A 72,089-nucleotide genomic window follows, 5' to 3' on the forward strand; every position below is an offset into this window, starting at 1 on the left:
AAAGAACAAGAAATTAAATGGCAGAAACTTAGAACGCAAGAAATGTAAATTGCAGAATCTTAAAGTGCAAGAAATGTAAATAGCTTGAATTGTAAAGGGAATTGGGAGTTGGATTTGCAGAAATTAAACGAGGGAAAGTAAATTGCAACCAACAGAGAAGTAAAAGAACACTTGGATTGAACCGGATCTAAAAACAGAATTGTAAATAAGCATGAAAATAGTAAACAGGGAATGGGAAATGGGGAATCCGGATCTCCGGACCCAAGAGACTAGATAACCAAGTCTAGATCTCAATGCCTTCCTAGATCCAACAAGAACAATTGCAAAGGAATTGTAAATTGCAAAGAAAGTAGATGAAGAACAATTAACAGAAATTAAATTCAATAAGCAGTAGAAGAAACAGAGAGATCTTCGGATGAGATTGAAATAGAATTCCTTCAATTCTCCAACCCAAGATCCAAGAAAATTTCAATTGAAATTGAAAGCAATAAAACTAAGAGGAAGAGAGTGGAATTCTCCTTCCCCGAAACTAAGAAATTAAAGATCACTCAATATCCAAAGCTCTCCGAAAACTATTATGAAAACTCCAAAAAGGAAAGCTCTCTAAGAACTTGAATTCTATCCTATTTATACACTTTCTTCAAATGATCTTCAAGCCTTGAGTTGGGCTTTTGCTCTTGGTGGAATTGGGTTGAGAGAGGCCTTGGTTGATTGCTCTTGGAGTTTGGAGAGGAACCAAAGTGAACCAAGTGAACCGGGTTGGAGTTTTGCAAAAGTTTGAGTAAAAGTTTGAGCAAAAGTTTGAGGCAAACTTTTGGTCCAACTTTTCATATCAGCCCCCATGTTTTGCTGATACCCACGTTGGTGCAAAAGTTAGGGGTCTAACTTTTGCTCCAACGTTGGCCTTCCTTAGTGCACTTATGGCGCCAACGTTAGCCCAAAAGTTAGGGGCTAACGTTGGCACAAACTTTTGCTTCCCCTTTGTGTTTTTCATGTGCCAACGTTAGCCCAAAAGTTAGAGGCTAATGTTGGCGCAAACTTTTGGTGGCCAGGGGGTGTTTTTCTCATGCCAACGTTAGCCCAAAAGTTAGGGGCTAACGTTGGCGCAAACTTTTGGTGCCCAGGGAGTGTTTTTCTCATGCCAACGTTAGCCACAAAGTTAGGGGCTAACGTTGGCGCAAACTTTTGGTGCCCAGGGAGTAACTTTCATGTGCCAACGTTAGCCCAAAACTTAGGGGCTAACGTTGGGGCTAACTTTTCACCCAAAAGTTTGTGCAAAAGTTTGAGGCTAACTTTTGGTCCAACTTTTTGCTTCCTGGTTCATTTTCACTTATTCCATTGTCCTCTCTTTACTCCTAGCCATTCCTTCTTGCTTCAACCTTTCTCCAAGCTTTCTTCACCTATCATTAATCAACCAAACACATCAAAGCTATGCTTAAAATCATGAGATATTCATTTTATCATAATATGTGACAATTATAGCATAAAACCTCATGAAATAGCATGAATTCATACATGGTCGATTCAATCAAAGGAAGCATGAGAATTTACCCAAATTAGCTTACTTGTAGCTCAAGAAAGTGCATAATTCAATTGAAAACAAAAGAAAAAGGCTAGTGAAACTAGGCTAAGATGACTTGTCATCAGTGTTCTTATTATTGGTTATAAAAAAGTGTGTTTTGGGGTTTTTTGATTAAGATAAAAAGCAAGAATAGCAATGGCAGAGGAAATAAAATAATAAAAATAAAAAGCCTTGATTAGGAGAGATTAATCGGAAGTTTTATCCTTGTTGGATTTTTCTCAAGATCAATTGATAATTGAAGGTTGCCTCTGATGACATGTCACCATGTCATGTTTTTCTATGCTTTTTCGTACAAGAAATTTATAATTAGTTCTTAAATATTGCATTCTTTGGTGCTTAAATTGTAAGACCCAGAATCTTTGAAAAGTGTTTTTATGATCAAGTCTCAAATCATATAGTTATTTATAGCCTTAATTTCAGAAATTATTTTATTAAAGATAATTAAGGCAAGTTTTGATTTATTGAATTTGAGATAAGTTATGGTTATTATCCAATTTTACAATTATTGAATTATTTTCTATATTTGAATCACATAGTTGGTAGTTGTGAAATAAAAAAGATTTTTATATGATTTTGGACTAAATAATTAATATTTTAAGATATTGATATTACTATTTTGGAAAATGAAGAAAATAAGTATATTATTTCTAATTATTTGGTGGGGACATTTTATTGAAAATAATTTATGAAATTGATGAGAAAATAGTATTTTTATACATTATTATTAATGGATTAGAATTTATTTCTAATTACTATAATATCCCTATTTTTATTTGAAATTACTAAAATGCCCAACCCTAATTTTTGAAAGAGAAACCCTAACCCTGAAAACCCTACCCGGTTCCCTTTCAACCACACTAGCACCCTAACAGCAGCAGCAGCTGCAAACAAAACGAAAACACAAGAAAGAAAGGGCTAGGAAGAAACGGTGAGGAAACAGAGGGAGGCAGGGGAGGAAGAGAGGCACGGCTAGCAACGGTGGGCATCGCCGACGCCGCCGAGTTGCCATCCGCCGCCGCCATGGCACACCGAGGGAGCTTAGCCACGGGAAGAGGAGGCGCGGGTCTGACTCGTCCCCGCAGATCCGCCCGTTCCGACCCGTCACCGTCGCGAGGAGGAGAAGTCCCTATCGCTGTTCTGTGTGGCCGCGCCGTCATCGTTGTTCTCGGAGATCCACGATCAGAGGATGCCCGCGCGGGGGTGGAGGACGTTGCTGTTGTCGCCGCTGTTAGAGCTGCCGCCAGCTGCGTCACCACCACGCCTTGCCTCGCCGCTGTTGACCTCTCCATAGTCCACTGCCGCCGGAGCTCATGCCATCACCGATTGAGCACCACGAAGAACAGCGCCGCGTGAATCAGGGAAAGGAGATGCCTTTCTGCCTCTGCTCCTGGGTTTTGGATTCTGACCAAGCGCCACTACCGCTGTGGAGTTAGTGTTGCTCTGGTCTTGCCCTGGCTCCATTTGGAACCGCTGCTATTGGGTAAGCCTTACCCTGTTTCCGATTCTCTCTTGTTCCATCAATTCATTCCTACCTAGAAGCATTGTTGCTGACACTAGTTGTATTGAATAAAATGGTTATAGTAAGTTGCATTGTCGCTGCCTTTACTGGAGATGGTTGCTGGCTCTGTTTGGAGATGTATGTTACAACTAGTATTCATTTTGGGGACTGCTTCATCTGTTGCTGGAACTACTAACGGAACCATCGCTGAGGCTTGTGTTCTTTGGTTCGGTCAGTATTCTTTAGCTACCGTAAGTACCTCTGCCTCGAGACCTTGCCAGTTCATATCCCGTGATGTGTTTTAAGGTTTCACAATAATATTGTTTTCTAGGATTAAGCTATCAGAGCCACATGTTGCGCGTAAGGGTTGTAATTGCTGCCGCGAAAGTGAACAAAGCTGTGATGCGAGCTGCCGGTAACTTCAGGTTGATAGAGACTTCCGGTGGCGCGTTTGAGTTATGGAATTGCGTTTTGAGGTAGGGGCGCTTTCCAAAAACTATGCTTTATGTATTGGAATTATTACATATGGATACTGTTGTGAGAAAATGTGTATTTGGTGATTGTATCGGCCTTATGTATAATTTGATTGTATCGGATGATTATGAATGTTTGTTTGGCTGAATTGTTGTGCGGCTTTGTGAAATGTAATCTTTGGAAGTTGATTCTTTAAAGATTTGAAATGAGTTTAATCCGTTAAGGATTGGTTTGAATTGAGTCAATTATTTGGATGATGTGAAAGATAGAACACTTTTGAATTCAGCCTGGTTTACTTTAATTGACTTGGTTTCGGACAAATGATTTATTGCTGAATCGATTCTTTAAAGCTTTGGAAATGAGTTAAATCGATTGATATTGAGTTGATTTTGAAATAGTATCCTTGAGATACGCCACTGAGGCGATTGTTGGATTTAGCTTGATTTGAATTGATTTCTGATTTTGTGTTGTTGAAAAAGAATGAGGAACGGTTTAGTTGGGACTCGAACCGGGTGGCAAAAGTCCAAGTTTTAGGGGAGGTGCTGCCGAAATTTTTATAAAATCTTAGTCTTGTTTGAAAGGTTATTTAAAAGGTTTGGATTTGAGAAATTGTATTATTTGATTTATTAAGAGGATATTTATGCTTTCCCGCTTAATTTATTTGATGAACCTTAAACGTTGAGTTCGGCTTATTTAGAACTGAACTATTTTTACCGTTTGAATCACTGAAGGAAATAATGATGCTCTAATATTGATTTCAATATAAAAAGGAGTTTGTAGTGATTTTTAAAGGAACCTAGACTTTTGATTGAGTAATCAAGTTTGAGGCATTTTGGAAGAGTTGGAAAAATGGGTTCCAAAAAGAAATCTGAAAGCGATTGATTCAAATGAACCGGTTCCGTTTCAAATGAGTTGATTTTTGGACCGGGTTAGAACTTGTGATTTTGTATGGTTCGGTTTCATAATAAATTCAATTTTATTTACTTGAACCGAGAATCTATGATTTTAAGAGTTTCAATGAATTTTAAGGAATTGATGTAAGTTGACCTTCCCCTAAAGACTTGGGACTCTGCCGAAAAACATTTGTTATGAAATTCCACCGCTGGGTGGGTGATTTTGGATACTTTGAAATAAATCCTTAACTTGCCATGATTTTGGAAGTTTTGAAAAGAGAATGCCGAGAGTGGCTTTGTTTTCAAAAGGAGACTCACTTTGAGTAAATTTGGCTTATGAGCCTGAGATGATTTGAGAAAATGAGATCTTTAAAGCCAAGGCTGAAAAGAGTTGAAATTTGATTTCAGAGTGAAACGGCTTGAGAAAAGTAATTTATGGCTTAAATTCCAGTTTTATGAATTTAATGATGTTGAACGGTGGAAGTGCTGTTTTGTTATGGGCCGGAATGGCTGTGTATGATTATGAATATTGGCTGGTTTTGGATTGAACCGTGAGCCGGAATGGCTGTGTATGATATTGATTTATGGCTGAATAGCGAATGAGTTATGGGCCGTATGGCTGACTATGAATTTTGAATTTAAGCCGGATGGCTGAGATGGATGTTGATCCATGGCTGGAACTGAATGAATATATGTTTGAGATACCTGGGTAGTAGCAAGGGTTGTGGTTCGTCCCACTTGCTCCAGGTCAGAGACTATGACGCCTGGGTAGTAGCGGTAGTACTGGTGATTCCACTCGCTCCAGGTTGAGCTGTTAAACACCCGCCTGGGTAGTAGCCGCAGTAGTGGTTATTCCACTGGCTCTGGGTTGAGAGGGTAGTAGCAATGGGGTTGTAGCTCAAACCTACTTGCTCCGCGATGGGTGTTTCTGTCCATGGTTAGCTACCAGGACGTGTCGGGTTGGCTATATAACCGACAGATGATATCATCAGCCACTAGGGACAGGCATGCATCATATGCATCTATGTGACATTGTTTGGGTGTGCATATTGTACATGGTTTGCCTTTGTGATTAACTGCTAATTGTTCTACTTGCTGTAACTGTTTGTTGGTGCTTGAACTTCCTATCTGTGTTTGCAATTGGGATTCTGTTGGATTGTGGTGATCTGGTTGATGGTTGGATTGTTTGGGCCTAGGGCCGTGGTTAGATTGTTTGGGCCTAGGGCCGTGGTTGAATTGAGATGGACCGATGGTTGGTTTCGGTTTTGTGTTTCTGATTTGGAAAAATATGAAAGGCTATTTTGGTTCAGCACAGATAAACCTTTTTGAAAGGCTTTTGGTGTTTTTGAGAATTGAACGGTTCCTCTTTCAGAAAAGATTTCCGACTTTACCTTATTGAAAACTGTTGTTTTTGAAAAGAGGCATAAGACAGTTATTAATCACTGGTGCGGTTATCTTCATGTATCCTATTACAGTAATTCCCAAAAACCCTCTACTGAGAACCCTTTCGAGGATGATGTTCTCACCCCCCCTACATTTTTCCCCTTTCAGGATATGGGCGCAGAAGTTACGAAGAGCTTATTTAATTGTTGTTGTGATGCTCTGTATTGTTTTAGTTATGGTTTATTGTACCCTCGCCTTTATCTTGGTACTATCTGTAAGAGGGATAGGAATTGTATTGGGTAATGCTTGTAATATTATTTATATATATATATATGTATATATATTTGGATGTACTCTTTATGAGTTTTGTAAGTTGTACGATATCTATGGATGTACGTTAGCGGACGAAAGTATTTTTGGGAGCGGCATCACGGTTTAAAGTTTTAAACAGGCTCATATTTTAGTATTAAATAATATAAAAGTCGTCGTAATATCCGAACTATCAGAGTCGCGCAGCCGGAAGTGGGAGCTTTGGTAGTTAGGATGTTACATTATGGTATCAGAGCAGTCCTTCCTGTAGAGCCTGAGGAATGGACCGACTATGCTTCAATTGCATACTCTAAGCTTTTGTCATGTATTAGGTCTTGTCGGATGACGAGAATTAGAGCTTTATGCACATGACGATCTATTGATTAACGCTGTTAGTCTTGCATTGCATGATTCTTGGTATTAAGTTTGGCCGGCTTAATACTAGTGAATTATGTATATGAAAGCACTGATGGGTTATCATAGATGAAATACGAGTTGAGTAAAGCGAATCGCGGGCTTTGGGAACGTTAAAAACTATTTCTCGAGGCTATTCAGTTGTGTGTCTTGGATTTTGTTCGAGTCGACCTGTTCTTTCATGTCCTAACTTGAAGTTCTTGTTTGCTAATCCTTGAAAAATAGTTTGACTTTTCAACTCTATTCCTCTATTCATATGCATTCTTGTTTGATCTTAAGTGCATATGCTTGGTTGAACTCCTTGTTGTATCTATCTTTCTCTGTTTGAGTTCTTCTTGATTCATGTATCCTTTGACATGACTTTGAACTTGTCCTACTGCACTGTGCATTTTTACTCCGGATTTCGAGTCCATTATTAGAGAAATTGTTGATTCGGTTTTTCTCTTATTTGACAGTGATTACAGCCAGTTTTGAGACTTTTATGAAAATTGCTGTTGAATAGATGTATACTTATCTATATATGAAACTTTGAAGATTTCTTACACAGTTTGACAACTATTTAATTCTAATACCTCGCCTGTACTTTTACTGGTTTACGGAACTGCATTTTACTTTAAAATTACAATTTGACTTTCTAGTAACTTTACTATAGTTCCAATGCACATTTTCATTTGATTATGTATTTGGATATTTTTCAAAATTTTGGAAAGAAAGAATTTTTCATTTTTATCCTGGTTGAGTTTAGTTTGATAAGCTTTACTTAACTTATTTTGAATTGAGTTTGGTTTAGCATACTACATGGTTTATGCCATTGTTGTTCTTTTGAAAATATTGGACTCATAGCTTTCTTCTTATGAACGGACTCGTTCCTTCTTAAGCTTTTCACCTCTATGAATGTCATACGTGACTCTGTTTTTAACTAATCTTTTACATCTTGTAAACATTACCATTGATCTTGGTTTGTCCTCTCTTGTGGATCTCATCCTTATATAAGTTAGTTTGATTCGTTTCAAAATAGTGCATCGTTTATCCTCTCATTGTCTTTACAAGAGTTTTAGTCAAAGATTTATCCTTGAGAAGTTACAAATGATTGAGTTGTCTTTTTCTATGACTTTGTATTCTTTTGGATCAATTTAAAACTTGTTTGATGTTTCATGTCTAGTGGATCTTGTTTGAACTACTTTAATTTAAGATCCTTTCTTGTAAGGCTTGACTCCTTTTTAGTACATCTTAATCTTCTTGAATGTTCTTCTGAGATCGTGATTTCAAGAACACTTTTTGAGTCTTGTTTTGAACTTTTTAAAGAAGTTTTGAATTCTCTTTGAAGAAATATTAAACGGAATTTATTTTCGGTTGCTTGATTGAGATTGAAACCATTGTTCAATTTTGACGAAGTTAATTTAAAGTTGGCATGTGCTATTTTAAATGAGGTTTTGGAGCTTTCTTGTTTAGTGGAAACCGGTTCGTTTGTAACGCACCACTTATTTCCTTTACCAAATTGTAAGCAAATTTCTACCTCAGAATTTTTTTTCTAAAGAGAGTTTAACTCCCTCTTTCACTCTTGCTATGAATGTTATACACGCTTGTTTGAATATGAACCTTGGAAATTTTTGAACAAGCATTTGATCACTTCCAAGTTTTTATGAACTGTTTTTGGTTACGTTGTGCACCTAATTATCTTTCTAAAATATTTGAGGAAATATTTTAACTTTTAGCCAAACTTGTGTGCACCTTGTTTTTAAAATTCTACATGATCTGTTTCAACATGAAGTTGTATTATAGCAAAGTCACGTTTATACTTTTGTCACTCTCTTGAAGAATGTTTATTACTTGACTTTCTTTCAGACTGCGAAATGATTTTTTCGGAAGTTTTCGATTCTTTTATGAACAAAGCATTCGGAAGTATTTTAATCGTGCTCTTGAGTTCTGTGAGCTTTGTCTTGGGTTAGAGATATTCTTTCCTGTAAACCTCCTACTTCTTCGACTTAATTTGAATTTGTTTCGAACTAAGGCGCTGGTTCTCTTCTTATTGGTCCTATTGAATTTCTTGGATCCAAGGGTTATCTTTGAAGTTGTCAATTGATTTATTTCTAGCAAACTTCATTGCTTGAGCGTCTTTGTTTATCTGGGAATTGGATACATTCTCTTAAATCTATGAGCATTATCCTTGATATTGTTTCTCCGTTCTAAATCTTGTATCCTTCTGAGTAGACTCGAGAATTGTTTGATATCACGTGCGACTTGTAGACGCATACGTAACGCGATGCGTTAGTTCTTTAAGACGTGATATGTGTATATGGAAGGTGAAGCGGTAGGTGTGTAACATTATGATGAGTTGTGGGTGTTTTGTCCCTTGCAAACGAGCTTGCGGGTGTTATGCTTATGATTGGCTATGAGGTTGAAAAGTGCTTGACGAAGTTGGAAAGTTGAAGCCTTGAGGTTGATATGGGATTAGTGTGCGGATGTTAAGCACGTCGTTTTAACCCCATCATGTTTTATAGCCTTCGATGCCTTGCTTTACTATCACATGTTTGAACCATGTCATCTTTGCTTTGTGAACGCCTATCTTGATTTGCACCCTATTTTGGCACCTCAAGTTTTGTAAAGCTTTGAGATCATATGACCTTGTGCATTGAGCCTACCTTGTAACTTTTGCTTTGCAATCACACTCCTACCTTTACATCCTTATGCTTATGACAATCAAAGTATTTGAAAATCGTATATATGATTATATTTTGAGATATTTTTGCTTCTTCCTTAAATGTGTTCAAGGGTGAACTGTTATGGAATTTCTTTCGTTTTGAATCAATTTTCGAGGGCGAAAATTTTTATAAGGTGGGTAGAATGTAAGACCCAGAATCTTTGAAAAGTCTTTTTATGATCAAGTCTCAAATCATATAGTTATTTATAGCCTTAATTTCAGAAATTATTTTATTAAAGATAATTAAGGCAAGTTTTGATTTATTGAATTTGAGATAAGTTATGGTTATTATCCAATTTTACAATTATTGAATTATTTTCTATATTTGAATCACATAGTTGGTAGTTGTGAAATAAAAAAGATTTTTATATGATTTTAGACTAAATAATTAATATTTTAAGATATTGATATTACTATTTTGGAAAATGAAGAAAATAAATATATTATTTCTAATTATTTGGTGGGGACATTTTATTGAAAATAATTTATGAAATTGATGAGCAAATAGTATTTTTATACATTATTATTAATGGATTAGAATTTATTTCTAATTACTATAATATCCTTATTTTTATTTGAAATTACTAAAATGCCTAACCCTAATTTTTGAAAGAGAAACCCTAACCCTGAAAACCCTACCCGGTTCCCTTTCAACCACACTAGCACCCTAACAGCAGCAGCAGCTGCAAACAAAACGAAAACACAAGAAAGAAAGGGCTAGGAAGAAACGGGGGGGGGGGGGGAGGGGGAAACAGAGGGAGGCAGGGGAGGAAGAGAGGCACGGCTAGCAACGGTGGGCATCGCCGACGCCGCCGAGTTGCCAGCTGCCGCCGCCATGGCACACCGAAGGAAGAACGGGAGTGAGGGAGCTTAGCCGCGGGAAGAGGAGGCGCGGGTTTGACTCGTCCCCGCAGATCCGCCGTTCCGACCCGTCACCGTCGCGAGGAGGAGAAGTCCCTGTCGCCGTTCCGTGTGGCCGCGCCGTCATCGTTGTTCTCGGAGATCCACGATCAGAGGATGCCCGCGCGGGGGTGGAGGACGTTGCTGTTGTCGCCGCTGTTAAAGCTACCGCCAGCTGCGTCACCACCACGCCTTGCCTCGCCGCTGTTGACCTCTCAAGAGTCCACTGCCGCCGGAGCTCATGCCATCGCCGATTGAGCACCACAAAGAACAGCGCCGCGTGAATCAGGGAAAGGAGATGCCTTTCTGCCTCTGCTCCTGGGTTTTGGATTCTGACCAGGCGCCACTACCGCTGTGGAGTTAGTGTTGCTCTGGTCTTGCCCTGGCTCCATTTGGAACCGCTGCTGTTGGGTAAGCCTTACCCTGTTTCCGATTCTCTCTTGTTCCATCAATTCATTCCTACCTAGAAGCATTGTTGCTGACACTAGTTGTATTGAATAAAATAGTTATAGTAAGTTGCATTGTCACTGCCTTTACTGGAGATGGTTGCTGGCTCTGTTTGGAGATGTATGTTACAACTAGTATTCGTTTTGGGGACTGCTTCATCTGTTGCTGGAACTACTAATGGAACCATCGCTGAGGCTTGTGTTCTTTGGTTCGGTCAGTATTCTTTAGCTACCGTAAGTACCTCTGCCTCGAGACCTTGCCAGTTCATATCCCGTGATGTGTTTTAAGGTTTTGCTATAATATTGTTTTCTAGGATTAAGCTATCAGACCACATGTTGCGCGTAAGGGTTGTAATTGCTGCCGCGAATGTGAACAAAGCTGTGATGCGAGCTGCCGGTAACTTCAGGTTGATAGAGACTTACGGTGGCGCGTTTGAGTTATGGAATTGCGTTTTGAGGTAGGGGCGCTTTCCAAAAACTATGCTTTATGTATTGGAATTATTACATATGGATAATGTTGTGAGAAAATGTGTATTTGGTGATTGTATCGGCCTTATGTATAATTTGATTGTATCGGATGATTATGAATGTTTGTTTGGCTGAATTGTTGTGCGGCTTTGTGAAATGTAATCTTTGGAAGTTGATTCTTTAAAGATTTGAAATGAGTTTAATCCGTTGAGGATTGGTTTGAATTGAGTCAATTATTTGGATGATGTGAAAGATAGAACACTTTTGAATTCAGCCTGGTTTACTTTAATTGACTTGGTTTCGGACAAATGATTTATTGCTGAATCGATTCTTTAAAGCTTTGGAAATGAGTTAAATCGATTGATATTGAGTTGATTTTGAAATAGTATCCTTGAGATATGCCACTGAGGCGATTGTTGGATTTAACTTGATTTGAATTGATTTCTGATTTTGTGTTGTTGAAAAAGAATGAGGAACGGTTTAGTTGGGACCTGAACCGGGTGGCAAAAGTCCAAGTTTTAGGGGAGGTGCTGCCGAAATTTTTATAAAATCATAGTCTTGTTTGAAAGGTTATTTAAAAGGTTTGGATTTGAGAAATTGTATTATTTGATTTATTAAGAGGATATTTATGCTTTCCAGCTTAATTTATTTGATGAACCTTATACGTTGAGTTCGGCTTATTTAGAACTGAACTATTTTTACCGTTTGAATCACTGAAGGAAATAATGATGCTCTAATATTGATTTCAATATAAAAAGGAGTTTTTAGTGATTTTTAAAGGAACCTAGACTTTTGATTGAGTAATCAAGTTTGAGGCATTTTGGAAGAGTTGGAAAAATGGGTTCCAAAAAGAAATCTGAAAGCGGTTTGATTCAAATGAACCGGTTCCATTTCAAATGAGTTGATTTTTGGACCGGGTTGGAACTTGTGATTTTGTATGGTTCAGTTTCATAATAAATTCAATTTTATTTACGTGAACCGAGAATCTATGATTTTAAGAGTTTCAATGAATTTTAAGGAATTGATTTAAGTTGACCTTCCCCTAAAGACTTTGGACTCTGCCGAAAGACTTTTGTTATGAAATTCCACCGCTGGGTGGGTGATTTTGGATACTTTGAAGTAAATCCTTAACTTGCCATGGTTTTGGAAGTTTTGGAAAGAGAATGCCGAGAGTGGCTTTGTTTTCAAAAGGAGACTCACTTTGAGTAAATTTGGCTTATGAGCCTGAGATGATTTGAGAAAATGAGATCTTTAAAGCCAAGGCTGAAAAGAGTTAAAATTTGATTTCAGAGTGAAACGGCTTGAGAAAAGTAATTTATGGCTTAAATTCCAGTTTTATGAATTTAATGATGTTGAACGGTGGAAGTGCTGTTTTGTTATGGGCCGGAATAGCTGTGTATGATTATGAATATTGGCTGGTTTTGGATTGAACCGTGAGTCGGAATGGCTGTGTATGATATTGATTTATGGCTGAATGCCGAATGAGTTATGGGTCGTATGGCTGACTATGAATTTTGAATTTAAGCCGGATGGCTGAGATGGATGTTGATCCATGGCTGGAACTGAATGAATATATGTTTGAGATACCTGGGTAGTAGCAAGGGTTGTGGTTCGTCCCACTTGCTCCAGGTCAGAGACTGTGACGCCTGGGTAGTAGCGGTAGTAGTGGTGATTCCACTAGCTCCAGGTTGAGCTGTTAAACACCCGCCTGGGTAGTAGCCGCAGTAGTGGTTATTCCACTGGTTCTGGGTTGAGCGGGTAGTAGCAATGGGGTTGTAGCTCAAACCAACTTGCTCCGCGATGGGTGTTTCTGTCCATGGTTAGCTACCAGGACGTGTCGGGTTGGCTATATAACCGACAGATGATATCATCAGCCACTAGGGACAGGCATGCATCATATGCATCTATGTGACATTGTTTGGGTGTGCATATTGTAATTGGTTTGCCTTTGTGATTAACTGCTAATTGTTCTACTTGCTGTAACTGTTTGTTGGTGCTTGAACTTCCAATCTGTGTTTGCAATTGGGATTCTGTTGGATTGTGGTGATCTGGTTGATGGTTGGATTGTTTGGGCCTAGGGCCGTGGTTGGATTGTTTGGGCCTAGGGCCGTGGTTGGATTGAGATGGACCGATGGTTGGTTTCGGTTTTGTGTTTCTGATTTGGAAAAATATGAAAGGCTCTTTTGGTTCAACACAGATAAACCTTTTTGAAAGGCTTTTCGTGTTTTTGAGAATTGAACGGTTCCTCTTTCAGAAAAGATTTCCGACTTTACCTTATTGAAAACTGTTGTTTTTGAAAAGAGGCATAAGACAGTTATTAATCACTGGTGCGGTTATCTTCATGTATCCTATTACAGTAATTCCCAAAAACCCTCTAATGAGAATCCTTTCGAGGATGATGTTCTCACCCCCCTACATTTTTCCCCTTTCAGGATATGGGCGCAGAAGTTACGAAGAGCTTATTTAATTGTTGTTGTGATGCTCTGTATTGTTTTAGTTATGGTTTATTGTACCCTCGCCTTTATCTTGGTATAATCTGTAAGAGGGATAGGAATTGTATTGGGTAATGCTTGTAATATTATTTATATATATATATATATATATATATATATATATATATATATATATATATATATATATATATATATATATATATATATATATATATATTTGGATGTACTCTTTATGAGTTTTGTAAGTTGTACGATATCTATGGATATACGTTAGCGAACGAAAGTATTTTTGGGAGCGGCATCACGGTTTAAAGTTTTAAACAGGCTCATATTTTAGTATTAAATAATATAAAAGTCGTCGTAATATCCGAACTATCAGAGTTGCGCAGTCGGAAGTGTGAGCTTTGGTAGTTAGGGTGTTACATTAATGGTATATTTCTTTAATCTTTTGATTTGATAAACTTTGTAGGAAATAAGAAGAAAAAGAAGCAAAAAGAGCACAAAATAAGCTAAAAAGAAGAAAAGAGAAATTTTGGGCACACTTTAAAGTTGGAGCACACTTTGGAGGCTTAGGCCACGCTTTTAAAAGCATGGCCCATGACCAAATCAAGGAAGAGAAGTGTGGCCCAAAGGAAGAAAAGCGTGGCTCAAAACAAGGAGCAAGAACGCAAAGCTCTTGCCAAGAGCTTAAAAGCTCTTGCCAAGAGCTTTATCAAGAACACATGAAGAAGGAACCAAGAGCCACGCTCTTGGCAAAAAGCTTTGAAGCTCTTGCCAAAGAGCTTTTTTCGGGCTTCTTCAAGGAAAAATCAAGGGAAATGAGCTTGGAAGCAAAAATTTTGGCTAAGTTAAACTTGGGCGCTCACAGCATGACCATGCTTCCTTCAAAGGGCTATAACTTGAGCTACAGATATCCGATTGATGTGCTTCCAGTTGCATTGGAAAGATGACATTCAAAGCTTTCCAACGATATATGGAAATCCATATTTGACATAGAATTGTGGCACGGGTGAAAGGCATCTTTAAGGGCCAAAAACAAGCGAAAATGAATCAAAGTGCTCCACCCAAGACTTGAACTAAGGACCTCAAGGACAAGTAAAGCCCTTGCCAAGAGATTTCAAGCTCTTGCAAAGAGCTTTGTTCTCTTGTCACAAGGAAGGAACGTGCGCACACTATGGCAAGGAAGGGAACCAAAGCTCTTGGCCAAAGCTCTTACCAAGAGCCGAGCTTTGCCCTGAGAGCAACACCCATGGGCTGAAAATTCAACCAAAATTCCATTTAAATTCAATTCCTCACCAAATTGAATCAAGGCCAACCAAACCCATTTCTCCTCAAATCCAAAGCAAGCAAAGCCCACACCATCACTTCAAGGCACAAGAACAAGTTAGCTTAGGAATTTATTTTTAATTGTAATTTGTTTAGAATTTCATTTTCATTTGCATTTTGTGAAAAGCCTATAAAAAGGCATCTGCTTCAATTCACTAAAGGAGCTCGATTAGAAAGGAGGCTAGCTCCAATAGGGAGTTGTGCACTCTTTAGTTTTCATTTTGCTTTCTCTCTTAGTTTTCTTTTCTGTTTTTAAATTTTGGATCAAGAATTGAAGGAATTCTGTTTCACTTGATCTGAAATCTCTTTGTTCCTCTTCTGCATAAAATCTGAGTTTCCTTTATTGCTTTCATCTTCTTTTTCTTCTGCAATATTGTTTTCTTGTTGGATCAAGGAAGGACTTGAGATCTAGACTTGTTTTCTAGTCTCTTCCACTCCTGAGATCTTCAAACTTCTTTTAAATTGCTGCAAATTAAGCATAGTCTTTCTGTTTTCATTCTTCAAGCAGTTTTACTTTCTGTTGCATTGCTTCCAATTTACATTTCCTGCAATTTACAACTCTTGCAATTGCTCTAAGTTCTTATTCACTGAAATTTTACTTCTCTATTTACATTGCTTCCAGCACCCAGCCCTTTACATTTTATGCAATTTGCATTTCTTGTCATTTAAGATTCTTGCAATTTACATTTCTTGCTCTTTAAGTTTCTGTCCAATTTTACTTACTGCACTTTATAATTTCTGCACACTTACTTTCTGCAACTTTAAATTCATTGTCATTTACTTTCTGTTGGCTACAAATTCACACAATTCACTTCAATGTTAGCTTGACTAAACTAATCACCCACTAAAGTTGCTTGATCCATCAATCCCTGTGGGATCGACCTCACTCTAAGTGAGTTTTACTACTTGATGCGACCCGGTACACTTGCCGGTGAGTTTTAGGTGTTTTGGGAAATTCAGTTTTCCACAAAAAATACCATCAAGTTTTTGGCGCCGTTGCCGGGGATTGATTTAGATCAACAATGATTAAGTGGGTGAGAAGTCTAGATCAAGTATTTTCTTTATTTTTGTTTTCTGTTTTAAATTGAAACTAAGGTGTTTGAGTTTTTGCCTCACTAAGAAATTCTCATATCTGATATGAGTAATTTCAATTTTCCTTGGTGTTGTGTTTTCCAAAATTCAAATGGAGTTCAACTCATCTTATAATCAAACAAATTTTATGGGATATTGCCCACGATCACCAATTTCTAATGGTGGCTGGGAATATCACCAAGAAAATACAAAGTCTGAGCACTCCAATCCATGGAGATTTGTTTCAGAAACACAAGATGAGCAAGAGAATCATATGGGATATCTTCCTCCACCCCAAAATGATGCAAGTTGCTATTCTAATGGTGGCTGGGGGGAGCAAAACCAGAAAAAATTTGAGAGCCCATATTTCACTTATCAAGAGCCATCTTCATTTGAACGTGCCTTCAATTCACTTATGCAAAATTGTCCAACCTCACCTTCCAGTTTTTCATCTGAAAATTTTTCATCACTGGACTTTGTCTCCACACAAAATCCTTGCCAAAACTCACCACCCACACAAACTTCCATGAACCAAAGCCTCTCAAAACTTGAAACCATGTTTGAAAAATATGAGAGGGAGGCACAGATATCCTGGAACGAGCAAGAAAGTTCATTCAAAAATATAGAAGTGATGGTAAACCAAATGTTAAGTGCAAGGGAAAGAGTGGAAGAGCAAGATGAGGAGGCTACTGCATCAAGTGAACTTTCAATGAAGAATGAGGTGGTTGAAAATGAAACTGCACTTGAGGTGACAAAGGAACATGAGCATTCACAACCCTCACAAACTTCCCTTGAATCTGTGATCGAAAAATATGAAGAGGAGATTAAGAAATCTTGGGAAGAACAACAAACCTCCTCCATAAAAGAACTATTAAGTCAAATGTTGAGTGCAAAGAAAGGAGTGGAGGAACCAAAAAGTGAGGAAGTCATTCAAGAAAATTCACACTCAAGTGGGGCAGAGAAGTACATGAAGGAAGAGCTCATTGAGCCACCAATTCAAAAGGCTCTGGATGAAGATAAAACTCCAACAATCACACAACCACCAAGACTTGGATTCAAGAAAGTGAAGGCAATTAACAAAAGCACCGAGAAGAGGATTGTGACCAAGCTACAAAGGACAATATTCATGAAGAAAAGAAGGTCAACTACAAGCAATCCTCCCGCTGATCCAGCAAGCAAGCTCAATTAAGCCATTAACAAAAGAAAGCTTGCTGAGGAGAGACCAAGAGAGGGGGCAATAGCTGATCTTCTCCTCCCTTGAGGTCATTCCTCTTAACAAACTAGAAGAAGAGGAAGAAAGTAAAGAACAACATGCCAACAGTAGGTAACGTTTCTCTTCTATGCTTTGTTCTCTTTCTTTACTTTGTTTAAATTCAATAAAATGGCATATGGTTACATTCTAAGTTTGGTGTTGCCTTGCAACAAATTGTTTTCAATCTTTTTGGATGATTGCATCAAATAAAAAAAATGAAAGTGACACACCAAGATTCTAAGTTTGGTGTGCCACTTATTTTTCTATGCAAATCATTCAGCAACACCACTTGTTTGCATAATCATAATGTTCTTTGCACTATTATTTTTCTTTTAGTTAGACAATTTTAGTTTTCTCTTTGTTTTTAGTCATTTCTTTGTTTTAAATGCTTTCTTTTATTTACTGTGTTTGTTAATACACTACCAAGAGAGCTTTATTCATGACAGATTCTTGGCTTGGTGATTGTATTTAACATATAACAGTTTTTTTCGTTTAGTTTTATTTCAAATAAATTGACATGTGGTTGCATTCTAAGTTTGGTGTTGCTATGCAACAAAATTTGGTTCTAATCCTTACAAGATACTTGCATCAATTCCAAGTGAAAGTGTCACACTAAGTTTGGTGTGCCACTTATTCTTTATGTAAAGTATTATGCTCACCTTCTTAAGTTTACAATCACAATGTCTCTGTCTCTTGTGCCTTGATTATTATCTTTAATTTTGCTTGCTTAGAACACATGTACTACTAACTTTTCATTGTGTAAGACATTCATGATCCATCTTAGCCCCATAGCCATTGTTCTAATTGTTGCTTGAGGATGAGCAAGCATTATGAGTTTGGCAAGGGAAGGAGGAAGAATAGAGGAAAAAGGACAACAATAATGAAGATGAACTACAAGGTTGTAGAGTTTCTTTTCTCCTCATTTGTTTCCAACACTTAAAATGCAGGATTGTCTTTATATTCTCTGTATGCATGTGTGGTATGAATAAGCATAGCTTGAATATTGATTTGTAACATGTTGCCATGCCATTATGACTACCAACTTGAGTTTTGTAAAGCTTAAAGCAGTAAAGTATCATGATCATAAACAAACAAGGAATTAAAGAAGAGTTTAGCATGTGCATATAAGTTTTGGAAAGCTAGTATGATTAATTGTTGCTCAATTGCATTGGATTTTATTTAATTGAAGTTTTCATCTAGTACATTTTGTGAAATCTTTTGAAAATCATGAAAACCTTGAAGAAGCAAATACAAATTAAGGCAAAAAAAAAGAAAAAGGGAAAGAATGAGAAAGCTGAAGGCTCTGAGTACCAATGGCAATTTATTTGTTAAGTACTTGTGGTGTTTATGTATCAAGCCAAATGCTTGAAAAGAAAACACTTAGAAGTCAAGGCTAGGCTCAAGTGCAAAAGCACTCCCTCAAAGCTCAAGGTTCTGAGCATCAATGATTAGAGAGTCAAGAAAAGAAAAGAAAAATAAGCTTAATGAAGTCCTCTAAATCAAATGCTTGTGGTGCTTATGTATCAAGTGGTAATACTTGAAAACAAATCATTTAGAATCGTAGCTTTGTTATCAACTCATGGGGTAAAGCACCCAAAAGGAGAAGCTAATAAGAAAATCAAAAGCTTGTTTCAAGGAAGAAAATATAAGAGAAAGATTTCATAAAATGAGCTAGATAGAAGCATCAATCATTTACATCTCTTTTGTGATTGTAGAATGCTTAGAAAACTAGCCTACCATGAACATTGAGTTGCTATTCTTCTTACCTTGGATTGTCAATCTTAATTGCATGATTCTTTTCTTGCTTGGGGACAAGCAAGGTTTAAGTTTGGTGTTGTGATGACATGTCACCATGTCATGTTTTTCTATGCTTTTTCATACAAGAAATTTATAATTAGTGCTTAAATATTGCATTCTTTGGTGCTTAAATGGTATATTTCTTTGATATTTTGATTTGATAAACTTTGTAGGAAATAAGAAGAAAAAGAAGCAAAAAGAGCACAAAATAAGCTAAAAAGAAGAAAAGAGGAATTTTGGGCACACTTTGAAGTTGGAGCACACTTTGGAGGCTTAGGCCACGCTTTTAAAAGCATGGCCCATGACCAAATCAAGGAAGAGAAGTGTGGCCCAAAGGAAGAAAAGCGTGGCTCAAAACAAGGAGCAAGAACACAAAGCTCTTGCCAAGAGCTTAAAAGATCTTGCCAAGAGCTTTATCAAGAACACATGAAGAAGGAACCAAGAGCCAAGCTCTTGGTAAAGAGCTTTGAAGCTCTTGCCAAAGAGCTTTTTTTGGGCTTCTTCAAGGAAAAATCAAGGGAAATGAGCTTGGAAGCAAAAATTTTGGCTAAGTTAAACTTGGGCGCTCATAGCATGACCATGCCTCCTTCAAAGGGCTATAACTTGAGCTACAGATATCCGATTGATGTGCTTCTAGTTGCATTGGAAATCTGACATTTAGAGCTTTCTAACGATATATGGAAATCCATATTTGACATAGAATTGAGGCACGGGTGAAAGGCATCTTTAAGGGCCAAAAACAAGCGAAAATGAATCAAAGTGCTTCCACCAGGATTCGAAGAGGGATACCAAGGGAAGACACTAGGCGCTACTCTTGTGCCAAGGAAATTTGCTCCACAAAGTGCTCCGCCCAAGACTTGAACCAAGGACCTCAAGGACAAGTAAAGCCCTTGCCAAGATCTTTTAAGCTCTTGCAAAGAGCTTTGTTCTCTTGTCACAAGGAAGGAACATGCGCACACTTTGGCAAGGAAGGGAACCAAAGCTCTTGGCCAAAGCTCTTGCCAAGAGCTGAGCTTTGCCCTGGAAGCAACACCCATGGGCTAAAAATTCAACCAAAATTCCATTTAAATTCAATTCCTCACCAAATTGAATCAAGGCCAACCAAACCCATTTCTCCTCAAATCCAAAGCAAGCAAAGCCCACACCATCACTTCAAGGCACAAGAACAAGTTAGCTTAGGAATTTATTTTTAATTGTAATTTGTTTAGAATTTCATTTTCATTTTCATTTTGTGAAAAGCCTATAAAAAGGCATCTGCTTCAATTCACTAAAGGAGCTCGATTAGAAAGGAGGCTAGCTCCAATAGGGAGTTGTGCACTCTTTAGTTTTCATTTTGCTTTCTCTCTTAGTTTTCTTTTCTGTTTTTAAATTTTGGATCAAGAATTGAAGGAATTCTGTTTCACTTGATCTGAAATCTCTTTGTTCCTCTTCTGCATAAAATCTGAGTTTCCTTTATTGCTTTCATCTTCTTTTTCTTCTGCAATATTGTTTTCTTGTTGGATCAAGGAAGGACTTGAGATCTAGACTTGTTTTCTAGTCTCTTCCACTCCTGAGATCTTCCACCTTCTTTTAAATTGCTGCAAATTAAGCATAGTCTTTCTGTTTTCATTCTTCAAGCAGTTTTACTTTCTGTTGCATTGCTTCCAATTTACATTTCCTGCAATTTACAACTCTTGCAATTGCTCTAAGTTCTTATTCACTGAAATTTTGCTTCTCTGTTTACATTGCTTCCAGCACCTAGCCCTTTATATTTTATGCAATTTACATTTCTTGTCATTTAAGATTCTTGCAATTTACATTTCTTGCTCTTTAAGTTTCTGTCCAATTTTACTTACTGCACTTTATAATTTCTGCACACTTACTTTCTGCAACTTTAAATTCATTATCATTTACTTTCTGTTGGCTACAAATTCACACAATTCACTTCAATGTTAGCTTGACTAAACTAATCACCCACTAAAGTTGCTTGATCCATCAATCCCTGTGGGATCGACCTCACTCTAAGTGAGTTTTACTACTGGATGCGACCCGGTACACTTTCCGGTGAGTTTTAGGTGTTTTGGGAAATTCAGTTTTCCACAAAAAATACCATCAGCCTCTACTTAGTTATCCTTTACCAAGTAAAGTAAAAAAAGTGAAGTAAGTTGGAAGTCTACTTTTATTCACAAGTTCTAATCCTCTCCCTTGGGAAGGATTAGCTTTAGTGACTAGAGAGCCAGCCAACAATGAACCCAATTATAATTTAACTCTTGAGTAATTCAACTCAAGGGTCTCCAAATATTAATCAACTCCCAAAATCAAGTTAGGATCTAACTTAGAACATCAATTAATAACAAATAATAGAAGAAGTGATAAATCTGAAATACCTCAAATTGCATTAAATAAAAGAAATTAAGTTAAACATGAGAATTCATGAACCAAATTGGAAAAATAAATAAAAAGAACATTGAACCTAAAAATTGAGAAGAAATAGTTCTAAATCCTTTAAGAGGAATCCTAATCCTCAATCCTAAGAGAGAGGAGAGAACCTCTCTCTCTAAAAACTACATCTAAATTATGAAAAGTGAATAATGGAAGACATGTTAATGAATGGATGCATTTCCCAACTTTATAGCCTCTAATCTGTGTTTTTTGGGCTGAAAACTGGGTCAAAAACAGCCCAAAAATCGCCCCCAGTGTATTCTGGTACGTACAGGTCGCAGGAAAGTGATGCGGAAGCGTCGTCCACGTGTTTGTGTGGATTGCGTTTCTGCCAGGTCATGCGTCCGCGTGATCCACGCGTTCGCATTGCTTGGCTTCATGGCAGCTATGGCAAATTATATGTCAAATTAAAACCCCGAACGTTACCTTTCCAACGCAACTGAAACCGTGTCATTTGGACATTTGTAGCTCAAGTTATGGTCGTTTGAGTGCCAGGAGGTCAGGCTGGACAGCTTTAGCAGTTCCTTCAGTTTCTTGTATTCCTTCCACTTTTGCATGCTTCCTTTCCATCCTCCAAGCCATTCCTGTCCTGTAATCTCTGAAATCACTTAACACACATATCAAGGCATTGAATGGTAATAAGAGAGGATTAATATTAGCAAATATACGATCAAATAAGTATGTTTTCAATCATAGCACAAATTCTGGGAAGGAATTGTAAAACCATGCAAATAGTATGAATAAGCGGGTCAAGAGTTGATAAAAATCACTCAATTGAGCACAAGATAAACCATGAAATAGTGGTTTATCAGCCTCCCCACACTTAAACATTAGCTTGTCCTCATGCTAAGCTCAAGAGAAGCTATAAAGGAGTGAAGAGGAATGATAGAGAGTATGCAATACAACCTATCTATGTGAATGCAACTACATGCAAAATGTTTCTACCTACTTGGTTAAAAGTGAATAAGTTCTTCAAGACAAATATAACCCAAATTCCACTAATTCAAATCGTACAATAAAAAGCAATTAAACTTGTAAGAAGATAGCTCATGAAAGTAGGGAACATAGAATTAAGCACTGAACCCTTATTGGTAGTGTATATCACTCTAACTCTCAAGTGTCTAGGGTCAATCTCTCTACTCTTCCCTAGTCATGCTTTCTAAACTTTGTTCTTCATCTAACCAATCAACAAATATTTAATGTACCAATACAAACATCATGAGGTCTTTTTAGGGTTGTAATGGGGCTGAGGTAAAAGTAAGGATATATGTATGGCCAAGTGAGCTTTATAAAGTGAATCCTTGATTAGTCTAAGATCTCACCTTAATATACATACTTTATATACTTTTAAAATGCTTTACCTAGCTACCCAAATTTTTTTCACTTTTGTATTACATGCTCATGTATCAAACTTATTTTTGAATTTTGTCCCATGTGCATTGATTCTTTTTATTTTGCATTTGGGGTAATATTATTTTTCTTTCTTTTTTTTTTTGTATCCCCTTATTTAATTACTTAATATTTTTTTTTCAATGCACATGGTAATTTAATTATTTTGATTTCACATGAGCATGCTTCCCAAATTTTCAAATAAATTATTCAATTTAATTCCCTACTTTTTCATATCATCCTATGTTCCCATAAAATTTCCCACACTTAAATTGTACACAATATCTATCTTAAGCTAACCAAGGATTCAACTTGGGATTTTTATTTTATTTTTCTGCTTAAGGCTAGTAATGTGGTTATGAAATAGAAGGGGGTTAAAAAGTTCAAAGTGGCTAACAAGGGTGATGTAAAAGGTAGGCTTATTTGGGATAAGTGAGCTAATAACAAATAATGGCCTTAATCATATGCAAGCATGTAAATACACTAAATAATGGACATATAGAATGGAACAAAGCAAAGATTGCAATTATAGAGAAGAAAACACACAAGAAAAAATTTATGGTTAAATAATGTAACCATGTAAATAAGCTCAAATTCTCACAGGTTGTGTGTTCTTTGGCTTTTTAAACTATGTTCCAAATACAACTTCAAACAAGTTTTAACATAAAAAATTTTTCAATTTAAATTAGTGAAATACTATAAAAAAATTTTTGAAAAAGAAAATATTACTTCAACCAAGTAGTAACTAAATGCATAAAATCAAAGAAACATGCAATTAAATATGCAAATGCAACAATGAACAAACAAAGAAAATAGAGTATTAGTGTTGAAAAGAAGGTAACTAACCCATGGAGATTGGTATCGACCTCCCCACACTTAAAGATTGCACCGTCCTCGGTGCATGCTAAGATGTGCAAGTGGATGGGTTGCTTCAACTGACGCTTTTCTCATCAAGGAATGTGCGTAGGAACTTGTTTGTGTCTCCCATGTAAACGTCTTCCGGTTCTCTTCCTGGCGGCCATCCTGAAAGAAAAAAAGGAAGAAAAGTAACCCAAAACAAAGATAAAAAACAAATAAAACATGGGTTGGTTAATGCCAAATAATGAGGGTCTCAATTACATGGTAGCTACAACATGAAAGTGAGAAAACAATAGAAGCACATGGCATACCAGTGGTGCAAAATTTGCAACAAATGAGAGGGAAATGTGGGTAATGCAAGATAGTATAAGTTCATATCAATGCAGGAGAAGTACAAGTATCAGAAAAGATTAGCATTGATTTAAATAATGTTACCCAATCAGAATAAAACAAGTCATAAGCACCAAGAAAATACCAGAAAAGATGTAACAGTTGAATAAGAACATTTGAACACCAATGGTAAAATAATAAATTTAGAAAAGAAGATAAAAATATGCACAAAATTAAAATGCAGTGAATGAAAGTATGCAAATAAATTAAATAAAATAAAATGAAAGTGAAAAAGGATGAGAAGTTAAAAAGATGAAGAAAAAGAAAGTAAAGAAGGAGAGAGAAAGAAGAAAAGATAGAAGAAATTAGGATTAGAAAAGAAAAGATAAGATAATTGGCGCTGAGTTGGATAAGTTGTGCGGTGCAAGCGACGCGGACGCGTGGGGTACGCGTTCGCGCGAATGGCGCTTAGATGAAACGACGCTGGCACGTCGGTCACACGGACGCGTGACTCGTTCTGTGCTACTGCCCTCGCGCCCGCACAACTCTCTGTTCAAAACTCATTGTTGCCAATTTTTGAGGTGACACATTCGCATGGTGGACGCAATCGCATGAATGGCCAAGAGTGGAGGATGACGCGGATGCGTAGAGCACGCGTTCGCGTGGTAAGGCTTGTGCGTCTAGTGCCAGTCCAGCCCTACTCCAGCACAACTTTTGGCCATGCACCCCTTTTACGTCGATTTGTTCTAGCACGCATTCGCGTGGGTGACGCGGACGCGTGGGAGGCTATTTTTCCAAATGACGCGGCCGCGTGGGTCACGCAGACACGTGGGCATGTTTGTGCCTAAAGCGCGCCTCCAGCCACGCTTTCGCGTGACTTTCTGTTTACTTTCTTTTCTTCACAATGCACTGGTGACGCGGACGCATCAGCCATGCTGCCGCGTCGCGTGCGTGCTTTTCTCTTTTTTTTTTTTTATAATAATGCAGTATGCAGAATGCAATGCTAATATGAACGTTATGCATGATTCCAGGTCCAATCAAAACTCAAAAACAAACAAAATAGACTAGAATTAAAACTGAAAAAGGGACGATCATACCATGGTGGGTTGTCTCCCACCTTGCACTTTTAGTTAAAATCCTTAAGTTGGACATTTGGTAAGCTCCCTGTTATGGTGGCTTGTGCTTGAACTCGTCTTGAAACTTCCACCAATGCTTGGACTTCCAATAAGCTCTATCAATACCAAGTAAATTCCTCAAGCTTTGATGGAGTTCTTCACAGGCTTTGAGCTCCCAAAATTGATCCTCATATATTCCCGGATCCCAAATCTTGTTTCTACACCCGTCTTCAAGTTGATCATCATTGTTCCATCTGGGTGGCAAGCAATTTGAATTCTCACTGAAGCGGCCAAACACATCCTCGACCCATTCAATTGAGCTCTGCGCCAACACTTGTACTCCAGTGCGGAATGTGGAACCTTAATGAACCTTGCCTGACAACTCCAACCACTAACCATCTTCCTCTTACTCTTAATGCCACAAAGAGCTCTAAGTTGACCATCTGTCTCAAGGAGCCCATATTCAAGTGAGAAAGTAAAGGTCAAGGATAAGAATTTTACCCACTTGAACATTGTATTGGACAGTAATGGCTTTGGAAGAGGTATTTCTAATGATCCTGCAAGCTCCGCTCCCTTGTGCTCTTCTTTGACAACTTCCACCTCCTTGTAAGCTTCTTCAATTTCAACCTCTTGCTCTTGGTAGCTTTCTTCCAATTCAATCTCTTCTTCACTGCTTTCCAAGGGCATGGGAGGTTGTTCTTCTTCTTCTTTAATCTCCATCTCTTGATCGACCTCTTCCAAGTCCTTAACCATGACATGCCTTCGAAGTTGTACACCCTCCTCAACATCAAATGCAACCGTCTTGGAAGGAGGCTCTATGTCTTGACTTTCCCATGGAGGTTCAGCATCTCCTAAGTCTTCAACCACTTCTTCCTCTTCAATAATTACTGCTTTGTCCAGTAGTTTTAATATAAAATCGTACTCATCCTTGATGATTTTCTTTCCATGACAACTCCTTTCAACTATTCTTTCATCTTCAAGGGTCTCTCCTATCTCCACATTTTGGGCCTCCACTTACTCTAAGACAAAATCAGACTCCTGCTTGATGTCCTCCTTCACTAATTCTTCAACCACTCCTTCGACTTCAAGGGTTTTTACTACCTTCACCTTAAGGGCCTCCTCTAGCTCCTTATGAAGTATGGATTCACGAAGATGATCCCTTCTCTCTTGTTCCATGTCAATAGCATCATTGGGATCATGTTGCTTTTGGATTGATGGATGTGGGTGCTCTTCCATGGATGGTGGTGATGGGATGGGGAGATCATTCTGTGGTTGAAAAGGAAGTGCACTAGAGCTTGAGGGTTGATTGTTGAAGGTATTTGGTGGTCCGATTTGGGCGACGAGAGCTTGTATAGTAGAGTTTAGATCGTCAAGTGCTTTCTCCATGGAGGTTTGGGGTGGATATGAGGGTTCATTTGTTGGGAGAAAGGGTTCATGGTAGGAAGGTGGTTCATTTTGATAATGATAAGGAGATGGTGTATATTGAGGTGGTGGTTCATGAGAGTAGTTGTGTTGGAATGGGGGTGGTTCTGTGTATGGTTCATTTGGCTCATAAGGTGGTTGGTATGGTGGATACGGGTTAGGGTCATATGGGGGTGTTTGGTTGTAGGGGCTTGTGAGTATGGTGGTCCAGAGTTATGTTGAGGAGGTGGTTCATAAGCATATGGTGGGGCTTGTCGGTAACTACAAGGGGGTCCACCATAGTCATCATCTTGGTACGCATCACAGAATGGTTGTTGGTTATAGTGCATTGGAGGAGGTTGTTGCCAAGAGAGTTGATCAAATCCTTGTGGCTCCTCCCATCTTTGATTGTTCCAACCTTGATGCCTGCTCTCATTGTAATCTCCTCTTCCTGCAACATAACTGTAACCAGACTCATAGCCGAAGGGGTGAGAGTTCATACTAACAAATAAAAATTAAAAATAAAAATAAAAATAATTTTAAATTAAAAGGTTATTGAAATTTAAAATTTGAATTTGAAAAATTAAATTTTGAATTTTGAATTTTAAATTTTGAAATTTGAATTTTGAAATTTAAAATTTTGAAATTTGAAATTTGAATTTTAAAATTTTGAAATTTGATTTTTGAATTTTAAATTTTGAAATTTGAAATTTGAATTTTAAATTTTGAAATTTGAATTATGTAAAAGTCAACAATATAAGATAAAGTTTTGAAAAAGATTTAAATTTTGGATTTTGAATTTTTGAATTTAAATATTGAAATTTGAAATTTGATTTTTGAAATAAGATAAGATAAAATTTTGAAAAAAAAGATATAATTTTTTTTGTGATTTTCGAAAAAAATCAATTAAAATAAAGAGCAATAACCTCTTAATTTATGAAAAAGCAAAAATAAAAACAAAAATAAAAACAAATAAACAAGCAAAAAGTAAATATTTACAATAACCAATAATAAGGCACACGTTTGCAATTCCCCGGCAACGGCGCCATTTTGACGAATGGATTTTCTATCGGTAAAGAAATTCACAAATATATTATCGCATTGTAAGTATAGCTTCTAAACCAACAGAAAATCCTTTCGTACAAATGTTTGGTTGTCACATGTAACAAACCCCTTTAAAATTTATAACCGAAGTACTCAAACCTCGGATCGTCTTCTCAAGGAATTGTAGGGAGGTGTTCTTATTATTGGTTATGAAAAAGTGTGTTTTGGGATTTTTTGATTAAGATAAAAAGCAAGAATAGCAATGGCAGAGGAAATAAAATAATAACAATAAAAAGCCTTGATTAGGAGAGATTAATCGAAAGTTCTATCCTTGTTGGATTTTTTCAAGATCAATTGATAATTGAAGGTTGCCTCTACTTAGTTATCCTTTACCAAGTAAAGTAAAAGAAAGTCAAGTAAGTTGGAAGTCTACTTCTATTCACAAGTTCTAATCCTCTCCCTTGGGAAGGATTAGCGTTAGTGACTAGAGAGCCAGCCAACAATGAACCCAATTATAATTTAACTCTTGAGTAATTCAACTCAAGGGTCTCCAAATATTAATCAACTCCCAAAATCAAGTTAGGATCTAACTTAGAACATCAATTAAAAACAAACAACAGAAGAAGTGATAAATCTGAAATACCTCAAATTGCATTAAATAAAAGAAATCAAGTTAAACATGAGAATTCATGAACCAAATTGCAAAAATAAATAAAAGGAACATTGAACCTGGAAATTGAGAAGAAATAGTTCTAAATCCTTTAAGAGGAATCCTAATCCTAAATCCAAAGAGAGAGGAGAGAACCTCTCTCTCTAAAAACTACATCTAAATTATGAAAAGTGAATAATGGAAGACATGTTAATGAATGGATGCATTTCCCCACTTTATAGCCTATAATATGTGTTTTCTGGGCTGAAAACTGGGTTCAAAACAGCCCAGAAATCACCCCCAGTGTATTCTGTTACGTATGGGTCGCGGGAAAGTGACGCGGAAGCGTCGTCCACGCGTTTGCGTGGATTGCGTTTCTGCCAGGTCACGCATCCGCGTGATCCACGCGTTCGCGTCACTTGGATTCAGGGCAGCTATAGCAAATTATATATCAAATCGAAGCCCCGGATGTTAGCTTTCCAACGCAACTAGAACCGCGTCATTTGGATCTCTGCAGCTCAAGTTATGGTCGTTTGAGTGCCAAGAGGTCAGGCTGGACAGCTTTAGCAATTCCTTTAGTTTCTTGTAATCCTTCCACTATTGCATGCTTCCTTTCCATCCTCCAAGCCATTCCTGCCCTGTAATCTCTGAAATCACTTAACACACATATCAAGGCATCGAATGGTAATAAGAGAGGATTAATATTAGCAAATATAAGATCAAAGAAGCATGTTTTCAATCATAGCACAAATTCTGGGAAGGAATTGTAAAACCATGCAAATAGTATGAATAAGTGGGTCAAGAGTTGATAAAAATCACTCAATTGAGCACAAGATAAACCATGAAATAGTGGTTTATCAGTTACCATTGTAGGTAATTTTCCTCTTCATGTAGTCTTGTATTAATATTTCAGTTGTTTGTTGCTTAGAGTGCAAGTTAGGTTTGTATGCATTTGACAATTTTTGTTCATTTGTGAAATTTAGCTAGTTTTGAGTTATAGGTAGTGTTAGGGAGACTTTTAGCTATTTTTAGTATTTCTGAAAAAAAAAAGAGGTAGGGAGGCGTACGTGCTCTATACGCGTACGCGTCGATGGGTGAACAGAGTCCCTCATTCAAATTTCAGAGAGTTAGGCGAGCACTGTGCAAACGTTGAGCGTGGCGCACAAAGGCATGCACGCATACGTGTATAACACGTGTACGCGTGGATGGAGTAACACAAATCCCATACTCCCACCCGAGAGTTGCGCGATTGTGGCACGAGTATTATGCGTCTCACGCAAGCCTCTGCCGATGCGGACGCACAAAATACGCATACGCGTCGAAGCACACCCTTTCCACCCATGCGTGCGCGCAAATCGCGCTTACGCACCTATCATGTTTTCCCCCATCCACGCGGACGCGCACTGTACGTGCTCGCGTGGATTCAAATCCACTAACCCCATCCACGCGAGACTCCCTCTAGCCATTCGCGTACCTCCCTCTCCTCTCCCTCTTCTCTTCTCCAACCATTAATCAACAACCGCCACCGTCCGACGCTGAAATCGCTGCCGTCAACTACCCCTCTCCTTCTCGCCTCTCTTCCTTTCTTTCCCTCTCCTTCTACTTCTTTCCCCCTTCCACTGCCCATTTCTCCTTCCACCTCTGCACAATCACCACCGCGCCCACTCCAGCACCGCCGGCGAGCCCTACACCCTCCTCCCACTACCACCACAACCACCATTCTCTTCGCCCTCAGTCACCCCCTCTTTCTCTCAGAACAGAACCCGCACCCACTCCCTTACTCAACCCCTGCACCGCGCCTCTGCCTGTACCACCTCTGCTCCGCCGCCACGTCGCCACTTTTCCTGGGTGGCACTACTTCGGTTCCCTGCCATTTACCATTTCCTTCCATCCCTGTCTCCATTCCAGGTTCACCATGCCCCTGCCTTCTGCTCTATTTTCTTATTGTCTTTTCTTAGTTTTGTTCTTAATTTTAGTTATCTTAGTGGATTAATTTTGTTTGTTAGGATAGATAGAAATGCATGCTATTAGGTAGATAGGATGTGGTTAGAAGATCCTAGGCCTGATAAGTGCTCTATTCTTGTTTACTTTCTAAATGCTGCTTGTTTGTTGAATGATGCTGGTGTGGTATTTTATGTGAATCATGGTGCTATTTTGCTGCTTTTTCAATGCTGCTTTGCTGAAAATTACTTGTGAAATTGAGCTTGCTGCTGCCTGAACTTATGCTTTGGTATGTCATATGTATTAAATTGCTGTTTGCTTTCCGGGAACGTCCAATTTACTACCGGAATGCTCCCCAAATTTCTAGAAAATTGGACTTGACACTTTTAACATGAGATTCACTTGACTTGCACCAAGTTCATTTCTCGAGTTACTTTGGGTGGCATTTCCATGTTTACTTTGTTTCCCGCCTGTATGCATCATCTTTGGTGACCAACTAATTGTTGATGAACCGCTTTTCCATTTATATGCTTCTGTGCAATATTTCATATTTCATCATCAATGACTGCATCATCCTCATGATTGTGAGCATGCTTGTTTTATGTACTCATTTGAGCTTCTCTTAGTTAAGTCCCATAATTGTCATGCCACTAACACATGACTTAATTTTCTCACTTTTAACCTTGTTAACCTTCTAACTTTCCTTTTGATTTTCTCACTATCACTCACGTTCTTTAGGGCATGATGACTATGGTTGCTTAACAAACAAGCATTCTATCATTGTTACATGACTTCTTGGTTTGCATCATTGGATTTGAATTCTATACTTTGGTTGCTTGCATTCCAAGTTTTCATTTCTTTTTAACTCACTTTATGAATATGTCACGCTTTACTTTGTTTTCCTCTACGTGGCTTAATTGTATATATCCTGTATATCTATTTTTCAGGATGGCCGATAGAGGAAAGGCCAAAGTTACTTCTAGAAAGCGCAAGAAATCTCAACCCTTCACTCTTTCGCCCTACTATGACTATGCAAAGAACGCTCAACATGATGAGGACAAAGCGAATCAACAGCTGCCGCCTACAGAAGCATATAGGTTTCCTAACCTATATTGCGAGCTCCATTTCCAAACATACCAGAAGAAGAATTTAAACATTGAAAAGAAACTGGTCCTCCCGAATGACGTGAGACGAGCCATTACGACACGTATTCAGGGGATGGGCATGTGATTCATTGATAGGGAGCTAGGCAGGGTGAACTCCTCCTGATGAAGGAATTTTACTGTAACTTCTTTAGACACACCCTAGAGTCGGTTCACCTGCGAGGTGGGCAAGTGTTGGTTACGGAGGTAGCTATTCAGGATAGACTCGGCTGCCTGCCTAGGACCGGTACTACAGATGCCATTGAGCAGGCCGAGGTAGCCATACACTGCATGACTTTTGACTATGATGCACTGAGGGATGTCATTGCCACCCCAAATGCCCCTTGGATGATGGACGCTGACAACAGGAAGCCCAAGGAGTTACTATTCACTCACCTTTCTAGGGTCACCAGGGCGTGGCAGCAGATCTTTGCCCATTATGTCATGCCGACCACCCATTTCACAGAGATACCGATGGACATGCTCGTCCTGATCAGATGCGTTATGGAGGGGAAGGAGGTATACTTCCCTCGATTGATCAGGCGATACATGTGGCGGGCCCATGTCCATGGCTTGCATTCCTTCCCCACATTGGTCACCACGATTATTCAGCTAGCCGGCGCCCCATAGGAGGCAGATCATGAGATACCACCCCCGGTCCATGGAAAGGAGGAAGTGATTCCGTGGGGGGAGTGGGTGCACGAGAAGCCCCCATCTCGGTGCCGCTCTAGAACCAGAGCAGCCGCGACACCCGGCACTTCATCCTCAGCAGCAGCAGGACCCGCAGCCCCAGCAACACCGATACTACCACCAGCTCCCCAGCCGACCTATCTGTTAGTCCAGCACCTGATCCGCTTCATGGAGCGTAGTGAGCACCGTATTATGCGACGCTTGGACAAGATGGATCAGATGTTCATAGCATTGGGCGTTGAGTTGCCCCTTCTTTCCCAGTCTTCTGCATCCGAGGAGGTGCATGCCAAGGAGCATGCGGTGGAGCCAGCTCAGACAGAGGCACCCTCACAGACACAGGCTACCCCGGAGGTTCAGTAGTCACCTGAGGCGCCACAGCCTGAGACCCAGCCAGACGCGACAGTTGACCCTCACCATGAGCCCGAGCAGTAACATCGAGGACGATGCTCCATTTTAAGTGTGGGGGGGTCACCGTCGTCGCCGTCGGTGGAGTAGCTATTTTGGATGAAAAGTCGGACATTTATCTTTTATTTTACGTTATTTTAGTACTTTGCACTTTATTTTTGTCGCACTTTTGGATTATTGTATATATTTGTTACTTTGATACTTTTATTTTGGTTGTTACTCTTATCTTGGTTGTTGCATTTTGTACCTTAGTTAGTAGACATTTCATATTTTAGTATATTTTTGCTTTATGTAGTGTTTTGGCTCTTTGGTTGTGATTTGAAACTATTTTGGATTGTTGAGACCTAGTTTACCCTTTTTCATAAGGAATTTAGTTTGATTTGGAAAAAAAAAGAAGGGATAAACTAAGGAATTTTAAATTTTTTAAATCACAGCATTGCATTTAGAATAAGTTTGGTCAAACAATAAATTTTTCCAAAGAACTTATCTATAGGGCGCCACTCCAATTGATTGGAAATTTTTGTAGAACTTGCTTGAATCATATAAATTTTGTGAAGCATGTTTTGAGCTAAAGAACACAAGTATGTGAGATTTGAACCTAATGATGTGGTTACATCTTACAACCACCTATGTTCCTTCTTGTGTGCAATTGTTCTCTTTCTATGATTGTGATCCTTGATTTATTTAATTCTGTATGTCCATTATTCCTTGTGTTTATGCATTTACATTATTGAGGCCATTGTTTCATAAAGCTCACTCATCCAAATAGCCTACCTTTTATCCCTATTGTTAGCCAATTTTTAGCCTATGCTTGACCCAATTGCTCTTTATTTTAGCACATTACAAGCCTAAAGTGAAAAACAATAAAAGTCCCCTGTTTGGATCTTTGATTGGCCTAGGCTAGTAAGAGTGTTTATTATTCAAGTTTGGGGGAACATTGGTTGGGATAAAAGGGTATTTTGTAATTTTTGTATATTTGGAAATTGGGTGCATGCTCATGTATTAATCAAATGTGGACCCTATGCATTGGTGTTTTTGTATATAGTTGAAAGAAAAAAAAAAGAAAATAAAAATGAGAAAAAGAAAATAAAAAAATAGAAAAAAAGAGAAAAAAAGAAAAGAGAAAAAGCAATAAAAAGGGGAACAAAATGTCCCGAAGTAAAGTCAATAAGAATCAATGCATAAGTGTTGTGAAATGTAAAGAAAAAGCATGAATATGTAAAAAGTGAAAAATGGGTAGTTAGGTTAGAACTTAATTGTATAGGTTATCATAGGTTAGGTGGGAAAGTCTAGGTTAATCAAAGATTCAAATTTCAAACTCACTTAACCATATATGATCCTACCTTGACCCTAGCCCCATTACAACCTTTGGGAAAGACCTCATGATAATTGTATGCATGCATTGAATAATTGTTGATTGCTAGATGAAGAACAAATTTTGAAAAGCATGAAATAGAGGAGAATTGAGTGAATCAACCCCTAAACACTTGAGTGATTAGAGCGGATACACATTCGGTGAAGGTTCGATTGCTCAATTACATGTTTTCACCATAATCATCCTTATTCATGCAAGTTTATAAATCTTTTTGATGATTCAATACAATTGTGGGTTGGATTTGATTCCTACTACTTTAGCCCTTATGCTTACATATGCTCTCTTGGAAGTTGATATGTTTTGACCAAGCATTTGCATTCATGTAGGTAGTTGTATTTAGATAGGTTGCGAAACTTCAAGGGACGCGCACGCGTGCTGTACGCATACGTGTCGGTGGCCGCACGTGATTTTTAAACAGAAAACGTGTCCAGCGAATTCAGAAGAGCTGTGGGGCCCAATCCAAACCAACTTTGGCGCCAAAATGCTTTAAAGGACCAAGGATTGAAGAGCAAAAGGGGGGGGGGGATTCCATCATTTTTACACATTAGTGACATTAGGATTAGTTGAGAGTTAGTTTTAGAGAGAGAAGCTCTCACTTCTCTCTAGGATTGGAATTAGGATTAGGTTTAGGTCAATAAGCTTAGATCTAGGTTTTGACTCATGTCTTCATCTACTTCTACTTCTCAATTCTTTGTTGTTACATGTTGTTCTTTTACTCCTTTGTTGCAATTTCTTCTATTTTGTTACCATGCTTTGTTGTAGATTCACTCTTGTTTCTTCTACTTTCTTTCAACTCAATTTGAGGTAATTCATGTCAATAATGTTCTTTTTTATTGTTGTTGTTAATTCCTTGCAATAATTGTTGTTAGATTTCATTCTTGTTGTAGATTTCCTATGCTTTTCTTTTATACCTTCCAAGTGTTTGTCAAAATGCTTGAGAAGATGTTAGAGTAGAATTTTATGCTCTTGGCTTGGGAAGGTAACTTAGGAATTCTTGAGTTGCTAACGTCCAAGTGATTGATAGTTGGTAGCCATTGACTCTAGCTCTCATTAATTCAATTAGTGGATAGCCAGGACCTATGGACTTGGATTGGTATAGCTCATTTGACTTTCCTTTACTTGTTAGAGGATGACTTAGTGGGATTGATCTTTGCAATTATCATATTGTGGTTAGTGATAAGGATAGAGATCCTTGACCACCAACCCTTGCCAAGACCTTTTTCTCATTTGATTTCCTTTATCATTTACTTTTCTTGTTTCCCAATCAAAATCCCAAAATATACATGTCCATGGCCAATAACAAGAACACTGCTTTGCAATTCCTTTGAGAGATGACCCGAGCTTTAAATACTTCGGTTTATAATTTTAGGGGTTTGTACTTATGACAAAGAAATGTTTGTATGAAAGAATTATTGTTGGTTTAGAAACTATACTTCGACGAGATTTCAATTATGAAATTCTATACCACACAAAAATCTGATCATCAGTCCCTCTAGCATCCTGGGCGTTGAACGCCCAGTGGTGTTCAATGCCAGAATGGCTGCCTGGTTGGGCGTTGAATGCCTAGTGAGGGGTGCCTCACTGGCGTTTAGTGCCAGAAAGCCTTCCTGTTTAGGCGTTGAACGCCCAGCTAGTGCTCTTTGGCTGGCATTCAATGCCAGCTTATCTGCCAGGATGGGCTTTAAATGCCCAGTGAGGACTTCCTTACTGGCGTTTAACGCCAGGCTTGCTGCCATTGTGGGTGTTGAACGCCCAGTGAAGGCTTCTTCACTAGCGTTCAATGCCTTCCCATTCTCCTCAAATTCGGCCTCAACCTCTGTGGTTATGGCCTTGCATTCATCTCTAGGATTAACCTCAGTATTACTAGGAAGAGTGTCCGGAGGGATCTCAGGGATCCTTTTGCTCAGTTGACCAACTTGTACCTCCAAGTTTCTAATGGAAGACCTTGTTTCATTAATGAAACAATGAGTGGTCTTAGTGAGGCTGGAGACTAGAGTGGCTAAGTCAAAAAGGCTTTGCTTAGAGGTTTTCGTATTCCCTTGAGAAGATGGGAATGGTGGTCTGTTATTGAACCTATTCTGGTTCCTACCAACTTGGTTGTTATTGAAACCTTGCTGAGATTTCTGTTGATCCTTCCATGAAAGGTTAGGATGATTCCTCCATGAAGGGTCGTAAGTGTTTCCATAGGGTTTTCCCATGTAGTTCACCTCCTCCATGGTTGGTTGATCAGGATTATAAGCTTCTTCTTCAAGAGAAGCTTCCTGATTACTGCCAGGTGCAGTTTGCATCCTAGTGAGATGTTGAGAGATCATGTTGACCTGTTGGGTCAAGATCTTATTCTGAGCTAGGATGGCATTCAGAGTCTCAACTTCATGAACTCCTTTCTTCTGAGAGATTCCATAGTTTATAGGATTCCTCTCAGAGGTGTACATGAATTGGTTGTTTGCAACCATCTCAATGAGTTCTCTGGCTTCTGCAGGTGTTTTCTTCAAGTGGAGAGATCCACCTACAGAGCTGTCTAATGAATTTTGGAACATCACAAAAAAACCATCATAGAACACGCCTATGGTGGACCACTCTGAGAGCATGTCAGGAGGACATCTCCTGATCAGTTGCTTGTATCTTTTCCAAGCTTCAAAGAGGGATTCACCTTCTCTTTGTCTGAAGGTTTAAACTTCCACTCTAATCTTGCTCATCTTTTGAGGAGGAATGAACTTAGCTAGAAAAAGCATTAACTAGCTTTTCCCAAGAGTCCAGACTCTCTCTAGGCTAGGCATCCAACCAAAACTTAGCTTTGTCTCTTAAAGCAAAAGGCAAAAGCATTAGCTTGTAAACTTCAGGATTAACTCCATTAGTCTTTACAGTATCACAGATCTGTAAGAATTCTGCTAAGAACTGATGCGTATCATCCATTGGGAGTCCATGGAATTTGCACTTCTACTGCAGAAGAGAGACTAACTGAGGCTTAAGCTCAAAATTATTAGCTCCAATGGCTGATGCACCACTATTTCGTGGTACATTTTATGGTTAATTGAGTATATTTTATCAACTTTTCTCACATTTGTTCAATGAAATAGCATGGTTTCATGATTTTCTCCTAACTTGTTCTTAAGTGTGAAAATATGCTTTTTCGGCCTTTAATTGGTAAATTTTAATTCACCTTTGATTCCACTAGATGCCTTGAGGTATTTGTTAGTGAATTCAGATTGAAAAGGGCTAGGAATGGAGCAAAGGAATTAAGAGAAAAGCATGCAAAGTGGAGAAATCATGGAAAATCAAGGATTTGGGATGCACTCACCGATGCGCACGCGTAGCAGACGCGCACGCATGGAATCGAAGTTGCACGGTGACACGAACGCGTACATGACGCGTACGCGTGGATAGCAAAAACGCCAAACGACACGTACACGTGACCCACGCGTACGCGTCGCTGTTCGCATGATAAACCCATATTTCATGAGTTCTTTTGTGCTTAATTAGAGTGATTTATTCAACTCTTCACCTACTTATTCACATTAATTGCATGGTTTTACTTTCCCTTCCTTGTTATGTCATGTTGTGAAAAATATGTTTCCTAAGCTTTAAAAATTAATTATTTTAATTACCTTTATTTCCATTCGATGCCGTGATTAATGTGTTGAGTAGTTTCAGATTTTTTAAGGCAGAATAACTTAAAGGATGAAAAAGGAAACATACTAAAATGGAAGGAGCAAGCAAAATGGAGCTTTAAAGAAACTGGTATCCACGCGATCGCGTGCCAAGCACGAATCAGCAGCGACGCGGCCGCATGACTGACGCGACTGCGCGCCTTAAGCAGAACGTATATGACGCGGTCGCATGACTGACGCGACCGCGTGGCAAGGAAAAGCTCCGAATGACGTGACCGCGTGACCCACGCGGACGCGTGATAGAGGCCACGCACCAGAAATTACAGAATAAGCCCCTAGCAAATTCTGAAGCCCTTTTTGGCCCAGATCCAAGTACAGACAGCATAGACCAGAGGTTATAAAGTGTGGGAATGCTTCCATTCAAAAGGGAGATCGTATATTTTTACCTTTCAATGATTTAGATTTAGTTGAGAGGGAGATCTTCTCTCTCTCTTTTAGGATTTAGGATTTCTTCTTGTTTTAAGAGTAACTCTGGATCCCAGGTTTAATGTTCTTTTAGTATTACTTCTATTTTATTTATTCCAACATTTGAATTGATTATTATAATTTGATTTATGAATTCTCCCATGTTACAGACTGTTATTTGAATTAATGATAATTGAGGTATTTTCAGTTTATGATTGTTCTCTTTGATTTAAGTTACCATTGCTTCCCATCTAAGGACCTCTTTATCATTCCAGCAATTTTACTTTTCCCCTTTTAGTTCTGGTTAAGAATTTAGTAACTCAACAGTTATTAAACTCAATATAATTGATAATCGTTATCTTGCTAATTGAGCTGAACTTAAATAATCCCAACCTTTTCTGAGGAAATAATTAGGATTCGAAAGTCAATTTAATTAGTCCCTTGACTTTCCTTTTTCCTGGTGAAGGTTGACCAAGTGGAGTTTAGATTCAACTTTCATTATTGTTGAGAGAGATAACTAAGTTGGACCTCTAATTTCTCTACCCTGCTAAAAGTTGCTTTACAGTTATTATTTATTCTTAATTGCCATTTAATTCACTCGTCATTTAAAATACTTGCTTCTCACCTTCTAAACCCCGATTATAACCTTTATAGCCAATAATAAGAACATACTTCCTCGCAGTTCCTTGAGAAGACGACCGGAGGTTTGAATACTCGGTTAACAATTTTTAAAGGGGTTTGTTACTTGTGACACCCAACACATTTGTACGAAGGGATTTTTGCCGGTTTAGAAACTATATCTACAACGCAACCGTTTCTATGAATTTCTTTATTGGTAGAAAACCCGACGTCATCGCACATGACTTCATTAAAGTGAAAATGCTGAGGGCGATTTCTGAGCTTCCCAGGCCCAGATCCAACTCATTCTCTGAGCCTATTACATGCAGAATTGAGGAGAGTCAAGGGGGGAACACATAGTTGAGTTTTGAACATGTTTTAGTTAGTTTCTAGAGAGAGAAGCTCTCTCTTCTCTCTAGAATTAGGTTAGATCTAGATTAGAATTTCTTAGATCTAGGTTTAGTTCATGCTTTGATTCACTTTTCCTCTTCAATTCCTTGTTCTTCTACGTTTGCTTTTTCTAGTTTAACATTTTATTCTTGTAATTGTTTACTTTGTTATGGATGCACTCTTGTTTCTTCTATTTTCCTTTAATTCAATTTATGTTTGATTTCCTTTATTGTTGATTTTAATTGCTGTTGTTAATTTCCTTGCAATTAGTAGTTGTAGATTTATATTTCTTGCAATTTGATCTTACTTTCCTTTTGTGCCTTCCAAGTGTTTGATTAAATGCTTGGAAGGATGCTAGAGTAGACTTTTCTCCTCTTGGCTTGGTTGAGCAATTGGAGACTATTGAATTATCAAACTCTTTTGTTAGTTAATAATTGAAAGTTGCTAGTTGATTTGAATTCCACTAAAGCTAGTCTTTTCCTAGGAGTTGACTAGGACTTGAGCAATCAAACTGATTTTTTCCACTTGACTTTCCTTCATAGTTAGAGGTTAACTAAGTGGAGCAACAGACAATTCTTGTCACAATTGAGGATGATAATGAGGATAAAACTTCTAGTTCTCATTCCTTGCCAAGAGCTTTCTTAGCTAATAGTTTAATTCTTGCCATTCCTTTGAGAGACGACTCGAGGTTTGAATACTTCGGTTATTTTTATTGGGGTTTGTTACTTGTGACAAACAATTTTTTCATGTGAGGATTCATTGTTGGTTTAGAACTATACTTGCCATGAGAACTTATTGTGAAATTCTAAACCACACAAAAATTTGATCATCAATGGCAGGTACAACAATGCTTCTGCCATAAAAATTAGAGGTAGGTATGGTAAAGTCACCAAGGACCTTTCTGAGCTCCTCTTGTGCTTCGGTCATATCCTCTCTTGTTCAAAACTTTCTGAAAGGTCTCTTCCGGAGTGTTGTGCTTTAACTTGTTGTAAACGCCTCCTCAGAGTCTTCTCAGGTTCAGGATCAGGAGTCAAGAGGGGTTCTTTATCCCTGTTCCTGGTCATAAACAAGAAGAAAAGGAAAAGAAAAGATAAGAAGAAGACTATTTCCGCCAATAGGCAAGAAGCTCCTCCCTAAAGTCAGAAGTAAAGAAACAAGAAGAAAAGAAATCACAAGAAGGCTTTTTGTACCACTTGGATCAAAGAGCTTCCAGTGAGATGTGAAAAAGAAAGAAAAGAAGATAAAGAAGTTAAGGTAGAGGAAGAGAAGGAAGTAGAGTTCAAATAAATAGAGATGAGAAGAGAAGAAGTATAAATAGAAAAAGTAAATAACAATTAGAATATTTTTGTTTTGATTTAATTAATTATTTATTTTTAAAAATTAAGTTAAATTAATTTAAAAAAATTTGAATTTTAATTCTTAAATTTTCAAAAATAGAGGAGGGAAGAGAAGAAGAAATTTTCGAAAATTAAGAGAGATGAGAGTTAGTTAGGTGATCTTGAAAAAGAAGAGAGAGAAGAAGGAGATATGATTTTCAAAAATTGAGAGAGAGAAAAGTTAGTTAGGTAGCTTTGAAAAATAAGAGAGAGAAGATAAGATAAGAAAAGATTTGAAGTTAAAATTCAAAATTAGAAAAAGATAAGATTTTGAAATTTGATTTTGAAAAAGATATGATTTTAAAAATTTGAATTTTGAAAAAGATAAGATAGGATTTTTAATTTTTGAAAAAGATTTGAAAAAGATAAGATTTTTTATTTTTGAAAAGATTTGATTTTTGAAAACTTGACAACTAAAAATATAAGAACAAAGAAAAGATAAAAATTTAAAATCAAAATCTGAATTTTATTTTAAAATTTTCGAAAATAATGTAAAAAGATAAGAAAAGATATTATTTTTTTTTATTTTTGAATTTTTTGATGAAAGAGAGAAACACAAAAAAGACACAAGATTTAAAATTTTTAGATCGCACCCTTGTTTTTCGAAAATTTTTGGAGGGAAACACCAAGGGACACCAAACCTAAAAATTTAAAGATCAAGACCCATACAAGACTCAAGAACACTTTGAAGATTCACAAGAATACAAAGAACAAAATTTAAAGACTCAAGAACACAAGAACATAAAAAGAACACCAAACTTAAAATTTTTAGAAAACCAAAACAAAATTTTTGAAAAACACAAGAAAACACCAAACTTAAAGACTTGACACAAGATTAAACCAAAGAAAAATTATTTTTGAAAATTTTTAGAAAATATGACTCAAGAAAAACGAAAAACTTAACAAGAACAAACACAAAAGACTCAAATAACGAACAAGGACTAAACAAAGAAAAATAAAAATATTTTTGAAAAGGATTTTAAATTTTTTTCGAACATTTTGAAGAAGAAAATAAAAAGTATGACTCAACTCAAAGTTATACCTTTGCAAAAATCAAAGACTCAACAAGAACATAAATTGAACAAAGAAAAGAAAAATATTTTTGAAAAGGTTTTCAATGATTTTTGAAAATTGAGAAGAAGAGAATAAAAATAAAAGACTCAATTAAAATAATGTAAAATAAACTTACTTGATCTAGGGAGCAAGTCAATCCGGCAGTTTGTCCAAACTCAACAATCCCTGGCAACGGCGCCAAAAACCTGAAGCGCGTGTATGCAAACCCCACACTGTTCGTACAGCAGCAATACCAGCAAGTGCACTGGGTCGTCCAAGTAATACCTGAGTGAGTCAAGGTCGATCCCAGGAGGATTGTGGCTTGAAGCAAGCAATGGTTGTCTTATAGGTCTTAGTCAGGCGGAATCAGAAGGAGTTAGATTATATTATGTAAACCTTGAATGATTATATATCACAAATTAAATATTTGGATGTTAAGTAGAAAAAAGTATAGGAATAGAGTTGAGAGTCAGAGTTGCTTTTTCTTTCTGAATGAACTCTGGTATTACTGTCCTCCTTGCTTGTGAATGATCTTCTTCTATGGCCGGCTGTAAGTGATTAAAGCCATTGCTCGTGGTCATTGATCTCCTCTCCTATAGCAAGTCATTCTCTTAGCAATCCTGCTCAAAATGCCATAGACAATGTCGAATCTTCCGGATCAGAGAACGCTGCTTCTTTGGATTCTAGCCTATACCACGAAGACCCTAATCTCCCCAGAAATTGGCTGAACTGGAGTCTCGAGAAGTCCCCAATGAAATCGTGGATTAACCGTCTGAGAGATCTATAAACATAGTTGTTGGCTCGTGCTTTCCTTCCATGTATTCACACGAACTCAAGTAGACACAGGTGTTTGTCAGGCACGTTCATCTTAATGTGATGAACAGAGCTAATTTGTCAGATCATCCTATTTACCATGATGAAGATCGGATATACATCTTAGAGATAGATCAAACACATATCGAAGAAGAAGCATAAATACTTTTATTAATTCATAGGACTCAGCAGGGCTCCTCCCCTCAACCTAGGAGGTTTAGAAAGTCATACTGAAAGTAAAAACAATGATGAAATGTGTATGATGACTGAAAGTGTCTCCAAACTCTCTGAATTACATAAATAAAATCCCTTAAATACTAAACAGATGACTAGTAAGGGTAAAACAGTCTATTTAATGCTAAAATTCACTTCTGGGGCTCACTTGGTGAGTGTTTGGGCTGAGCTTTGGTGAGATCCATGTGCTATGAGGTCTCCGGGGCATGGACCACCAGCAAGGGGGTCCTCTTTGGGTGTTTGTATATTGGTATCTGCTCTTTGGGCGCTGGATGCCTGGAAGGGGGCAGGTGGCTGGCGTTGGATGCCCGTTTTGGGCCTTCTAATCCAAAGCAAAGTATGAACTATTATATATTTTTAGAAAGCTCTAGAAGTCAGCTTTCCATAGCCATTGAGAGCACTCCTTTTGAATTTCTCTAGCTCCAGAAAAGCTCTTCTGAATGTAGGCAGTTCAGATCTGGACAACAGCTGTAGTGCTTTCTTTGTCTCTAAATCAGACTTCTGCTCTAGCTCCTCAATTTTGGCCCGAAAATACCTGAAATTGTCCAAAAACACAAAAACTCATAGTAGAATCCAAAAATGTGATTTTAAAACTAAAACCTATAAAAACTCAATAAAAATTGAAGAAAACTACTAAAAACTATATGAAAATGATGCCAAAAAGCGTATAAAATATCCGCTCATCAGATGCATTACAATTTTGATGGATGGCAGATAAAAAGATAGTACATGAGTTGGCCTTTCAATTTAGGGATAATGAATGTCCAGAAATTAGGGAGAAAATTGGAAGGAGAAGGTGGGAACTCCTTGTTGATCCAGTCACAAAAGTGAGTGCAACTCTTGTTAGAGAGTTCTATGCAAATGCAGTTCGACAAGACAGGAACGATGACTCCTACAAGAGTTATGTAAGGGTGGTGATAGTTGATTTCAGTCCAATGTCCATCATGAGAGCACTCAAGCTACGAGCTGTACCATTTGATGAAGCAAGTTACCAATCAAGGATGAGTGGTAATCCTAACCATGACGAAATTGTAAATGATATTTGTGTCATAGGAGTCAATTTGGTGAAGGAATCCAATGGAGCACCTAAGTTCATTAGAAGAGGAGACCTCATCCCGGAGGCCAAGGGATGGTTCGAGATAGTAAGGAGGTCCATTCTCTCTAACTCGAACAATTCAAAGGTTAATATAAACAGAGCAACTATGGTGCATTGTATAATGAAAGGAGGGGAAATCAAGGTTCATGAACTCATAGCAAAAGATACTCGAAAAATGGCCGAGAAGAATGATCTTGAAGCTCGGCTTGGCTACCCTAGCAGCATCTTTCGTTTGTGTGAAAGGGCTAAGGTGGTGTTTGGGGATGATGATGCCAGGGCATCTTGGGCTAGTTTCACTAGCCTTTTTCTTTGTTTTTAGTAGATTTTATGCACTTTCTTGAGTTCTAAGTAAGCAAATTGGGTAGAAATTCATGTATGCCTAGATTCATTCAATGATGGTTAATTGGATGCAATTTCATGAGTATTTTGCTATAAATATTGGTGTATTAAGAATGATGAGAATTCTCATGACTTTAGCAAGGCTTTGATGCATATAGTGGTTGATGACAGGTGAAGAAAGGCATGGAAAGAGTTGAAGAAGGAGCCTGGAGAAGATGAAGAAGAAGCAACGTTGGTGGCCAAGTTGGACCGCCAACGTTGACTCCAACGTGGAAGAGAAGCAGAGCAAGTCTTTGCACGATTGGCTGATGCTCACGTTTGAGGGAGCCTTGGACCTCCAACGTTACCCCCAACGTGGTGATGAAAAATTCAATTCTGAAGCTAAATAAATTTTGAGCCACGCGTACGCGTCTGTGACGAGTACGTGTGAAAAAGCAAAATTTTCAGATTCACGCACAAGCGTGCGTCATGCGCACGCGTGGAATGGGAATATTGACCATCCATGCGTACGCGTGGGTCACGCGTACGCGTCACAAAGCGAACGTTGGAGTCCAACGTTGCCTCAAACGCTGCCTCCAACATCCGCGATGCCAAGCCCAGAAGTTGGAGTTGAGAATTTTGAATCGATGCGTACGCGTCAGTGACGCGTATGCGTGGATGGAAAAAAAGGCAATGCACGCGTAAGCGTGGTGTACGCGTACACGTGAATAAGCAAAATCTCATATTTCACGCTCACGCGTGATGCACGCGTACACGTGGGTTAGCAGAACGTTGGCCCTCCAACGTTGAGTCAAACGCCAATGACAACAAGCTTTCTGGTTTTTCTGGTTTTGTTCTAAATGGCGTTTGCGTCAACGTTGGCCATCAAACGTTGACTCCAACGTAAAGCATCAGAACTCACAATTCAAACAGATCTATTCTCAACAGTAACAGAAATCAATTGGAGCCATTTTCAACCTAATTCCATCAAGGCCAAAAGCCCAATTCAGAGATTGAAGATCAATGGAAGAAAGTGTATAAATAGCTTAGAATTTGAGTTAGAGAGGACCTTTTTTCCATTTTTTGCTATTCTTTACACTACTGAACTTTTTACTTTAGAATTTTCTGTTTAATTTGAATTTCAGAATGCATGTTCCAATTGTAATTTCCATTTTGAGTGCTATGAACAGCTAAACCCCTTTCATTGGATTAGGGAGCTCTGTGTAATTCAATGGATCAATAGTAATTTCCATTCATCTTTTTCTTTCTTTTCTCTTTATTTTACTAGAAAGCTTTCGGTCTTCATCCAATTGGATAGTTATCTTGGGAAAGATGCTATACATAATTGGATCTCTTCGGAACCTTGGAAGAGGAATGAGGAGATCATACTAGAATTACTTTCTCACATTGGATTAGATTGGGGTTTGGATGGATATAGTGACATGTAATCCTACTAACACTTTAATCTATGAATTTCTGTGGTATAATCGGTGATGCCAGGGCATTTTGGCCAGTTTCACTGACCTTTTCTTTACTGTTTTAGGGTATTTTCATGCATTTTCTTAGGAAATAAGCAAGTTTTGGGTAGAAATTCACTTACATCTTGATTTAAGCATACATTGTGCACTTTACATGATTTCATGAGAATTTTGCATGAATTAGATGACAAATTGGATGATGCATGTCTCATGATGTGGATTAGAACTTTGATGCACTTTATTGCTTGATTTCAGGACAAAGAAAGCAAGAAAGAGCCACGTTAGCAGCCACGTTAGTCTAACTAACGTGACCACCAACGTGGAATGGGAGCTAGCTTGCAACGTTAATGAGAAAAGTAATCGCCAATATCGTCTTCGAAGCCATCATAGCCCACGTTAAGAGTCACATTAACTAAGTTAACGTGAACTCTAACGTGGAAGAAAGAAAGTGGAGCCAACGTTAGTGACACTCACCTTTGTCACTAACGTTGGACCAAGCTCATAAGTGGCGACGTTAAGAGCCACGTTAACTCAGTTAACGTGGACTCTAACGTTGGGAAGCAAAAGAGAAGCCAACGTTGGTGACACTCACCTTTGTCACTAATGTTGGCCAAGCTACAATGAGCCACGTTAGTTGCCACATTACCTTATTTAACGTGGAAGCTAACGTGGAGAAAGCAAGTGATCGCCAACGTTAGTGACACTTACCTTTGTCACTAACGTTGGAATGAGCCACAATGAGCCACTATGAGCCACGTTAACTCCCACATTAACTTAGTTAACGTGGAAGCTAACGTTGAGGATAGGATGATGAGCGTTAGTGACACTCACCTTTGTCACTAACGTTGGAGATGGCTATCATTACCACGTTAGAAGCCACGTTAACTTAGTTAACGTGGACTCTAACGTGGGAAGTAGGGGCACCTTGGAACGTTAGTGACAAAGGTAAGTGTCACTAACATTCTCGAAGGATTGGCAAGCCTACGTTAAGAGCCACGTTAACTAAGCTAACGTGGACTCTAACGTAAGGGGAAGGGAGGACTCTCAACATTATTGGAAAAGGTGAGCCCCAATAACGTGTGCGAAGTACCAAGAGGCAACGTTAGTGGTCATGTTGGTGCCACTAACGTTGAAGTTAACGTGGATCATCCCTGGGAAAGGAACGTTAGTGAAAAAGGTGATTGCCACTAACGTTCTCAAACCCACATTCTCACTTAACGTTAACGCCACTAACGTCCTGAGCTAAAGACCCTTCCTACTTCACACTTTCTCTCTACAAGTAAAGCTAAGCCAACTGTAGAAGATAACTGCTTCAAACTCAAGATCCAAAGGCCCATATCCAAGACTTGAAGAATCAACTAGAAGATCAGAAGAGTAGTATATATAGGGGTAGTTTTGAATCAGGAAGCAGCTTTTGGGGGGATGGGAAATTGAGAACTACTCTCTGTATAATTTACTTTCTCTGCACTTTTAGTTCTAGTTTTCATGATGTATTCTCCATTTTTGTTTTCCATTTCCAGAGCTATGAACAACGAAACCCCTTTCATTGGGTTAGGGAGCTCTGTTGTAATTTGATGGATCAATATTAATTTTCATTACTCTTCTTCTATCTTTTCTCTTGATTTTACTGGAAAGCTTTCAATCTTCATCCCATTGGGTAGTTATCTTGGAAAAGAAGCTATTCATACTTGGATCTCTTCTGAACCTTGGAAGAGGAATGAAGAGATCATGCTTGAAATGCTTTCTCATGTTGAACCAAATTGGGTTTAGTTTGGTATGGTGACTATAATCCTACCAACACTTGATTTGGGAATGCATGTGGTATAATCAGTGACCATACTTCATCTCTTCTCATGAGCAATTGACCAAGGAATTGGCTATTGATCAAGATTTGAGAGATTGAATTACCAAGGAATTGGAATTCGATCACTTAAGATTGCCAAGGAGATCAATGAATGCATTGATTGAGGAAGAGGTGAAAATGAACTTGATCCGGAGAATGCAACATCTTCTAAGCCCAATGAATCCCCATTTCTGATCTTACCCATTCTCTTTAATTTCTGCAATTTAATTTCATGAGCATCTTCCCCATTCCCATTTACAATTCTGCAATTTACTTTCCGTCATTTACTTTCAGCTCTTTACTTCCAGCATTTACATTTTCTGCTATTTACTTTCCTGCCATTTAATTTCCTGCAACTCTCAAACCAAATTCTGCTTCGCTCAACTAGAACATTCCTCTAATTAAAGTTGCTTGACCAATCAATCCCTGTGGGATTCAACCTTACTCTATTGTGAGTTTTTATTTGACGATAATTCGGTACACTTGCCGAAGGAAAATTGTTGAGAGACAAGTTTCCGTGCTATCATTAGCTCAACTAGAGCATTCTTCCAATTAAAGTTGCTTGACCAATCAATCCCTGTGGGATTCGACCTCACTCTATTTTGAGTTTTTACTTGACGACAATTCGGTATACTTGCCGAGGGAGATTTGTTAAAGGACAAGTTTCCGTGCTATCAAGTTTATGGCGCCGTTGCCGGGGATTGATTTTGTATCAACAATGACTAAATTGGAGGATAACTAGATTGAGCATTTTTCTTTTGTTTGATTTAAATTTCTGTTTGAGTTAATTACTTTCAGTTTTAGTTATTTTCCTCTCTTCCCCTCTACTCCTTTTTCTTAGTTATTTACCATTCAGTTCACTAACCCACTAACTGTTTGATATATTGCATCTCTCACACTAACAGCAATTTTAATAAGAGTACTTTCTGCATCTATTTCTTTGCTTGTGCCTTGTTGGTTGTATGACAGGGAGAAGAAGCGGGGCTTCAACTTCCTTTGATTCTGAACTAGAGAGGACCTTCCTTAGATTAAGGAGGGAAGCAAGAGGAAAGAGAGTAGTTGGTGCTGAGGAAGAGGAAGAGTACTTTGAACCAGACATGGAGGAGAATTTGGAGAACCATCATGAAGAAGAGGCTCACAACCATGGCAGAGAAGGTCTAGCAAATCATGCTGGGTAAGAGAGAAGAGTTCTAGGCTCTTACATCAACCCAAACCCAGGAAACTGTGGGAGTAGCATCCAAAGGCCAACCATACATGCCAACAACTTTGAACTAAAGCCACAGCTCATCACCCTTGTTCAGAACAACTGTTCATTCGGAGGAGGCGTCCAAGAAGACCCCAATCAACATCTAACCACCTTCCTGAGGATATGCAATACTGTGAAGTCCAATAGTGTTCATCCTGACACCTATAGACTACTTCTGTTTCCTTTCTCACTTAAGGACAAGGCATCTAAATGGCTGGAATCCTTCCCAAAGGAGAGTTTAGCAACCTGAGAAGATGTGGTGAACAAATTCTTGGCAACATTCTATCCTCCTCAACGGATCAACAGGCTGAGAGCTGAGGTGCAAACATTCAGGCAGCAGGATGGTGAGACTCTATATGAAGCATGGGAGAGGTTCAAGGACCTGACAAGAAGGTGCCCACCAGATATGTTCAATGAATGGGTGCAGTTACACATTTTCTATGAAGGCCTCTCTTATGAATCAAAGAAGGCAGTAGACCATTCATCCGGGGGATCTCTGAACAAGAAGAAGACCATTGAGAAGGCCATAGATGTCATTGAAACTGTAGCAGAGAATGACTATTTCTATGCTTCTGAAAGAGGCAACACTAGAGGAGTGATGGAACTAAACAATGTGGATGCACTGCTGGCCCAAAACAAGCTTATTACCAAGCAGCTGGCTGACCTCACCAAGAAGATGGAGAGGAACCAAGTAGTAGCAATCACCACCTCATCAGCAACCCAATAGGGAGTGAATGCTGAGGCAGAGGAGGAGCCAGAACAAGCCAACTACATTGGAAACTCACCTAGGCAGACCCATGATCCTTACTCCAAAACGTACAACCCTGGTTGGAGGAATCACCCAAACTTTGGGTGGGGGAATCAACAAGATCAAAGCCAAGATCAGAGACGTCACAACCCCAACAACCATGCAGCTCACCAACACTCTACGCAGAGATCATATCAACACCACCCTAACAACACCTCTCCACATCCATACCAAAACTAAAATGACCCAACTCACCCATCCACTCTCAACTCACCATCATCTGAAGAAAGACTCTCCAAAATTGAGACTTTGCTTGAAGGCATATGCAAAGAGATTCAAGACAATAAGGCATTCCGAGAAGAAGTGCAGTCCAATATGCAGAATCAAGATGCTACCATCAAGAAACTTGAGACACAAATTGACTACCTATTCAAGAGAATTTCCAGCCACAACCCTCGCAGCGATACAGACTCAAACCAAAGGGAGGAGTGTCAGGCTATAACCCTCAGAAGTGGAAAAGAATTAAAGGATATTCCCAAGCAACCCCAAGAGAAAGATTCAGTTGGAAAGAAGGAGGAACAAGATGAAGTTCAAATCCCCACCTCCAACTCACGTCAAAAGGAAGGAGAGCTGAAGCCATATGCTCCAAAAGTACCATATCCTCAACAACTGAAGAAGAAAGGGGATGACAGCCAGTTCTCCAAATTTTTAGAAATCTTCAAGAAATTACAGATTAACATACCCTTTGCTGAAGCAATAGAGCAAATGCCGCTCTATGCCAAGTTCTTGAAGGAATTGATGACTAAGAAGAGAAGTTAGAAGAGCAACGAGACTGTGATACTAACCGAAGAATGTAGTGCTATCATTTAGCATAAACTACCCCAGAAATTGAAGGATCCTGGGAGCTTCTAGATCCCTTGTATTATAGGGGAGATCACAGTGGAGAAAGCTCTATGTGACTTAGGAGCCAGCATAAATCTGATGTCAGTAGCTATGATGAGGAAAATGAAGATCGAGGAGGCTAAGCCAACAAAAATGGCCCTACAACTGGCAGACCGATCATTCAATTTCCCTCATGGTGTAGTGGAAGATTTGCTGGTGAAGGTGGGGGATTTCATCTTTCCAGCAGACTTTGTGGTGTTGGACATGCAGGAGGAAGCCAAGGCCTCTATCATCTTGGGAAGACCATTCTTAGCTACTGCTGGAGCTGTCATTGATGTCCAAAAAGGTGACCTCACCTTAAGATTACACAATGAAAAGATGACATTCAATGTGTTCAAGGCCATGAGTTACCCACCAGAACAATTGGGAGAATGTATGAGGTTGGACTCATTGGAAGATGTAGTGCAGGAGAGCTTTAACGAAGAAGAACCTGAAAGGTTAACAGAGGAGGAGTCAACATCTAGTGAAGAGGTTGCAACAGTAGAGATTCATATACAAGGTGCACCAAAGGAAGAGAATGAAAAGTTAGAAGCACCCAAACTTGAACTCAAAGCACTGCCACCCACTCTCAAATATGCATACTTAGGCGAGAATGAAAGCTACCCAGTGATCATAAACTCATCCCTCAGCCAAGATCAAGAGAATGAACTGCTCCAAGTGTTGCGAAGGCATAAAAATGCCATTGGATGGACCCTCGCTGACCTAAAAGGGATCAGTTCGGCCATATGCATGCATAAAATACTATTGAAAGATGATGCCAAACCATCCATTCAATCCCAAAGGAGGATGAACCCAATTATGAAGGAAGTGGTACAGAAGGAAGTTATGAAGTTGTGGCAGGGAGGGGTAATCTACCCGATCTCAGACAGCCCCTGGGTTAGTCCCGTGCATGTTGTTCCGAAAAAGGGAGGAATCACTGTAGTTCCCAATGAGAGGAACGAACTAATCCCCACCAGGACAGTCACAGGATGGCGAATGTGCATAGACTACAGAAAACTAAATGAAGCTACACGAAAAGATCATTTCCCCCTTCCATTCATGGATCAGATGTTGGAAAGACTTGCAAGACACTCATACTATTGTTTTCTCGACAGTTATTCAGGATATAACCAAATAATGGTTGATCCTAGAGACCAGAAGAAAACCTCATTTACTTGCCCATATGGAGTGTTTGCTTACAGGCGCATGCCATTTGGGCTATGTAATGCACCTGCGACTTTTCAATGCTGCATGCTTTCTATTTTCTCATATATGATAGAGAAATTCATTGAAGTTTTTATGGATGATTTCTCGGTATTCGGAGATTCCTTTCATAGCTGCCTGAATCATCTAGCCTTGGTATTGAAAAGGTGCCAAGAGACTAATCTGGTCTTGAACTGGGAGAAATGTCACTTTATGGTGACAGGAGGAATAGTCCTTGGCCATAAGGTTTCTATCCAAGGCATTGAGGTGGACAGAGCTAAAGTGGAACTTATTGAAAAACTTCCTCCACCTAGTGATGTCAAGGCAATTAGAAGCTTTTTAAGGCATGCTGGCTTTTACAGAAGATTTATTAAAGATTTTTCAAAGATAGCCAACCCCTTGAGCAATCTCCTTGTATCTGATACACCATTTATCTTCAATGAAACATGCATGCAAGCATTCGAGAATTTGAAAAAAAGATTGTCCTCTGCCCCTATCATTTCCCCACCTGATTGGAACTTACCCTTTGAATTGATGTGTGATGCATCTGACTTTGCAGTTGGGGCCGTGTTAGGGCAGAGGAGAGATAACTTAGTCCATGTGATATACTATGCTAGTAAAGTCCTCAATGAAACTCAAAGAAATTATACCACTACTGAAAAGGAGTTGCTAGCAATAGTTTTTGCATTTGACAAGTTTAGATCATACCTCATTGGTGCTAAAGTGATTATTTTCACAGATCACACAGCACTTAAATATTTGTTTGCCAAGCAAGAATCAAAACCAAGACTAATAAGATGGATTTTATTGTTACAGGAATTCAATATTGAAATAAGAGACAAGAAGGGAGTAGAGAACAAAGTAGCGGATCACCTATCCAGAATCCCTCATGCTGAAGGTAGAACACATGATACTAGTGTAAATGAGCTCTTCCCTGATGAGCAGTTGATGACAGTTCACAAAGCACCATGGTTCGCAGACATTGCCAACTTCAAGGCAACTGGGGCCTTACCTCCAATGATCAATAAACATCAAAAAAGGAAGCTCATAAATGATGCAAAATATTTTGTCTGGGATGAGCCATATCTCTTCAAGAAATATTCAGATGGAATCCTGAGAAGATGTGTTTCAGAAGAAGAGGGACGGGAAGTCCTGTGGAATTGTCACGGCTCATGCTATGAAGGCCATTTTGGAGGGGACAGAACTGCAGCAAAGGTGTTACAAAGCGGATTCTTTTGGCCTACCCTTTTCAAGGATGCTAAAGAACTAGTAAAGAGCTGCAATGAGTGCCAAAGATCTGGGAACTTGCCCAAAAGAAATGAGATGCCACAAAATTTCATCTTAGAAATGGAACTGTTTGATGTATGGGGAATCGATTTCATGGGACCATTCCCAACCTCATATCCAAACAAGTACATTTTGGTGGCAGTGGACTACGTTTCCAAGTAGGTGGAGGCTATTTCAACCCCAACAAATGATAACAAGGTGGTCATTAACTTCCTCAGGAAGAATATTTTTAGCTGGTTTGGAGTCCCACGAGCACTCATCAGTGATGGAGGGAGCCATTTTTGTAACAGACCACTAGAAACTCTTCTCCTACGATACGGGGTGAAACACAAGGTTGCCACACCTTACTATCCCCAAACAAGTGGGCAAACTGAGATATCTAACAGAGAGCTAAAAAGGATTTTGGAAAAGACTGTGGGTATATCAAGAAAGGATTGGTCGAAGAAGCTGGATGATGCTCTTTGGGCATACAGAACAGCATTCAAAACGCCACTAGGGATGTCCCCATACCAACTGGTGTATGGAAAAGCTTGTCATCTACCACTGGAGCTGGATCACAAAGCTCTCTGGGCTCTCAAGTTATTAAATTTTGACAGCATCGCTGCTGGTGCAAAGAGGATCTTGCAGCTACAAGAGATGGAGGAATTTAGATCTCAAGCCTATGAAAATGCCAAGATTTATAAAGAAAAGGCGAAGAGAAGACATGACCTGCATCTGGCACTAAGGAGTTTCGAAAAGGGACAGCAAGTATTCCTCTACAACTCCAAATTGAGACTGTTCCCTGGCAAACTCAAATCAAGGTGGTCAGGACCCTTTCTTGTTACAAAAGTCTCGCTATATGGGCACATAGAAATCATGGATGAAAGTTCGGAGAGGACTTTCACTGTGAACGGACAAAGACTCAAACACTATATGGGCAACATGGGGGAAAACCCCAAAGTGAAGTATCATCTCAAGTAATGGAGGAATCGTCGAGCTAGCGACGCTAAAAGAGCGCTTTGTTGGGAGGCAACCCAACCTGAGGTAGTTTCTTTTTCATCGTCATTTCAATAAAAATCACAAGTTGTTTCCCCTGTATTGCGAGGAGCTAAGTTTGGTGTTCCACACCAAAACAAATCCAAGAGTGAAAGTGCAGTTTTAAGTTTGGTGTTCCACCAAAGATATTCGTTATAATCATACTACACTCCAATGACAGATTGCTAGCTCCAACCAATCAGGGGAACCACTTAGCAGTAGTTTAGTCTGAAGTTAATGGTTGTTTTGTTAATAACAACATATGAGGCTCTCTGCAAGTATGCAATCTGTTGTACTAGGCAAAAGAACTAAGTTTGGTGTTCACACACCAAATTAAGTTTAGAAATTCGCAAGCATACATGCAAGCTAACTATGTCTCAAGTACTTTGGAAACATGCAACTTCCAATAACTTTGCAGGAACCTTCTGTGGAAATAGTGCACCATCATCCAAGGAAGTGAAGGAGCAAAAACTATGGGTAAGGACAACAAGGGGATAGCAAGAAACCATCACCCGAAGGTTGTGTTGTTACTTAATTCCATATACTCAAAATGCTAAAAAAATTGGAAGTCCGAAGGAACTTGATTTATAGTTGCTCATTAGTTTAGATGATTAGAGTTTAATGTTGCTTTATTGCTTTTGTCATATGTGTGCTGTCCACGATACCTGCTGGATTTTCACTTTGCTTACTTGTATGCTTGTCTCCTTTTGAATCAAATAAAAACAGAATGATTGTTATCAAAGACCAGAGTGGAGTTCATATTGTGGAGTAAGTTCCTTAGTGTGTGATGTGGTCATAAGTTAGCTAAGTTGGTACACCAACAAGGGTGGGAAGACAACTATCTGTCCTGAATCATATGCTTGAAACACACCCCATGAGACTAGCTAAATAACAAGATCCTAATAAGAAAAAAGGGAAAAAGAACAATAAGAGTTGAAAAAGAAAGAAAAGTTAATAAAGAATAAGGCTAGGCACCAAGGGTTTGAAACTTGAGAGATGTGTCTGTGGTGCTCCTGTACCAAGGATCTGCTTGGATGAATAAGTTCTTAGGAGTGCTTCATCACTTGGTAACTTGGGTTAACTAACCCGGGATTATCAGCTGAAAGTCCACTATCAAGAGCAACCTTGCTACAGAATATTTAGTAACCCAAAGAGGTGCTGGACACCAAAGTCTCAAGAAAGAAAATAAACAAACCATGTGCCTGTGGTGTGTATGTATGGGGGAAAGAGATTTGAGGGAGTAAGTCCTTAGGGGTGTCTTAACACCTAGCACCTTGAACCAACTGGTTCGGGAGTGCTGGCTGAAAGCTTATCTTAAAGAGTCGCCCCCTCACAGAGCACTTAGCCTAAGAACACAAATAAGCCCTGAAAATAATAAAAGGATCAATGAATAAGAGTCTCATAGGGTGCAATTAAGTGAGTAATCCAGGACATGATAAAGGTCTGAAAGCCAGTGAAGGAATGAATCTAAGTTTCTATTCATGAAACCACCATAAAACCAAGGACATGACTTCCACAATAATGACTCATTCCTCTTGGCATTTCATTCATCATTCTCTTGTTCCAACACTTGCTTAGGGACAAGCAAGCTTTAAGTTTGGTGTTGTGATGCCAGGGCATTTTGGCCAGTTTCACTGACCTTTTATTTACTGTTTAAGGGTAGTTTCATGCATTTTCTTAGGAAATAAGCAAGTTTTGGGTAGAAATTCACTTACATCTTGATTTAAGCATACATTGTGTACTTTACATGATTTCATGAGAATTTTGCATGAATTAGATGACAAATTGGATGATGCATGTCTCATGATGTGGATTAGAACTTTGATGCACTTTATTGCTTGATTTCAGGACAAAGGAAGCAAGAAAGAGCCACGTTAGCAGCCACGTTAGTCTAACTAACATGACCAACAACGTGGAATGGGAGCTAGCTTAAAACGTTAATGAGAAAAGTAATCGCCAATAACGTCCTCGAAGCCATCATAGCCCACGTTAAGATTCACGTTAACTAAGTTAACGTGAACACTAACGTGGAAGAAAGAAAGTGGAGCCAACGTTAGTGACACTCACCTTTGTTACTAACGTTGGACCAAGCTCACAACTGGCCACGTTAAGAGCCACGTTAACTCAGTTAACGTGGACTCTAACGTTGGAAAGCAAAAGAGAAGCCAACGTTAGTGACACTCACCTTTGTCACTAACGTTGGCCAAGCTACAATGAGCCACGTTAGTTGCCACGTTAACTTAGTTAACGTGGAAGCTAACGTGGAGAAAGCAAGTGATCACCAATGTTAGTGACACTTACCTTTGTCACTAACGTTGGAATGAGCCACAATGAGCCACTATGAGCCACGTTAACTCCCACGTTAACTTAGTTATCGTGGAAGCTAACGTTGAGGATAGGATGATGAGCCAACGTTAGTGACACTCACCTTTGTCACTAACGTTGGAGATGGCTATCATTACCACGTTAGAAGCCACGTTAACTTAGTTAACGTGGACTCTAACGTGGGAAGTAGGGGCACCTTGGAACGTTAGTGACAAAGGTAAGTGTCATTAACGTTCTCAAAGGATTGGCAAGCCTACGTTAAGAGCTACGTTAACTAAGCTAACGTGGACTCTAACGTAAGGGGAATGGAGGACTCTCAACGTTATTGGAAAAGGTGAGCTCCAATAATGTGTGCAAAGGACCAAGAGGCAACGTTAGTAGTCACGTTGGTGCCACTAACGTTGAAGTTAACGTGGATCATCCCTGGGTGAAGAACGTTAGTGAAAAAGGTGATTGCCACTAACGTTCTCGAACCCACACTCTCACTTAACGTTAACACCACTAACGTCCTGAGCTAAAGACCTTTCCTACTTCACACTTTCTCTCTGCAAGTAAAGCTAAGCCCAATGCAGAAGATAACTGCTTCAAACTCAAGATCCAAAGGCCCATATCCAAGACTTGAAGAATCAACTAGAAGATCAGAAGAGTAGTATATATAGGGGTAGTTTTGAATCAGGAAGCAGCTTTTGGGGGGATGGGAAATTGAGAACTACTCTCTGGATAATTTACTTTCTCTGCACTTCTAGTTCTAGTTTTCATGATGTATTCTCCATCTTTGTTTTCCATTTCCAGAGCTATGAACAACTAAACCCCTTTCATTGGGTTAGGGAGCTCTGTTGTAATTTGATGGATCAATACTAATTTTCATTACTCTTCTTCTATCTTTTCTCTTGATTTTACTGGAAAGCTTTCAATCTTCATCCCATTGGGTAGTTATCTTGGAAAAGAAGCTATTCATACTTGAATCTCTTCTGAACCTTGGAAGAGGAATGAAGAGATCATGCTAGAAATGCTTTCTCATGTTGGACCAAATTGGGTTTTGTTGGGTATGGTGACTATAATCCTACCAACACTTGATCTGGGAATGCATGTGGTATAATCAGTGACCATACTTCATCTCTTCTCATGAGCAATTGACCAAGAAATTGGCTATTGATCAAGATTTGAGAGATTGAATTACCAAGGAATTGGAATTCGATCACTTAAGATTGCCAAGGAGATCAATGAATGCATTGATTGAGGAAGGGATGAAAATGAACTTGATCCAGAGAATGCAACATCTCCTAAGCCCAATGAATCCCCATTTCTGATCTTACCCATTCTCTTTAATTTCTGCAATTTACTTTCATGAGCATCTTCCCCATTCCCATTTACAATTCTGTAATTTACTTTCCGTCATTTACTTTCAGCTCTTTACTTCCAGCATTTATATTTTCTGCAATTTACTTTCCCGCCATTTAATTTCCTGCAACTCTCAAACCAAATTCTGCTTCGCTCAACTAGAACATTCCTCTAATTAAAGTTGCTTGACTAATCAATCCCTGTGGGATTCGACCTCACTTTATTATGAGTTTTTACTTGACGATAATTCGGTACACTTGCCGAAGGAAAATTGTTGAGAGACAAGTTTCCGTGCTATCAATCGGTGACCAAACTTCATCTCTTTCCATGAGCCCTTAAATCAAGGAATTGGGCAATTGTTCATTCTTAGAGAGATTGATGAGCCAAGGAATTGGGATCCAATCACTTAAGATTGCCGAGGAGATCAATGAATGCATTGATTGTAGAAGAGATGAAAATGAATTTGATCCGGAGAATTATACATCTCTCGAACCCAATGAATTCCCCATTCTCTGATCTACCCATTCTATTTACTTTCTGCTCTTTAATTTCATGCTAATTCCCCCTTCCCATTTAATTTCTTGCAATTTAAGCTTCTGCACTTTAATTCCCTGCAATTTAATTTTCTGTTCCTTTAAATTCTTGCAATTTAAGTTTCCCGCCAATTTTACTTTCTGCAATCCCAATTAAATTCTGATTTTGCTCAACTAGAACAATTCACCAATTATAATTGATCGATCTACCAATCCATGTGGGATTCGACCTCACTCTACAGTGAGTTTTTACTTGACGACAATTCAGTGTACTTGTCGGAAGAAAATTTGTTCAGAGGTGAGTTTTCGTGAATCAAGTTTATGGCGCCGTTGCCGGGGATTGATTTTGTATTGACAATTACTAAATTGTAGGATAACTAGATTGAGAACTTTTATTTTCTTTTGTTACTTGAATTCCAATTTCTTTTGTTACATTTAATTTCTGCAAATTTTAGTTATTTTTTCATTAATTTTACCTTGCTTCTTTACTTTCCAGCAAGCTAACCCACTAACCATTTGATAAATTGCTCTAACCAAGCTAACTATACTCTGTTTTAGTGGATATTGCAATTTCCATTTCTTGTACTTGTTCATTGTATGACAAGTAGGAGAAAGAAAATTTCAACCTCATTTGATAGTGAACCGAAAAGAACCTTCCTGAGATTAAGGAGGGAAGCAAGAGGAAAGAGTGTTGTTGGTGTAGAAGAAGAGGAGGAATACATTGATATAACCATGGAGGATGATATGGAAAACCATCATGAAGGAGAGGTGAACAATCATGCCAGAAGAGGTGGAGCCAACCCTGCTAGACAAGAGAGGAGAGTCCTGGGATGATACATCAATCCAAATCCAGGAAATTATGGTAGCAACATTCAAAGGCCAACTATCCATGCTAATAATTTCGAATTGAAGCCTCAGCTCATAACTCTTGTCCAGAACAACTGTTCTTTTGGGGGTAGTGCACAAGAGGATCCTAATGAGCATCTCACTAAATTCCAAAGGATATGTGATACAGTTAAATCTAATGGCATTCATCCTGACACCTATAGATTGCTACTGTTTCTATTTTCTTTGAGGGACAAAGCATCAAAATGGCTGGAATCATTCCCAAAGGAAAGTATGATAACCTGGGAAGATGTAATGAACAGATTCTTGACAAGGTTCTACCCTCCACAAAGAGTAAACAGGCTAAGAACTAAAGTGTAGATATTCAGACAGTAGGATGGTAAAACTCTTTATGAAGCCTCGGAGAGATTCAAGGATTTAACAAAGAAATGCCCCCGTGATGTATTTAATGAGTGGGTGCAAATTTACATCTTCTATGAAGGGCTGAATTATGAATCAAGAAAGGCTGTAGATCACTCATCTGGAGGTTCCCTAAACAAGAAGAAGACCATTGAAGAAGCCATTGATGTTATAGAGACAGTGGCTGACAATGAGTATTTTTATGCCTCGGACAGAAGCAACAACAGGGGAGTCTTGAAATTGAACCATATGGATGCAATCCTGGCCCAGAACAAGATGATCACCAAGCAACTGGCTGAATTGACCAAGCGCATGGAGAAGAATCAGGCTGCAGCTATCCACACTCAATCATCACCCCAAGAAGAGTTGAAGACAGAAGAAGGAGTTAACTAGGAGGAAGCTAATTACCTTGAGAATTCATCTAGGCAAACTAATGATCCATACTCTAAAACCTATAATTAAGGTTGGAGGAACCACCCAAACTTTGGGTGGGAGATCCAACAAAACCAAGGCCATGACCACAGAGCTCATAATCCTAACCAGTACAATAACTCCACTCACCAAAACTCCAACCGAAAATCATATCAGACCATACAAAATAGTTATTCACAGCCACCATACCAAAGTCACAACAACCAATCTCAACACCCCAATTCCAACCAATCAGCACCACATGATGAGAACAGAATGGCCAGGATTGAAGCTATGCTTGCAACACTAGGCAAGGAATTTGAAGACATGAAGAAATTCAAGGAAGAGGTGAAGGGGAGTCTAAAAAGCCAAGGAGAGGTTATTAAGAATCTATAATCTCAAGTAGGACATCTTTTATAGCAGATTCCGAAGCCCACTGATAGTTTCCCAAGTGACACTGAGAAGAATGCAAGAGGGGAAATGAAGAAGGTGAGATGGGAAGAGTGTAAGGCAGTTACACTTGCAAATGAATAAATTCTAGATGAAGATACCAGCAAACCAACAGAGCACATCAAAGGAAGCTTCTAAAGCAACTAAGAGAAAAAGGAACAAGGAATTGGATCTATATAAAACAAAGAAGCAACAAGGGAGGAAACTCCGAAACCTTATGTGCCAAAAGCACCATTTCCTCAAAGACTAAAGGGAAGTGAGGAAGAAAAGTCATATTCAAGATTCCTAGATATGTTTGCATCTCTCAGTGTCAACATTTCCTTCATCAAAATTCTCCAACAGATGTCCACATACATCAAGTGCATTAAAGAGCTACTAGCCAGAAAGGGCAACCTGAAGGGTGGCCAAATAGTGGTGATGAATAAGAAATGTAGTGCTCTTATTCAGAAGGACGTACTCCTGAAGAAAAAAGATCCAGGGAGCTTTCATATTCCATGTGCCATAGGAGAAACAAAAATTGACAGAGGGTTTTGTGACTTAGGAGCTAGCATAAATGTGATGCCTCTATCTCTTATGAAGAAGTTGCAAATCCATGAGCTGAGATCTACGGATGTAATCATCCAATTGGCAGACAAAACTCAGAAGCAAGCCAAAGGAGTAGTAAAAAATGTGCTGGTGAAAGTGGGGAACTACTTCCTCCCCACTGACTTTGTCATTTTGGACATGGAGGAAAGTTATCTTCCTCCCATTATTCTGGGGAGACCATTTCTAGACACTGCTAGAGCCCTGATAGACGTGGAACAAGGAGAGTTAATCCTGAGAATACATGATGAACATCTTACCTTTTATGCATTCAAACTTCCATCCGAATCTGAGCCAGAACCAAAGGAGCCAAAGGATGATCACAGTAACATGTGCACAAGGGAAAGCAACAGTGAATCAGCAGCTGAACCACTGAAATAGTCCTTGGTGAACAAGCAAGAATTTCAAGAGATACAGCAACCAAGAGAATTCAAGAAAGAGCTAAAGCCACACGAATCAAGAAGAGCAGCTAACAAAGATCTCCCTAACACAACAAGAGTCAATGGAGCACTACTGGAAGAAGAGAAAAGAGTTGTGAAGAGACTGCCAAGGGGATGGAGAAACAAGAAGGTTCCTACAGAAGGTTTCTCCCCTGGAGACAAGGTGATATCAATCCACCATGTTTATAACCTTTAATAATTCAGTGCTTGCTTAGGGACAAGCAAGATTTAAGTTTGGTGTTGCGATGCCAGGGCATCTTAGGCTAGTTTCACTAGCCTTTTTCTTTGTTTTTAATAGGTTCTATGCACTTTCTTGAGTTATAAGTAAGCAAATTGGGTAGAAATTCATGTATGCCTAGATTCATTCAATCATGGTTAATTGGTTGAAATTTCATGAGTATTTTGCTATAAATATTGGTGTGCTAAGAATGATGAGAATTCCCATGACTTTAGCAAGGCTTTGATGCATATAGTGGTTGATGACAGGTGAAGAAAGGCATGGAAAGAGTTGAAGAAGGAGCCTGGAGAAGATGAAGAAGAAGCAACGTTGGTGGCCAAGTTGGACCACCAACGTTGACTCCAACGTGCAAGAGAAGCAGAGCAAGTCTCTGCACAATTGGCTGATGCTCACGTTTGAGGGAGCGTTGGACCTCCAACGTTACCCCCAACGTGGTGATGAAAAAATTCAATTTTGGAGCTAAATAAATTTTGAGCGACGCGTACGTGCCTATGACGCGTACGCGTGAAAAAGCAAAATTTTTAGATCCATGCGCAAGCGTGTGTCGTGCGTACGCGTGGAATGGCAATATTGACCATCCACGCGTACGCGTGGCTCACGCGTATGCGTCACAAAGCGAACGTTGGAGGTCCAACGTTGCCTCAAACGCTGCCTCCAACATCCGCGATGCCAAGCCCAGAAGTTGGAGTTGAGAATTTTGAATCGACGCGTATGCGTTAGTGACGCGTACGCGTGGATGGAAAAAAAGGCAATGCACGCGTAAGCATGGTGTACGCGTATGCGTGAATAAGCAAAATCTCAGATTTCACGCTCACGCGTGATGCACGCGTACGCATGGGTTAGCAGAACGTTGGCCCTCCAATGTTGAGTCAAATGCCAATAACAGCAAACTTTCTGGTTTTTTCTGGTTTTGTTCTAAATGGTGTTTGAGTCAACGTTGGCCATCAAATGTTGACTCCAACATGAAGCATCAGAACTCACAATTCAAACAATCTTCTCAATAGCAACAGAAATCAGTTGGAGCCATTTTCAACCCAATTTCATCTAGGCCAAAAGCCCAATTCAGTGATTGAAGATCAATGGAAGAAAGTGTATAAATAGCTTAGAATTTGAGTTAAAGAGGACCTTTTTTCCATTTTTTGCTATTCTTTACACTACTGCACTTTTCACTTTAGAATTTTCTGTTCAATTTCAATTTCAGAATGTATCTTCCAATTGTAATTTCCATTTTGAGAGCTATGAATAGCTAAACCCCTTTCATTAGGTTAGGGAGCTCTGTATAATTCAATGGATCAATAGTAGTTTTCATTCATCTTCTTCTTTCTTTTCTCTTTATTTTACTAGAAAGCTTTTGGTCTTCATCCAAATTGATAGTTATCGTGGGAAAGAAGCTCTTCATAATTGGATCTCCTCGGAACCTTGGAAGAGGAATGAGGAGATCATATAGAATTGCTTTCTCACATTAGATTAGGTTGGGGTTTGGATAGATATAGTGACATGTAATCCTACCAACTCTTTGATCTATGAATTTGTGTGGTATAATTGGTGACCAAACTTCATCTCTTCCCATGAGCACTTAAATCAAGGAATTGGGCAATTGTTCATTCTTAGAGAGGTTGGTGAGCCAAGGAATTGGGATCCAATCACTTAAGATTGCCAACGAGATCAATGAATGCTTTGATTGGGAAGAGATGAAAATGAATTTGATCTGGAGAATTATACATTTCCTGAACCCAATGAATTCCCCATTCTCTAATCTACCCATTCTATTTACTTTCTGCTGTTTAATTTCATTCTAATTCCCCTGATGAACGGATTTTTGACGGTCTAGAATTTCACAAATGAAATCTCGTTGTAAGTATAGTTTCTAAACCAAACAATAATCTTTTCATACAAAAGATTATTTGTCACTAAAACAAACCCCTAAATTTATAAACCGAAGTATTGGAACATCGGGTCGTTCTCCCAAGGAATTGCAATAAAGTGTCTTGTTATTGGTTACGGATTATGTTTCGGGGTTTCTGAGGTAATAGACATGAAATGTAAATGGCAATGAAAATAAACTAACAACTAACAAGGTCTTGGCAAGGATTGGTGGTCAAGGATCTCTATCCTAATCACTAACCACAACATGAGAATTGGCAAGGATCAACCCCATTAAATCCTCCTCTAACTAGTAGTAAAGGAAAGTCAAATGAGCTATGTCAATCCAAGTCCATAAGTCCTAGTTCTCCACTAATTCAATTAGTGAGATCTAGAGTTAATGGCTCCCAATCGTCATTTACTTGGACGTTAGTAACTCAAGAGTTCCTAAGTTACCTTTCCAAGCCAAGAACATAAAACTCTACTCTAAAATCTAACCAAGCATTTTATCAAACACTTGGGAGGCATAAAAGGAAAGTATAGTAAAATTTCAAGAAAAGTAAATCTACATTACTCAACTGCAAGGAATTAACCAACAACAAATCAAATGAACAATAAAAGAACATGAAAACATAAATTACATTAAAGAGAAATAGAAGAACAAAAGTGCATCAATATAAAAGTAGAGAATTACAAGAATAAAATGCTAAACTAGAGAGAAGAGATGTAGAAGAAGAAGAATTACAAAAGGAAAAGTAAATCTAAGCATGAAATTAACCTAGATCTAAGAAATTCTAATCTAGATCTAACCTAATCCTAATCCTAGAGAGAAGTGAGAGCTTCTCTCTCTAAAACCTAACTTTCCCTCCAAAAACTAATCTAAAACTACACTAGTGTCTAACATGTCTCATTCCTCTTCAATCCTTGGGTTAAGTAGCATCAGAAATGAGTTGGATTGGGCCCACAAGGCTTCTAAAATCGCTGGCCATGAGTTGCATTAAGTGAATCATGTGCACCCATCGGCGCGTACGCATACAGTGCACGTGCGCGCCCCTAAACGTGATGCAACTGATGGGTTGGAATCGGATTTCCAACACCTAAACTCACCGACAAGTGTACCGGGTTGCATCAAGTAGTAAAACTCACTTAGAGTGAGGTCGATCCCACAGGGATTGATGGATCAAGAAACCTTAGTGGGTGATTAATTTAGTCAAGCTAACATTGAAGTGAAATTGGATGAAATTGTAAACGACAGAATGTAAATGGACAGAAAACTTAAAGAGCAAGGAATGTAAATTGACAGAATCATGAATGACAAGAAATGTAAATTTCATCAAATGTAAAGGGGGCTGGGTGCTAGAAGTTTAAAGAAAGCAATAGATCCAAGGCATGAAAAGTAAATCAGATTTGCAGCAAGCTCAAAGGTAAAGTGTAGAATATAAATGTGTAGAAAGGTAAATCAAGCTTCAAGGGAAACGAAAATGTGAAAGTGCAGAAGAACAGAATTTGCAGGAATGTGTAAATTGCATAAACTAAATTGGGAGCAATGTAAATAGAGAATTTAAACTCAAGCTCAATGTAAACTGAATTGAAAAATTGCAGAAGAGGAATTTGCAGAAGAGAAGATTCAGAAACTTAAACTTCATAAACCAAATTGACAATTGCAGAAAAAGTAAAAGTGTTTCAAAGAGAATTCTCTATTCTACCCTACTCCTAATGCTCTAATAGAGCCAGTCTCCTTAATGAAATGAAATTAATACCTTTATATAGGCTTTACAAGATGAAAATGAAATTGAAATTGAAAACAAATTACAAATAAATGAAATTCCTAATCTAGCTTGTTCTTGTGCCTTTGAGTCAATGGGCTTTGCTTGCTTTAGATTTGAAGAGGAGTGGATTCAGTTGGCTTTTGATTGAAATTGAAAAATGGACCAAGGCACCTCCAGGGGAGTGTTCAGTTAACTAATCCAACTAAGCACCCCCTTTGCTTTTGGCCTTCAAAAATTTGTTGCGTCCAAGCTCCTTGTGTGTGCCTTCATAGCGATAAGTTAACAAGGTTAACTCAGCGCCCTTGGTGCCTTGAGGTTCCCAGCTTCGAATCCTTGCTGAGGCCACTTTGGGGCTAATTTTCCTTGGAGTTAAAGTAGTGGCGCTTCCTCTTGGTTCCTCATGTGCAAGGTTCGATCCTTGGTGGCTTCACTAGCAAATATTGCGCCTTGCATTTTCTCTTGCCAAGCCACGATAAAGTTAACTTCTCTTAACTGAGCGTTATTGATTTTCTTGGGTTCCTTGGGTGCTCAGTTAAGAGAGTTCACTTAGCGCCAGACCTTTGCTCCCTTGGCCTTGGTGAAGCAAACTTGACGCTAATAATTCATGAGGAGTGGCGCTCAGTGAAGTAAGGGAACTAAGCGCCCTTTGTTGTGGAATGGAGCTCCAACTTCAAGCTTTGCCTCCAACATTTTCCTTGTGCCAATTTCCTTGTGAAGCATTGGCGCTCAGTTAAAATATTTAACTTAACACCCTTTCCCTTGGTGCGCGTTGCTTTTTCCTTGGCTTAGCAATTCTTGGTGGCCCGAGGAAGTTAAATTATTGAACGGAGCGCTCCCTTTGATTTGATGAATGCTAGCTCATTCATTTCCTTGCATAATGAATGCTGGGCAATTGGTTTCATTCATTGGCACTTAAATGCATGCTTTGAATAATGCTTTGCCTAATGCATGCATGCTTTACCATGAAGCTCTCTTTTATATGTCAATTCATGCATGCATGTATAATGCTATTAACCCCTTGGCATTAATTTAAATCATTCTCAATTAAATACATGCATGCTTTATTAGTTAGCAATGCCATTTTAGCGTGCATTAATGGATTGGTGTAACAACCCTGATTTTCGAGTATACGAGATCTTTTTCGAAGGCACGGAATCCTCCGGAAGATCAGTAAGGGAAGAACCTCTGATATATCATCAAGTATCTCAATCCTCATTGTCATTATGTCATCTTTAAGATAGAACCTTTTATGAGGCAAGCTCAATAACGCAGTCACGAAGAACCTAGTTTTTGAACCGTATCGGTTAGGAGTTTTGATTCGGTTTTTCGTAAATAGTCTCAGTTGGACAAACTGGACTCGATTTATGAGAGAAGAGAGATAATAGGGTGATATTATCATTATATTAGTATTAGAATCTTCTTGAATGATATTATAAGGTTACCTAGTCTGTTTTAGTTAAAAACAGGAAATCGATTTAACCGGGTTCACAATTTACTGGTGCAGCTTAGCACCAGCACTCTCTGATGACTTTAGCAATGCTAAGGCCTCATTATTCATGTTTTATTCTCATAATAAATATGTTACTAGTGTCATTTATGCTAGTAGCTCAGAAAATAATTTTTAGAGATGTTTTTGCAAGTGTTCCGATACATCTAGTTTTAGTAGTTATACACCTGAGATATTTTAATATTATTTTAATCCACCTCCAAGCCAACCAATCACAACTCACCTTACACCCCCAAAACTCCCAAGGCTGGCTCATTTTCACTTTGTGGCCGGAAATAGGTAGAGAGAAAAAGAGAGAAAAGTTCTTAGTTCCAAATCTTCAAAGCTTGATTTCTGCTGAACTAAAACTCAAATCAAAATTTCAATCAGACCAAAATGATCCTCTCTTCTTTCTCTACATGATCATATGACTTATCAAGGCTAGAATCAAGGTGAGTTGGCTGCACCATCTCTCTTTTGATTCGGTTTCAAGGAAACATGGTTAAATATGTGTTTTCTTGATGTGATTTAGGAGGAAAAAGTGCTTAAGGACCACCTAAAAGTTTAATTGAATTAGGAGCAGCAAAACCAGGTAGGGTGTCACGAAATTAATCTTGATTATTTGTGTTTGAGTTGTGTGAATGTTGTATAAATGGGTTGTGCTAAAAATTGGTTGCATATATGATTGATTCTTGGTGAAAATTTGGTGAAATTTTGATGAAATTTGATGAAATTCAAGCTTTAAAGTTCATGTTCTTGGGCAGCTGGAAAAACGAAACCCTAAGCTTAAATTGAGGTTCAATTTATGTTGAAATCATGTAGAAAAGATTGGGTTTTTGTGGCTGCTAATTTATTATGAATTATAGTAAAAATCGGTTGCTGAAAAGACTGAAAAACGGGTAAAAACAGAGAAAGAATCTGAAGAATTTATGAAGAACATGGAGAACACTTTGAGTGTAGTGAAGAACAATGAAGAACACCTTTTTGATTCATAAAAGGGCAAGGAAGTAATTAATTTGGTGTTTGGGGGGTTATTTTGTAATTACTGAAAGTTAGGATGGTTAAAGTAAAAATATTAAAAGTTACGGGTGGTAAAAAGTGAATTTTTAAAGGTTAAAAGTTAAAGTGGGGTAACTTTCAAAAATATATTAATAAAATAATAAATAATAATAAAATATTAAATAATAATATTTAATTAAAAAAATATTTTAATAAAAATAATAAAATAATGCGAAAAATGCAGTTTTCTGTAAAAGCTTTAGAAAGACAACTTTAAGCGCAGAATCTCATAATTACCTTCATAAAACACTTAGGGAGTGGTAATAACATATTAGTGAGGCAAATATAAATAAAAGATAAAAAGTTAAAGAAAAGATGAAAACCAAAGAAAAAGTCTGTAAAATTTTTACGACAGAAAAACAAACAGAGACTAGTGAACGAACTAGGGCAACTTAATTAGTACTTGAGTTGCGACTAGGGTTAGGTATTATATAAAAGGTTAAACTGTTTCAGTATAAACTTAATGAACCTATACTTGGGACAGGCTAACTATTCATATCGAAATTTACATAAGCTTTAAATATATACGTTAAACAGAGAAATCAGAGCAGAGTAGAGAAACACAGAGAATAGAGTAACCAGAGAAAAGTAAAGAGATATAGAGAAAAGAGTAACCAGAGAAAAATAAAGTGATACAAAGAAAAGGGTAATCAGAGCAAAGTAAAAAGACAAAGAGAAAAGAGTAATGTGATAAAGAGAAATGGTTTGAGTTACGATGTTGTAAAAGTAAAAGCTGTAAAGTTTGTATAGCATGATTGAACAGAGAAAGAAAGAGATACTGCATAAGAATGTGATAGTAATGATGAATAAAGAGACTAATAATGAACGATGGTAATGAGAATGATTATGTGATGAACTGCTGCGTGAAGGCAATCAGATAGATGGTGGTACGACCATTGAGAACGCTTTCCTGGGATACCTTGCTATAATGCTTTGCTGTAAGACAGAGGTTGCTTACAGAGGTATCGAGATTAGTGTGCTCCTGTAAGACAAAGGTTGCTTACAGTGAGTGTGTTGTTGCTCCTGTAAGACAGAGGTTGCTTACAGTGAGTGTGTTGTTGCTCCTGTAAGACAGAGGTTGCTTAATGTGAGTATCTTGTTGCTCCTGTAAGACAGAGGTTGCTTACAGTGAGTCTGTTGGGCGTATATCGGCTAATAAGTGCCGCTCTGCAAGACAAAGGTTGCTTGCAGTGGATACCCTGCAAGACAAAGGTTGCTTGCAGTGGATATTGCCAACAGGAAAGCCTTTTCCAGACAGAGGTTGCTGGGTAACGTCGGGAGCGGGTATGTAACCGACAGATGAGCTCATTACCTGCGCTAGGGCTAGACATGCATCATACTTGGCTGTGCATTTTCCTCTGTTATGATTGTTGTATGAATGTATGCTTTTCTTGTTTGTATTCTATTCTTTGTGTCTGTGTTGTATTTTCTTGTATTTTTCTGTTTATGTTCTGTTTTCTGTTTTCTCTATTTTCTCTATTTACCTGTATCTTCTGTTCACTACTTCTCGGTATTTTACTATTCTTCTGCTAAACAACATGGAATTAATGAACTTAACTAATAACCCCGACCCTACTAAGAACTCCCAAGTTCTTACCCCTTCTCTCTCCTTTCCCCCTTCAGATGGAAGCTTCGGTACACTTCCGTAGTTCGCTGATGACCGTTCACAAAGAGGATTCTACTCTAGGTAGTCTTCTGAGTCTAGGGTGAATCCCCTTCTCTGTTCATATGTATATACTGTGAGACCAGCCAACGTCTGCACCCCGTTTGTACGCGAACTTTAACCTAAATCCTATGTACGAGACTCTTGTTATGTGGCTACTTGATGAGGTACTGGAGTGATGTCATATGGCAATATCTGATCGTGCAGAGGAGTAGAAGATGATGTTCCACCTTTTGATGAAGTTTCACCTGACTTGAGTTTTGAAGACTTAGAACATACTTTCCCTCGCTTTAGTAGTTTAGAGGGACTAGGTGAGAATAGAGTCTAGGCTAGCCTGGGTGCCAGCTTAGGGACTTCTTGAACAGGTCAGGGTCTGGGATGTTGTATATATATATATATACTTACTTTCTTATTCCCAAACCCTCAAATTTATATATAAATTGCTATTTTAAAGTTTTTGACTAATTAATCAAAACTCTCTTCGTTTTTAGAAATCTAATGAGTTTGAAATAACAAGTTAACAAAATCATAAGAATCCGATCTTCTTCAATAATTTATAAAAGCATTCGAAACACATCTCTTTTGTTAAAGTTACTCAATTCAAAAATCATTTTCAAAAACATAACCAACACTCTTTCAAATTCTTAGGAAATTTCGACAGCACATCCCCTAAAAACTGGAGTTTACCACCCATCACGGGTTCCCTCAAACCAATCTCAGTACAACATCTGTATTTCAATTTAATGGTTTTTAAATTCGTATATATATATATATATATATATATATATATATATATATATATATTATTTAGCTATATCTAGAGGTGTTCTAACTAAAAGGCTATACTCTAATAAAGCTGGATCACGGAATGTTATCAATTACTTGAGATGTATTTATGTGTGGTTGTTTATAACCGTTTTATCTATTATTATTTGTGAATTGATTATGAATGATACTGTTTGTTAATCCAAACGTTTAAAAAAAAAGTACCTTGCAAACTAATTACGCTTTTAACAATGACTTAGGCTCATATAATAAATAATAGATAATAATTAGGAAGACAAGTTGGTAGCGCTTAGTTTCTAGTATGATCATGACGTACCAGAAATTGGGTCGTTACAATTTGGTATCAGAGCAGTTCGTTCCCAATAGAGCCTGGGGAGTGGACTGACTATGCTTCATTGCATACTCTGCTTGTGTGTCTCATGCTGTTAGGGTATCTTCAAGATACATTTGGCATGAATGTCTGTGAGTGCTCATTTTGGGAATGTTCGTACATAACTTGAGATATTAAGACTGATCACCTTAATGTTGATTGTTTGGTGCGGATAAGACCTCAATGACTGTGAATAGGCATGGTTTAATCGAGATCCGAACGACGAATCAATGTGAGACCAGCTATCCTAATAGCTGTAATGATATACATGGGAATGACTATGTTAGATTTGGATGCTGTAAGGAACGGACCTACCTCTTCGTCAGGATGGCTTGAAGAAAGTAGATCACTTGAAGATGGATTCTACATGTGGCTGAAATTTTGAGGGCAAAATTTTCTTTTAGGAGGGTAGAATGTAACAACCCTGATTTTCTAGTATACGAGATCTTTTTCGAAGGCACGGAATCCTCCGGAAGATCAGTAAGGGAAGAACCTCTGATATATTATCAAGTATCTCAATCTTCATTGTTATTATGTCATCTTTAAGATAGAACCTTTTATGAGGAAACTCAATAACGCAGTCACGAAGAACCTAGTTTTTGAACAGTATCGGTTAGAAGTTTTGATTCGGTTTTTTGTAAATAGTCTTAGTTGGACAAACCGGACTCAATTTATGAGAGAAGAGAGATATTAGGGTGATATTATCATTATATTAGTATTAGAATCTTCTTGAATGATATTATAAGGTTACCTGGTCTGTTTTAGTTAAAAACAGGAAATCGGTTTAACCGGGTTCACAATTTACTGGTGCAGCTTAGCACCAGCACTCTCTGATGACTTTAGCAATGCTAAGGCCTCATTATTCATGTTTTATTCTCATAATAAATATGTTACTAGTGTCATTTACGCTAGTAGCTCAGAAAATAATTTTTAGAGATGTTTTTGCAAGTGTTCCGATACATCTAGTTTTAGTAGTTATACACCTGAGATATTTTAATATTATTTTAATCCACCTCCAAGCCAACCAATCACAACTCACCCTACACCCCCAAAACCCCCAAGGCTGGCTTATTTTCACTTTGTGGCCGAAAATAGGTAGAGAGAAAAAGAGAGAAAAGTTCTTAGTTCCAAATCTTTAAAGCTTGATTTCTGCTGAACTAAAACTCAAATCAAAATTCCAATCCGACCAAAATGATCCTCTCTTCTTTCTCTACATGATCATATGACTTATCAAGGCTGGAATCAAGGTGAGTTGGCTGCACCATCTCTCTTTTGATTCGGTTTCAAGGAAACATGGTTAAATATGTGTTTTCTTGATGTGATTTAGGAGGAAAAAGTGCTTAAGGACCACCTGAAAGTTTAATTGAATTAGGAGCAGCAAAACCAGGTAGGGTGTCAGGAAATTAATCTTGATTATTTGTGTTTGTGTTTTGTGAATGTTGTATAAATGGGCTGTGCTAAAAATTGGTTGCATATATGATTGATTCTTCGTGAAAATTTGGTGAAATTTTGATGAAATTTGATGAAATTCAAGCTTTAAAGTTCATGTTCTTGGGCAGCTGGAAAAACGAAACCCTAAGCTTAAATTGAGGTTCAATTTGTGTTGAAATCATGTAGAAAAGATGAGGTTTTAGTGGCTGCTAATTTATTATGAATTATAGTAAAAATCGGTTGCTGAAAAGACTGAAAAACGGGTAAAAACAGAGAAAGAATCTGAAGAAATTATGAAGAACATGGAGAACACTTTGAGTGTGGTGAAGAACAATGAAGAACACCTTTTTGATTCATAAAAGGGCAAGGAAGTAATTAATTTGGTGTTTGGGGGGTTATTTTGTAATTTCTGAAAGTTAGGGTGGTTAAAGTAGAAATGTTAAAAGTTACGGGTGGTAAAAAGTGAATTTTTAAAGGTTAAAAGTTAAAGTGGGGTAATTTTCGAAAATATATTAATAAAATAATAAATAATAATAAAATATTAAATAATAATATTTAATTAAAAATAATATTTTAATAAAAATAATAAAATAATGCGAAAAATGCAGTTTTCTGTAAAAGCTTTAGAAAGACAACTTTAAGCGCAGAATCTCATAATT

At 38.4% G+C, this 72,089-nt stretch overlaps 2 non-coding genes across 2 annotated transcripts; both read right to left on the minus strand.

The window, feature by feature from the left end:
- Positions 1-48,569: 48,569 nt before the first annotated feature.
- Positions 48,570-48,676, minus strand: LOC148564137 (small nucleolar RNA R71). The gene has a single exon (XR_015884526.1). It is a non-coding gene; the product is annotated as a small nucleolar RNA R71 (small nucleolar RNA).
- A 10,146-nt stretch (positions 48,677-58,822) lies between these two features.
- On the minus strand, positions 58,823-58,928 carry LOC148564138 (small nucleolar RNA R71). The gene has a single exon (XR_015884327.1). It is a non-coding gene; the product is annotated as a small nucleolar RNA R71 (small nucleolar RNA).
- Between the last annotated feature and the right edge of the window lie 13,161 nt (positions 58,929-72,089).

Source organism: Arachis ipaensis, chromosome B5, assembly GCF_059453495.1.
Source record: "Arachis ipaensis isolate K30076 ecotype BB chromosome B5, ASM5945349v1, whole genome shotgun sequence".
In the NCBI taxonomy this organism is placed as follows: Eukaryota; Viridiplantae; Streptophyta; class Magnoliopsida; order Fabales; family Fabaceae; genus Arachis; species Arachis ipaensis.